The sequence below is a fragment of the Chelon labrosus genome (genome assembly GCF_963514085.1).
Source record: "Chelon labrosus genome assembly, chromosome: 22".
NCBI classification, from domain to species: domain Eukaryota; kingdom Metazoa; phylum Chordata; class Actinopteri; order Mugiliformes; family Mugilidae; genus Chelon; species Chelon labrosus.
Genome location: NC_140355.1, coordinates 15694977 through 15745481, shown reverse-complemented (window position 1 = coordinate 15745481; position 50505 = coordinate 15694977). Strand labels below are relative to the sequence as shown.

At 41.1% G+C, this 50505-nt stretch overlaps 4 protein-coding genes across 4 annotated transcripts; 3 read left to right on the top strand and 1 right to left on the bottom strand.

Moving 5' to 3' along the window:
- Window positions 1-3981: 3981 nt before the first annotated feature.
- Window positions 3982-18923, top strand: prlra (prolactin receptor a). The gene is made up of 9 exons (XM_084572318.1): window positions 3982-4131; window positions 10056-10146; window positions 10450-10582; window positions 12778-12947; window positions 14379-14545; window positions 14665-14803; window positions 15921-16017; window positions 16597-16666; window positions 16766-18923. The coding sequence occupies exons 2-9, from the start codon at window positions 10074-10076 to the stop codon at window positions 17828-17830; spliced, it is 1914 nt and encodes a 637-aa protein (XP_084428444.1). The 5' UTR covers window positions 3982-4131; window positions 10056-10073; the 3' UTR covers window positions 17831-18923.
- A 26-nt stretch (window positions 18924-18949) lies between these two features.
- Window positions 18950-30019, top strand: LOC311507807 (alanine--glyoxylate aminotransferase 2, mitochondrial-like). The gene is made up of 14 exons (XM_084572320.1): window positions 18950-19204; window positions 20386-20474; window positions 20708-20898; window positions 20970-21093; window positions 21194-21288; window positions 21474-21567; window positions 21963-22056; window positions 22747-22847; window positions 24057-24149; window positions 24464-24596; window positions 25363-25451; window positions 25566-25715; window positions 27584-27682; window positions 28535-30019. Exons 1-14 carry the CDS (start codon window positions 19117-19119, stop codon window positions 28634-28636), a joined length of 1542 nt encoding a protein of 513 aa, XP_084428446.1. The 5' UTR covers window positions 18950-19116; the 3' UTR covers window positions 28637-30019.
- Window positions 30020-30350: 331 nt separating this feature from the next.
- LOC311507808 (alanine--glyoxylate aminotransferase 2, mitochondrial-like) lies at window positions 30351-39315 on the top strand (the record flags this gene model as incomplete). Its single annotated transcript, XM_084572321.1, has 14 exons — window positions 30351-30447; window positions 31322-31410; window positions 32840-33030; window positions 33119-33242; window positions 33329-33423; window positions 33796-33889; window positions 35070-35163; window positions 35516-35616; window positions 35744-35836; window positions 36065-36197; window positions 36675-36763; window positions 37735-37884; window positions 38775-38873; window positions 39167-39315. The coding sequence occupies 14 exons, from the start codon at window positions 30351-30353 to the stop codon at window positions 39266-39268; spliced, it is 1551 nt and encodes a 516-aa protein (XP_084428447.1). The 3' UTR covers window positions 39269-39315.
- A 399-nt stretch (window positions 39316-39714) lies between these two features.
- On the bottom strand, window positions 39715-50051 carry dnajc21 (DnaJ heat shock protein family (Hsp40) member C21). The gene is made up of 12 exons (XM_084572319.1): window positions 49672-50051; window positions 49292-49385; window positions 49037-49160; window positions 45165-45296; window positions 44699-45003; window positions 44445-44611; window positions 42496-42589; window positions 41418-41582; window positions 41253-41301; window positions 41025-41164; window positions 40263-40347; window positions 39715-40114 (listed from the first exon to the last, which is right to left on the bottom strand). The coding sequence occupies exons 1-12, from the start codon at window positions 49766-49768 to the stop codon at window positions 39953-39955; spliced, it is 1614 nt and encodes a 537-aa protein (XP_084428445.1). The 5' UTR covers window positions 49769-50051; the 3' UTR covers window positions 39715-39952.
- Window positions 50052-50505: the final 454 nt, after the last annotated feature.

Below are 50505 nucleotides of genomic sequence, written 5' to 3'. Positions count from 1 at the left end.
CACTGAGAGTCGGAGGAAGACTCAACAAGTCGGCTATGCCAGAAAACGTCAAACATCCAGCGATACTCTCTAAGCACAGTAGAGTCGCTACACTGATTTTGAGAGACATACACCAAAGAACAGGACACTGCGGACGCAGTTATGTCTTGGCACAACTAAGATGCAAGTATTGGATCCCACAAGCCAATTCTGCCATCCGAAAGATAATCAATAAGTGCACAGTGTGCCGCAGGATTAATGGAAAGGTCGGAGAGCAAAAGATGGCAAACCTACCTGAAGACCGCCTTATGCCCGACAAACCTCCTTTCACGAACACAGGTGTTGATTACTTTGGGCCATTTGATATCAAGCGGGGCCGGAGTACAGTCAAGAGATATGGCGTGATGTTCACCTGCCTCATCCTCAGAGCTGTGCATATTGAAGTTGCAGACAGCCTTGATACCGACTCCTGCATTAATGCTATTCGACGTTTTGTAAGCAGAAGAGGTCAAGTCACTATCATCCGCTCTGATAACGGCACAAATTTTGTGGGTGCTGAAAGGGAGATGAGAGAAGCAATACAGCATCTGGATAATGACAAGATTGAAAGAGCTTTGCAACCAAAAGGGATAAAGTGGATATTTAACAGCCCAGCAGCTTCCCACCAGGGCGGGATCTGGGAAAGACAGATTCGCACAGTGCGAAGAATCCTCAATTCCCTGTTGAAAGAACAAGCTGTGAACGACGATTGTCTTCAGACAGTAATGTGTGAGGTCGAAAGTATCATCAACAGCAGACCGCTCACAAGTATCTCAGATGATGTGAATGACCTCGAGCCTCTAACACCTAACCATTTATTGCTGCTGAAGTCTCAACCCAGCATGCCACCAGGCATCTTCAGCAAAGATGACACATACACAAGAAAGCGATGGAAGCAAGTCCAATATCTTGCAGACTTATTCTGGACTAGATGGACGCGTGAGTATCTTCTTCTTCTCCAAGAACGCCAGAAATGGTCAAGGCCAAGGAGAAACTTCATGTCAGGAGATGTCGTGTTACTAGTGGACAGTTCTTCTCCTCGCAATTCCTGGCTCATGGGAAGAGTAGTTGAAACATTACCGGATTCCAGCGGAATGGTGCGAAGAGTGAAGATAAAAACCAAGACCAACGTCTTGGAAAGACCTGTTAACAAACTGTGCTTGTTGGAAGAAGCAGCGTCAGGAGAGACGATTGAGTGAGAAGATGTGAGAAAAGGAAGAATCATAAGAAGCCAGTTTAAGTTGGACTGTTCAGAGATATTGAAAGTAATTTGAATGTTTAAGTTTGTAATTGCTTAGTCTTCCTGCCTAACCAATTAGGGGCCGGGTGATGTAAGGGCCAATAAGGGCCAGTTAACCAATAATAATTTAAGTTAAAAAACAGTTAAAAATTGACTTCATTATAAGTCATATAAGGATTAGAGTATGTTAGTTTAAAATACAATTAGTAATGTGTAAAAGGTTAAAAACATTTCTATGCTCTAAATTCTATGATGTGATGTCACTATATAGTGGTAACTATGGTAACTGACTGTGTGTTCTTTAAGTTTCGTTCTTTAGAGTCAGAACATGGTGGAAGCAACACAGTCTTTTGACCGTGCGTCAGACCTTGTAATTTACTTTGATTTTGAGTAAACGTTTTAAAAGACAAAGGAAGTTGTCATGTCTCGTCGCTCGCGTGGAAAAAGAGTGTTTTATTTTTGACTGACTCTAGAAGTGGTACAGTAAAGAAAGAAGAGCTAACGGAGTGCTACTACACTTAGTTTTGCTGCAGACATTTGTTGAGCAACAGGAGTTTAATTTCCTCTGTCTTATAACGTCTATAGAGCCCTATAAACCATATTGAATATCTGAGAAATCCTTTGCTGAAACCTTTCTTTATTGTTCATTGTCATTTTTTTATTGGCCCTCATCCTTGACATGAATGCATATGTGCATTTACGTAGGTGACTCTTAAGATCTCCCTATAGGTGTGGCTTCCCAGAGAGTGAACACAATGAGCAAGAAGGAAGTCTGCTTCAACAAACAATAATCGGATACGTAGACAGATCCCTAAAGATCCTCAAAGGAATCTGTCTCAGCCTCCTTCTGTATCCTCCCAGGCGTCTGAGTTTCCTTGGAAACAAAGCGCGCTTCGCTTTGAAATACTGTACGTTCACCTCAGTCAGTCTCTAACAGTTGACAGATATTTTGCAGCCCGTATGTTGTATATCTAGAGAGAGATCTTGCATTTTTCATGCTCATACCGTTGCTAGTTTTTAGGTATGACAGTTGGCATCCATCCCAGCTGTTTGGTGTGATTCAAGAGAGAAGAATATCCTCTTAGACATACTGTGTAGTGCGTGCAGTCTTTCCAGTTGAGACATCATGTTCAGGACTACTTGCTGTTTTAAAATGTATCAAAAAACACCTCCATCTTTCTATCATGGAAATCAGTTTCTCTATAAATAATGCATTTTTTCCCCTTTCAGTGAATTAAGTAACACACAAAAAGAGTGTATCAATTGATTACACTTACAAATGTTTCAAGTGGCGATAAGCTCCGACATGATGCACAAATAAAGGAGAGGGAGTCAGGGACAGGCTGTGGAGGGGAGGGGGAGAGGGACTCGAAATACTAAGCGACCTTACTATGTTTACAGCTCTCAGTAAGAGGAACCTACAAAAGGATAAACATTGTTTAGGCAGGTCACATCGTTCTGAATGACACAATATGTTTTACAATATTTGCTCATACGCAGAGTGAGTAAAAGTTACTAAGGTAGCAGTGAACAGGTGCCTTGTGTTGTCCCGAAGAGAAGAGAGGCCCTGTATTGTTTTGTGTGCGTATTGTGATGCTCAAACTACGGGAATGGCACACTGTATTGGTTTCTATATTTTTTTTCTTGCCTGCAGGTAAGCCTGGGTTTTCATGAAACACAGATAGGACACATGTTTACCCACTAAAAGTTAAAGGGCCACACACCATTTTATCTCTCTCTCATTAATTTCCCAAAGAGTTACCTTATCCAGCCATGTCTCTTGTGAAGGTTGCCTAACATTCTCACTCACTCTCTGCCTCTATCTCTTTCTCCGTCAGTCTTCCTCTGTAATTAGTTTCCTGGAAAGTAAATCAGTAAAAAAATCAGTAAGTCAGTTTTATTGGCCGTGCACACGCAGGCGTACACACAAGGAATTTGCTCTCTGCATATAAACCAACCACTTGTGCACACGGAGCGAGCGGCCGTGGACTAATAAAAGATTCAAACCGGTGACCTGTATGCAGTCACATGTAACTTACCGTGCACCTTATTGAGAAACACACTCACAAGCGCATAAACTTGCACATGAAAGTGCCTCGTAAACTTAACACTAAAACCAAGTCTTAACAAGTCTTATTAACTCTTAAAAAGTTGTGGGGCCCTACAATGTCAGCATGAACCTCCCCATCTGATAAAAACCCGGGCTTTTTACGCACACACACACTCTCACCTACATACGCACTACTCCTGTATGAGTGCCATTCATTTCCTGGAGAGTTACCTTCACCAGGTGTGGTCCCTATTACGGTAACGCGCGCACAAACTATGTCTCTCTCTCTCACACACACACACACACACACACGCCCAGACTAGCTCTCCTAGCTCTCTAACTCTCCCTCTCATCCGTTCCCTGGAGAGTTACCTTCACCAGATGTGCTCATTACCACTGTGACCCATACAAACAGAGTGGGGGAGAGATTTAAAAGGAACACTGTGTCATCTCATTTAAAACTCTCTCTAGTTTCGACTCTTTTGAGGGATTTTACGCAGGTTGAGTCAAACCCGTCCAGCCAGTCCGCGCTATCTTGGAAACGCAGGTCTTGTGGCGATTTAAAGCCTGGGCGGGGTTTACGGGGGGAGGCTGAGCTCCTCTGCCCCGCCCTCCTCAGGATCATAGGGTCGACGAGAATGGATGTTGTTCCGATTTCTCCTCGCTACGGAGCGCCACGGGCTGCGCGGTAATGCGTGTGTGCGCACTCGTCTCCTGTCGTCCCGGTAGAACAGTGCCAGGTACAGGTCGGTGAGCGCGCTCTTCAGGGAGCCAGCAGCGGAGTCACCACGGCTACGAGGCTAGAAACTCCTGTCGGCTGCCGGTAAGTCACAATTACAATGAGCTTCACACTTGTTTTTAATACCTGGAAGATTGTTAAAGAGCACAGAGGCGTTAATTGAGTGTTCAAGGTCTGCCTTGTATGAAGTTAGAACAGGTGTAATAACCTGAACTAATAGCTCCTGTTTGACTGTTTGCTTGCTTTAGAGTAGGAGGGAGATGATGCTGGGTTCTCCAATATATGATCCATGTTTATTGGCATTTAGGGAGAGGTGAACGAGGCTATTGCCCTTTACAGTACCAAGCTGATCAACTCAATACTGGATTATAATGTTATTTGCCTGCAGCTTACAGACTCTTTCCGCTGTTAGTCCAGCACAGTGCTTTATATAGCCTAAGTCTGGGCATTGAATGCTGATTACTGCTGCAAGCTTTAGCCATTACTGAAGCATAAACATTTTATTTAAAAAAAAAAAAAAATAAAATAAAGCGCTTTAAGTTATGTTTTGCAATCTTATCAATAATCAGGATTTTAGTTTTGGCATTTAAACTTTATGAGCAATTGGTTTTCTGCTTTCTGGTTTTCTCTCACTTCAAACATTTAAAAGAAAGTGCACTGTAATCCTAGTACTCCCTGCTCACTTCTGTGTGTACACACAATATCAAATTACATACGTCATAATTGTTAGCACTGCAAGTCAACCCTCAGCCAGCTTTACTGACATTAAACTCACATTGATAATGTGGAGGGAGTGTCACGTCGGCAAGATAACAAATTGTTCTCACATCTTTCGAGGAAATTATGGTCAGGTAAATAGCAGCGTGTGAGTGAACGCATTGTAATAATCTCCCTTTCACGTGTGCTTACATACAGCTCAGCTTTTAACATCGAATGTTTCCATGTGATTGGAAGCCGGACAGAGATGAACTGGGATGTTTGTACACCCACGATCAGCAAAGCACATGCCTGCAGCTACAATTAAATCCTGACAGAGCCACCTACGTCAAAAGGAAAACACTCCTAGGTGTTTCAGTAGAGTTGGGATTTTCAATTATTTCTCTTGCTGGCTATTACACCATATGAGCTAATAGCATACCCTCAAATGAATCAACTCAGAAATTACAGCAGGTCCAGTGGCCTGTACGTATTCACACTGCCACTCTTACTCTTATCACGTTGTTATTTTTTTTAGGATAAAGGGCGTGTTGGGCAGAGTGTGTTGACTGCTGTCCTTGAAGGCTATTTATTTTTTTTCCTCTCTGCGTGACTGCCTCAAAAAACACAAGCGGGCACAGGATATAGGTTGGCCAAGAAAAAGAGAGGAAGTATAATTTCACAGGCGCCACAGTCGCATAGAGCAGAGTGAAGTAAAAACTGTTGCAGTTATTGTTGCCGAAATAGGGGAACCGCGGTTTGAAGTTGACGGGATTGTCGATTTTATAACCCATAAATCCGTTCAGCAGCGTCCTGTGAACGGTGCCGTGGCGGCTTTATTCATGTCACACAAGTGCAATATTGATTCATGTATGTTTGTGTTGTCACTTTGCATTTACCCAGAGGTAGGATTGTATGTTATGGAACATAAAAATGGAGAATTTTGGATATATTCCACTAATACCAGCTTGTTCCAGTTAATCAAATTTTAATTAGCAGTACAGATATTACCTCTAATTATATTTTATGTTCCCAGAAGTCTAAATCCCCAGCAGATCCTAGAATCTCTGCTGTTCGTTATTTGACGCAACCTGTAGACGTGAAACAGGAAACAACCACGTAGAGAAGAGGTGACAGTTTTGGAAACGGTAATATCACTCAGGTGTAGAAAGGGTAAAAGTCGTTTAATCCAACAAGTTCTGCGACTTGTTTTCTGTTGCAATCTTACCCTTCAATACCTGTATGAGAGAAAAAATGCTTCCCAGAAAGGCGTTGGTGTCTGTGTTTAAACTGGTTTTTCACGATTCCGGGAAGTGTTTGGTCTGTTCCAGTCTGAACAGGAATACAAGGGAACATTTTGACATGAGCGATTGCTGCTATATGTTTTATTTATGTCTTCAACCGAACTACGCAACCATTTGTGGCCCAAATGACAAATTGCAGGTTAATTTTATGCTTAAGGGCGCCTAAGTAACTAGCCTTTCGAGGAACTGTTACAACAATGCACATTATATTCCGGTCACGCCAAACCTGCTGGTCTGCTTTATGAATATGGGATCTTGACTCTGTCTAATCACTGAAGCGTTTAAATATGCCAGGGGCTGCAGTGGAACCATCATGCTCACGCGGAAGGGTATATCTTCCTCTCACTTTAAACCAAGAATGATTTAGTATATAAACTGCCCAATTAGCTTAGTTTATTTGAGTGAAACCCAAGTTAATGTAAAACTGAAATATGTGACCCAGCAGTAAATGATTGAGGATATATTGTGCAGTTAATGTGTTTGTTCTCTACAGCCTTCCAGAAGAGAGACACAGGTTCTTAGAAACAGCACTGCTGTAGCTCAGCTGTGTCGGTCAGCCCTCCTGAGAATGCTCTGACCCCGCATGTGAAAAAAAACATGGCTAATTCATCATCTTTTCAAAGGGCGGCCTGTTGTAGTCTAGAGGTGTAGTAAAACTGTCCCAGAGGGGATCAACTTGCTTGGCTGCTTGCGTTTTACCTCAACATGTCATATGACACATCCTCTGAGAGGCCACTGATAAACACAAACGGTGAATGATTCATAGTCATTAGTCTGAATGCGGGTCTTTGCCTCTTGAATATTACAAATGATGCTAACACACAGTTTATCAAGCGTTCGTCTCTCACTTATTATTCTTCACTTCAAAGCATGTCAGTTTTTTTTTTTTCTCAGACATTAAAAGTCGTTCGCTTTCACTCTGGGGGCATGCAACATTTTGCATTACCGACTTATGTTCGGTTGCTGTCATATCAGTTTCTCTTGTGTATGTTTGTAATGTGAACAGTGTGACACACAAGGTCACCACGCTTATCTGAGCTTAACTTAATCAGCAAGCAAGCGGCTAAAAAGTGTGTTCGCTTCCCACGATGCCCATAAATAGTGGAAACGGTACACATGTGTAAAAGAATTTTAGTATAAAATACACTCCCGCTGGGCGTCCATCGTTCAAAGGTAATATTCACGCCATTGTTATCTGTGAGGGAAGAGCTTCACTCTGTTGGCAAGCACTTTTCCAGTTTAGCGGCTTATGCAGTTCGAGCTACTGATTACGTAAGAAGGCTATATGCAGCTGGAGGCTAATCCACTGCCTTGATCTTAATGCCAATTATCAGATCATTGTGACGTTATTGAAATTAAGGCACCATAAAGAAGACCTGGTAAGAATCACTTGTTGAAAGTATTTTAACGAAGTGTTTCTGAATTGAAATCGTGCTGTGGCGTAACGTGCTATTACGTAAGTCAGAATTAATTTAGCAGACTAGTAGACATGATATGACAACACATGCCTAAGCAGCCACAACACCTCTGACTTACAATCTTGCGACATGATATTTATGTAGAATTTAACTGGAAGTCGACCAGATATTTGGCAGCAGTTCAACATCGAGTGTTTGTATGTTGAGACTTGTCTTTAGGGTGATATTTCACACAAGGTTTTATGTTGACATTCTTAGAAATACCGCAAACATCCCTGGACGTTACTGTAGCGCCTTCATGTTTCCACCCAAGCTCTCTGTTAATGTTTTAAACAGAGTGTGTGTTAGAAAACACGCGGAACTTGTGTAGGAGAACCAAGCTCAGGGGCCAAGCGGGTGCCTTCAGGTGAGAGCAGGTCATGCGTGCCGAGCTTAAAAAGCTCAGTGTCGAAATAAAAAAAAAACAAAATTAAATCATTTCATTTTAAGGTAAGGCTTAACGCTGACCTCTCGCCGGCCTTAATTCAAAAATCCAGTCACAGAAGAGAGTGTGATCAACTTGTATTTGTTTCTTTTATTCCATGTGTGTGACAAAAAGCCACTGTCCTGTTTAGTCTCATGCAAATGATAAGCAAATTGTCGAACTTGTGAATTGCATTCTGTCAGATGACTGCTTTGCTTTCTTTCCCCTGTGGCTCCATGTTTCTGTTTTGTAAAATGTCATCTGACGGCCTAATGCCGGCTGTGTTGTTGAAGTTATTGTCTGTGACCTAAGAAACTTGAGCTCTAGCTAATGATCAGATTAGTCTAGGTGGCGTTACCTCATGTTCTAGTCCTACTGGAACCTTATTATTAGTTATTATTAGTTAGTTAGTTATTATTGACCATGATATGTCCTTTTACTCGTACATTAAACAACTCAATAGGGCTGTTTGTGTTTTTAACCTGCGCAATATATGGTCAAAGTTAGGAATATCCTGTCTCAATGTAATACTGATAATGCTTTTTATTATTAGCTTGGACCACTGTGATTGATTATTACGAGGATGTCCAAATTTAGGATCCAAAATACTAACGAGATGATATTTATCCCATTTAAGGAGTAGAACTCTAAATACTTCACATAAAAAGTGTTTAATGATCACTCTCCGTTGTATTTAAAAGCCCTCACAGTAAGTGTCACTGTGAGCAGAGCTCCCCAGTATAGGTTAAGGAGGCAGATACATGCTCTACTTTTCGAGATCAGGCCTAAATCCTTCCTTTTAGATAACGCTTATAGATCTTTAGGTTGCTGACTCATCCCTGCCACAGACCAAGGCTGCTGGGAACCTCCCATAATGCACTGAGCACATCAGATTTTTTTTTTAACGCATGCATACATCGCATGTCATTAACCTTGTGTCTTCTCTCTCTTGGACCTTTTTTTCCTGCATATTTCTGATCTGTAGTTATGACCCCAACAAACCACTTTGTGTTCTATCGCTTCTGACCGCCTATAGTTTTTCTTCTCTGTCTCCTCTAACCACAAGCCCTGATATTACTTCCTAGTAAAAGGCAGTTTTTCCTCTCTGCTGCTGTCAAGTGTTTGTTCAAGGGAGACCTGCTGTTTTTTTGCTCTTAATAAAGTCTTGACCTTACTGTGTAAAAGGTTATAATGTGCTGGTGTATACCTAAAATGAATTCAAGGGCACGCTTGAACACTCTGAGATTGTTAACATGGACCTGCTTATTGATAATTTATTTAATGACCTTCACGGACCTTGGCCTGCCATCATCAGTAAAGCAACATGCGATAGGAAGTGTTTTCTGCCAGCTTTCAGTCTTTTCTGCCGTAACTTCACCTCTCATTTATTTAACTTCCCTCTTATCCTTCCCTGCTCCATTCTTCCCCCGTCCTTGCCTCGGCCATGGGTTAACAGACGAAGGGTCATGCGGAGTAATAACTAATGCATATGGATATGCAGATTTCCAAGTCGTGCACTGGGAGGGCGAAGCGTGCCACCGGCAGCACAGATCAGACCCCTGCTGTGCGCGTTTCTGTCGTGGAGGCAAAAGCCTAAACTCAGGTTACGCAATCAGTTACGCTGCATGTGCCAGCTGGTGGAGGTTGTCAGAAACGGAGAGGATGGTTTTTTAATCCTTAGTCAAACAGCCTCTTAGGGAGAGTTTTTCCTTTCATTTCGTCACATGTACTCTAATTTATTTAGATTGTCTTCTTGTCATATTTGTTTAGGCGTTTGTTTAGGTGCACACATGTTTTCTGTGCAGGAATCACTTTTTACCTCAGCAGTATCCGATATCTGATCATGTTTATTTCTTCTCCAAATTTAGCTCTAACCTGCTCACCTGTCGCTCGGATCCTTCCCTGGAGTTTGCGCCTAATTACACCTTTGGGGGCCTTGTATTATTTTTAGTATTGCGCGTGAGACTTTTAAACAGGACACGACAGAACACCTCAGCTGCATAAGGCGGCTTTCTTTGTCATGCAAGCATGTTGTGATTCAATACAAGATGCATCTCACACTGTGGGTCAACAGATCGGACAGTTCCCTCGTCCTCACCTTTCTTTGTTTATGTTTTTTTTCTACAGCCAAGGCTTTGTGGTGCCATGATGAAGAAAGTTGGGGAAGCTATCCTGCTGTTGTTGCTGCTTTTCTTCATGCAGCATGCGGAGGGAATGCGTAAGTGTTTGGCTGTGAGACTGTTTCTTCTGACATTGTGTCCAGACACCTGAGAGGTGTCTTGACAGGGGTTGGCTGTTGACTCAGGAAACATAAGCCTCACCTACACAATTAATAAGTGATTAGCTACAGAGTGACTTACCTGCAGATATTTCTTTCCGGCCGGCACATTATTCACACTCCACATCAAAGTGTAATTTAAAGTTTTTGTTTGTGTTTTCTCAGTTTTTTTTTTAGCTTGGTTTAGATTGTAATCTAGTAAATGCTTTCTTTTCCTCTTTTACATGTGCTGTCTGTCTTTAGGCTACAGCCTGCCAGGGAAGCCCACGCAGATCAGGTGTCGCTCTCCCGAAAAAGAGACGTTCACCTGCTGGTGGGAGCCAGGCTCTGACGGGGGACTGCCCACAACATACGCCCTGTACTATCGCAAAGAAAAGTGAGTGTCTTCCTTTCATGCAGCAATCAGTTCTGTATTTTGTATCATCTTAAGGATAGGTAACAGAATTGTCAGCAGACATCCATTAAAGAATTGAAGAGCTTAGCTAGTTGGCACTGAGGGCAGCAGACAGGTGTAAGAGGAGAAACATTGCAAAGGGCTCTTCTGTGGCTCTGGTTGTTTTGCAAGGTTGAAAGGAGCCGGCATAAATGCGTATAAAAAAATGGAATGCCATTATTAATCTACAATAATTCACTCAATCGGCAAGGTTGCATGTAGGCAAGGGAGGGTAGTGGAGACGGATGCGTGTATTCATATCAACTATGGAGAGGAAAAAACAAGAATAACAAGAATAAACCCACCAAGAAATAAATAAATAAATAAAAACATTTTCCAGCTTTGCACTTCTATGAAATGTCAAGATGGTGGAAATGAGAAATAGTCTCTGCAACCTCGGAAATTGCTGTTGTGTTGTGAAGTTTTAACGATTCGCCGTGTGCATTGAGAAACAGATAGCCTATGTTGATTGTAGGGATGTAACAAATTACCGATATGAATCGGAAATCGGTTTTGATTTAAAAGATGTGAGTGCATCGATACTCAAGCCCCTGGACCGATCTAAATGTACCACGAACCGGTCGATGGCCCGATTACAAAGTTATGAATCGGGTTATTACTATATCAGCAATACAGCTGAAAGCCCCGCTTGCTTATTCTCTTTCTCTCTCTCTTTCCCGCAAATATCTCGCGAGACAGGATTGATTTAGGATCATTCATAATGTAAAATGTCTACTTTAAACAAGGAACTATATCGGATTACTCTCTAGGCAATTGAATCAGGTCAACTGGACTTGGTTTTTGTCTGTGTCTGCGGGCTAGTCAGACTTGCCTGCTAGTCTCTCGAACTGATGAAGCCACTTGGATAAGGAGCGAAACGTCTTCACAGACAAAAACCAAGTCCAGTTGACCTGATTCAATTACCTAGAGATGCCTTTGACCTGGACAAATGAGAATTTGCACAGACTCATCGGATTACATCATATTGCACTGAATCGTACCGAATCGGATCGGATCAGATCGGATCAAATCCTACCGAATCGAATCGAATCGGTTGTTTTTAAAATGTATCCTTCCTGAATCGTTTCGTACCCCATGTATCTAGATACGTATCGAATCGTCTTATATTGGAGAGATGCACACCCCTAGTTGATTGCTATTTTTTTTGGGACAGTTTTGTAAGGAATGTCTGTTCCCTTCCAGAGGCGCATTAAACGGCGCTCTGTTTGATGCCGTCGAGCCGTGCCAGGTTACTGTATCTGAGTTAGCATTACAGAAGACGTCTTTATTCTTCTCAATCAGCAGTGGCCTTGCTAATTTGCGGAACTTTATTTTTAGGACACTTCTTCATTATGACGGAAGTGATTTTAATTTGGTCTCACGAGTGTTTATGAAAGCAAACAGTTAGGAGACTGTAGTGTGTCAGCTGCAGGTTTTTAGACAAGGACTGCTCACGGGGTTATGCTGCTTTGAGTAAATTCATAACTTCTTCTTCCTTTCTTCCAATTAATAAAGGTATTGTGCTTTTTCCCTTGTTCACAATGCCACATAATTCTTTGTTTGTCCTTGGACATCTCTTCTCAGTTGTATTTGGAATCAATTCTCACTATATGAACAAAAGTGTTCGAAGTTACAGCTCAAGCAATGCTCTTTGATGAAAAACAAGTGCTGCTCGATACATTACATGCGTCACTTTGTCCTGTTACTTCAACTCCCATCCAGCTAAGTGCTTATTATAACAGTTCAGGAAGTTTTTTTTTTTTGTCCGCTTAAAAACAAATTATTGTGGAGATAAGGTAAAAATAATACTTGAAGTGCCGATAGCCAAACAGCTAACTGAGAGTGCCAAAAATTTATAGTAAAAAATGCATTATATTTTAAGGGCAACAACTGCCCACTTATCGGTTTCCTTGTTGTAAATGACTCAGAATGTTTTGTTCCGCTTCTGCATGCCACTTAGAAAATCATGGCCCCCGTGTATCTAGAAATCAGCCTCTGTTCCTTTCTGTCTCATCTTGTCCCAGACACACACATGCACACACACACATGCACAGTTTCAGGAAACGTTGCATTTCAACGTAACTATGCAGTGTGCGGCAGACATGCAATTACATGCTGTTCCCTTTCCTCTCTCGCAGCTCTGACACTGTGTACGAGTGTTCCGACTACCGCACAGCCGGAAAGAACTCCTGCTTCTTTAACAAGAACAACACGTCCATCTGGGTCAACTACAACATCACCGTGGTGGCCACCAACACGCTGGGCAGCACCTTCTCCGACCCCGTGGATGTAGACGTGGTCTATATCGGTGAGGGAAATGTGTGGTGGGACGTGGGCTGCGAGGGGACTCATGAATAACACCGCGTTTCCAGATACGATTTCAATTTACAAAAGGCGTATTTTAATTCACACTCAGTCTGCTGTTGAGTGGTTCACTGGGTGACACTGTGGCTCACAGCCCTGACATGAATGAATCCTCCCTCTAGTTGCGACTGCTCACTGAAGGTGACCCTTACAAAGAAGTAAAGTGGCTTTTCTTATACACAGTTTTGAATACAGGTACAATCAAAGCATTCAAAGACATTGTGTTGATTGAGAATACGACGTCAAATGTTAAGATATTTCAGTATTACAGAGCAAATGCAGAGGATAACAGAGGAAAAATAGGAATACATGAAAAATAATACATATAAGCAAACTATATATATATATATATATATGGTGCCTTAAAGTGTGAACAACAGGAAGCAGTGCCTGACAGACAAATAAACACTGTACACGTGGTTAGCAGCAGCGAAGAGTTGTGCACCTGGTATTGCACTACTTATGAACAAATTACAGTGGTATTGCACTTTGATTGCCTCCGCTAAGAAAAAGCAGTCGTCTGTCATTTAGTTTGATTTAGCATCCATTAGCAGTAACTTAACACAGCATTTTTTCCAACAAGGTGGCCACACACACCCAGTTCATAGCAGTGCAAATTGCAAGAAATGCTGCAGTGCAGATATTTGAGATCACAGATCGCCACTTTAACTATGTTTTATTATTGTCCTGTTGCTATTAGGGGCACGCTAACAATGACTGGTCGTACTAATGTAACCAAATTACCATAGACCTTCACTGTTACTGAGGGACTATTAAAAACACATTAAAGTGTCACACTGTTGACACCAGATGACATTTTCTTTCATTACGGTCAACTCGCTCTGTTTTATACGCTCGCTTCACATTCTAAATCATGGCAGAAGATAGTGCCCAACAACTGTAGCGCTGTTTTCTGCAGTAATTCCAGCCTTTGTTTACCGAATAAAGACATCTAATGAAGTATTAATAGGGGGCAGATTTACTTTATATTATGTAACAGTGCATAAATATTGTAGGGAGTATGGAATTAGTCTCGTTCTGTCAACTTGAACACAAGAGCGTGTAATTTGGTTCATGAAATATCCAAATACCCTATCCGTTGTCTTTAATGGTTGCGCTGACCTGTTTTTGTTATCAGGCCTAAGCCGTATCTGTTTCTTTGTCTTGCCTTCAGATAACTTCAGGTCCAAACATTAACACTTATCTCTGCTATGCAGTGACGGAGTTCATGGACACTCTTGTCTTATGGATACACTAAGTTCTGCTGTGGTGGTTTATTACGATACCTTTCACCATTGCAGTTGGTTTGAGTTGCACTACTAACATCCTCTTTGTTTTGTTGTGTCTCTTTCTTATTCTCTCTCTCTCTCTCTAGTCAAGCCTTATCCTCCAGAGAAAGTAACAGTGGCTGTAATGGGGAACAAAAGCTGGCCCTTCCTTCGAGTGTCATGGGAACCACCACGTAAGGCTGACACCGCCTCCGGTTGGATCACTCTCATCTACGAGCTCCGGGTCAAGCTGGAAGGGGAACACGAATGGCAGGTAAGGAAAGCTGTTCAAATTAAATCTTATTTTATACTGTACAGCAGCTATAATCTGATGTAGATGGTGACAGCTTGAGCGACTGACTGAATTTTGTCAATTGTGTGTTGTTCTTACAGGTACACAGGGCAGGCCAGCAGAAGATGTTTAATATTTTCAGCCTGTCAGGTGGTACATACCTTATTCAGGTGCGCTGTAAGCCCGATCACGGCTTCTGGAGTGAATGGACTTCCACTTCCACCGTCAAAGTTCCTGACTGTAAGACATCCACCAGCAATGATCTGTAGTAAATACACATTACACATGTAACATAGAACATGTAAGGATATAACTTAAGGGAACAGTTCAACATTTTGTGAAATATGCAAAAATATTTATACTTCTATGAGAAGATACAGCCAGTTGTGAGTTAGTTTAGCTTCGTATAAAGATTTGAAGTCTGGCTTTCTGCTTTATGCATTCCAACACTTTTAATTAACATCAGACATCTGTTTAATCCAAACAAAAAATGGTTTTATGCAGGCTGTCTGCCAGACTATTTTGTCACAGTGATCCTAATCTTTTAGTCAGTGCAAGCATATTTTTCCGAAGTGTGAACTATGTCCTTAAAAGTAATATAATACTAGAATATATTATACACCGATCAGCCATAACATATTGCTGCTCAAGTGAACACGGGTCAAGGGCTAGTGACATGGGAATAGTGGGCGGTATATATTATGCATTAAGTGAACATATTCTTCTCAAAAGTTGATGTTGGAAGCAGGAACTATGGGCAAGTTGGACGGACTGAGGTGGGCCAAATTGTGACTTCCAGACGGCTAGGTCAGAGCATCTTCAAAGCTGTAGCTGCAGTGGATAGAACCTACAAAAGGTTGTCCAAGGAAGGAACAGTGGTGAACCAGTGACAGGATAATGGGCAACCAAGGCTCGTTGGTGTACATGGGGAGCAAAAGCTGCCTGGTGTGATCTGATCTAACATACATCAGGGTGCTAACCACTGCTGAAAGCTCCTACACTGAGCATCAGGACTATATCACAGAGCAATGGAAGAAGGTGACTTGGGTGTGCTCAGTCTGTAACAATGTTCAGGTAGTGGTACATATCAAAGTAACATCCACATAAATGCCAGGAGCCAGGTCTCCCAAAAGAACATTACATTGTAATAGGATCATCAGTGTAATTCACTTTGCTGGTTGTGGGTTTTTAATGTTGTGACTGATCGGTGTATAGAACAGTTTCCACGATGCAAAAGGAGAATGATTACGTGACTGTCCAACTCCTTCAACATCCTGTAACAGTAATCACACAGAAAGACAGTTCAGGGATAAACGTTTCACCGAAGCACTCACATTGTCCTGTTGTGTCTGTCCAGATTTTAACAGGGAGAAGTCGGTATGGATCCTCATTGTGGTCTTCTCGGCCTTCATCTTTCTCATCCTCATGTGGCTGATACTCATGAACAGTCACAGGTAGGAATGAATGTTTTTATTTTTAATTGTCATATATTTTGTTTGTTATAGAGGCCCAGATTTGTTTCCACACTTACCTCGATATTGCAACGTCACAATTAAATAATTATGTTTATATATTATTGTTATAAGGACATCTAATTATTCAGAATAATTAAAACTTTCTACTCAGGCGTATCTCATTATCTCAGAATGAGAGCGTACTTCTCTCTGGTGTTCATATATTTTACGTTTAATTACACTGCTCGGTATAGATCATTGCTTTGTTGAGATGAACACAGAAGGGTATTATTCACACATTATAAATTGCAATTAGGAGGAGAAATATCTGACTGTGTGTGTTATTTAGAAGAGAAAACACACTTTGCATGGTTTAATAGCTTAAGATAATGTGATGCTGGATGCAAACAGTGGCTGTAATAGATAAAATCTAAAGGTTTATATAACCAACTCTGGACTCCCATAGCAAAAGGCCAGTTAAACATTGATTTTAATTATCTTCTCATCTCATTGATATTCAACTGCTACTCACAAACCTTAATATGGGTCTCTCTGTCAATCTCTCTTTTATTTATGAAGTCTGAAGCACTGCATTCTGCCACCGGTCCCTGGTCCTAAAATCAAAGGATTTGATAAGCAGCTTCTAAAGGTAAGGCAGCAATGTAATGTTTCTAATTTTAATATACTGCCTCAAATTATTGTGTTTAAATAAAAAAAAGACTCATGCAATTTTCCTCTTTCTTTGCAGAATGGCAAGTCTGAGGAAGTCTTCAGTGCACTGGTGGGGTCTGATTTCCCCCCGACCTCATTGTCTAGCTATGAGGACTTGCTGGTGGAATACTTAGAGGTGTATGTGCCCAGTGAGCAGGAACTGATGCTGGAGGAAACCAAGGATATACACGACGGTTGCCTCAAATCCGAGAGCTCCAATTCTGACAGCGACTCTGGCCGGGGCAGCTGCGACAGTCACACCCTGCTGATGGATAAGTGTGGGGAGGCAAAAGAGGAAGACCTGCAAACAGATCAGGAGGGCAGCCAAATGGAGGCGGAGGCACAGAGGCACCAGGCAGCCTGGGAAGCGCTGACATATGCTCATGAAGACATGCTTAGCCCTGATATCTCCAGTGGGAGGGTGAAGACCTGGCCTTCAGTGTTTTCTCCTCTGCCTCAATACGGCTCGAGACCACCGAATCAACTGGGCTCACTGGAGACAGCGAAACAGCACTGCCTCTCTGACAGCCAGTTGCCATCAGACTGCTTATCCTCTTACCTCTCTGAGCCTGCTGACGATGGCACAGAGGTTCTCGGTTCGAGCTACTCAAAGTTCTGCTTGAACAACAAGGAGCCTCATCTGCTCCATCCCGCACAGGCTCGCCAGCAACTCCAGGCCCACAGCGATGTCAACATCTCCATCATCGGCCGCAAAGAAGCACCTGCAAGTCTAAAGTCGCCCCCTCCGCAGTCCACAGAGTATGTTGAAGTCCAACGGGTCAATGAGGAGGACATGGTGCTACTCCATCCTGTTTCTTCAAGCCATGAAAAATTTTGCCCCCACAAGGGAGAGGATTACAGCAAAGTGAAGGGGGTGGACCAAGACAAAGTGCTGCTGCTCCAGACAGAGATGGTGGAAGAAGAAGTAGACATGTGCCTTTGTGAGAGCGAGGAGACGAACGGAGCAACTGAGAACTGCTACGCAGCGTCCATTATTAATACTGCTCAGAAACCCACAACCTGCATTAATCCCACTCTGCCGATCCAGGCACTGAACGGGTATGTTGACAGTTCCACCATGTTCACCCTGTCTACATACTAGGCAGATGGCAGGTGTTGGACACTGAAAGATCCATTTTTGGGGCCAGTACTGAGACAAAAGACAAAGACACTGGATAACTCAGACAATGATCGCAAAGACTCACTGTTATTTATTTTTCATGTTCTCTCAAGTACAATACATCTTGTCACTGATTGCTGTGCAGTTACACAATCGAGAATTTGATTGAATGATGTCAATAAAAATCTTTACTCAACTTTAAAAAGAATATAAGAATGAAAGAATATATATATATATATATATATATGAGTGTATAAATTAACTGGTACTGTATATATCTGTCTTCGTACCCTTTTCTAAGTAATTTTTCTCATGAAATATATCATATATATTAGTGTTTTGTCTGTTAAAATAGAACTCTCTTCCGTGGGATGTTTTTACTTTATTTCAGATTTTGTTTGTGTCTTTTCTCCCTCACACCTGCAGAAACCCCCACTGGACACTACATTAACAGGCACTTTCAAAGATATAAGAGAAGATTAAACCGTTTTCGCTCTGTTTTTCTTTCAGAGATTATTTTCTGTACATAAATGTACTAAATTAAGTTGGATGAGAAAATAGTTTTGTAATATGCCGTTCACAACACTGTACTTTTCCGTGCATGTGTATCTGTATCGCTACACACGTATAGCTTTAACAGTGCGATTTGGCCTTTGTTGGGAGTCTTGTCGTGAAAATCATGTTCATAATAAATTCAAGATTTAAGATTTGGCACGTTGGTCATTTTGTGTATGTTTGTGTACTGATAATTACACTTTTGCTGATGGTGTTGTCACATGCGCACACACAGGTCTGTGACTGGCTCTAACCTGTGATAAGTCCAAGGTTTTTGTTTTAAAGAAAGCAGCAAAATAATAATAATAATAGTAATATAACCACAGAGAGTTTATCTGGTGTTGTTTATTGCTAATGAAATTAAATCTTTGTGTATGTCTTTAAATCAGCTGTGCATTATTTCTCCCATAATAAAAAAAATGTTTTAATTGTTATCCGTTAAAGAATGTTCTTACTCGTGTTAAATAAATTATAAACATGCTTTAATTTATTTCATTTGTTGAAACTTGTTTATCGTTATTGTTGTTGCGCACGCGTAGTGTGACGCTGTGAGGGGAGAGGGGGGAGTGGGGTACTTGGCTCAATCAGGATCACCGGCTGAGCTCCGACCGTTACCGCCCCTAACTTTTATAGACTTTTTAAGAGAAAGAAAACGTGAAGCCGCTGAGAAAGAAGTGGGAGAGCCGTGTCCCCTCTGACTGCGCCTGTTCAACATGTTTAAAGTTGTGTCCCGTCTTAGTGGCCTGCCCGCAGGACAGTCCTGCTTGCGGCCCAGTTTGGCCAAATTCCACTTGGCAACTGGTGAGTTACCATGGTGACGAAGAAAATCTAGGTTGACGTCTGTTTTTGCTTTTTACGTTAACAACGTGTACAGGAATTATTTTAACACATAACCTTCGTTCGTCGTGCTCAGGTACTGCAGAAGGGACGTGTTTGTTTGTTGGCTTTTGTGAATTGGCTTTAATTCTCCGAACTTTTAAACGAAACTTAGCGTGACGTACATTTTAAGCTAACTTGCTGGGAGTGCTAGCAGCTGCAATCGTTTTTAGTCCAAATCACTTCAACCAAGTAGTGTTTTAATGTATATTCTTTACTTTATATAGTCCATAATACATAGCGTTAGTTCAGACATTAATTTGACAGTTTACTGGGTCAGACTAACTAATGCTAAATGTGCAATAAATGTTATAAAGTTTGCACAAACACAAGAGATTTTGAATCGACTGTGCTGATAAGATAACGTAGTGTGTTGTGCTGTTGGATTGCATTGCTTTACACTGACAGGTTCTCTATGATTTTGTTATATCAATGAGTAAATTAAATAGCAAAAAAAAAAAACATATCTCTTTGTAATGCAAAACCGTTCAACAGAACCGCAAATGGATCGCGTTGCTGGGTCAAGACCCCCACGAAACGAAACTGAACCTTATATAGCCTTGAAGACTGCATTGCTGTTGCATTAGACGGTGTGAACTAACAAACGAGCAGGTTGAGTTAATATTAAACTGCAGTGCAAGATAAAAATTGCTTACAGTGCAACACTTTCATCCAAATAGATAGATAGAAGAAGCATAGCATGTACTATATATATATATGTGTATGCACATGAAACCCCACTCTAATTGATTTTTTTTTCTGGGGTGGAATGCATTGGTTTGTTTTGATCATACAGATTGCACAGGTGCCATCCAAACCAGCGCCATTTAATGTGGTTAGAGCTGAAGCTGTGATTTAATCTGATCACATACTAAGACAATACTAAATTTTCTGAACCCCTTACAATCAAACCAAAACCAATTGTATGTGTGTTTGTCTGTTAACAGTTACTAATAAGAAGAAAAACATATCTTTTGGGCAAATGACAACCAAATGTCACATCTAAGCTTTAATCAGCCTCGGCCAAGTAGCACAGTGAGGCGATGTATAGGTCCACTTTGAATTACTTTTTTCCCCTCTCTGTTTGAACTGTAATTATTTCACAGGTGCATCATGTCAGAAATCAGCCTTCAAATTCCCTCCTACAGACTTGCCAGAGATGCCATTGTGCAATTTCAGTCCCGAGGAATACAAGGTCAGAGCAAATTCTTCTATAAATAATAGTGACGGTAATAAGTATACAACATTATTGTTATGTTCGACCAAGTAAATATAAACATTTTGGTACTTTTTTTATTTTGTCATTTACATTCACGCCTTCAGACTTGACCTTTGTTGCGCTGATGAATGAAGAGCCTATGATGAAAACAAAAAGATAAACATCCTACGCTCCAACTGATCTTATCTTGTGTGTTTGTGTTTGCCCAGGGCATGTCAAAAGAGCGGATGATGGAGATCCGCAGACAGACCTGCAACCCTATGACCATGAAGGTTACCTATTATAAGAAACCCGTGTTCATCCACCAGGGATACATGCAGTGGCTGTGGGATGTGGATGGGAGGCGATATCTGGATCTGTTTGCTGGTGTGGCTACTGTCAGTGTGGGCCACTGCCACCCGTAAGGTGTTTCTCTTCACTGATTTGTACAAATGTTAATACAAAACATTTATCTGGTATGTGTGTGCGCAGGAAAGTAACTGCAGCCGCAGAGCAGCAGCTGAAAAAATTGTGGCATACTACGAGCATCTATGTCTATCCTACTCTCCACGAGTATTGTGAGAAACTAGCTTCCTACTTCCCAGATCCTCTTAAGGTATGGTGGACAATTTTTATTCTGATCATCTGAAGACAATAGCCTGAGTAAATGTTGTAGACTGTAATTAAAATGGCCGCTGCTCTGTTTCCTTGTACAGGTGGTATATCTGACCAACAGTGGCTCAGAGGCCAATGACCTGGCGATGTTGATGGCTCGGCTCCACACAGGCAACTTTGATATAATCACTTTCAGGTTCAAGTTTTTTTTTATTGTATGTATTTTTGCATCAGAGTTAAGTAACATTACAAGTTCACAGGCAATGTTCAATGTTCTACTTCTATTAGGGCAAAAATAAAACATCTAAGTCCAACTTGATAGCTTGATAGTTAAGGAAAGTTCTGTGGAATCAAAATGTGCATAATGTTTTTGTATTTCAGAGGATCATATCATGGTGGCAGCCCACAGTCCATGGGTCTTACTTCCAATTCAGCATACAAATACCCAATTGCCAGTGGTTTTGGTTGCACAAATGTATGTATTACAATGCTGTAGTACTTATAAGCATATCTTTGATGCTTCACATTTTATTTTCTATTTTAATGAAGATCAGTATTTGATTTTGTATTGTATAAGGATAGTTATATTTATGATAAACATCTCACAGAAGACAGGAGAAGCTGTGGTAGCTTTTTTCATACATTATATTTTAAGTTATTTTGTGTTTTATATATTTATATTGCATGCATTAATTGAACTACTTCAGTTTCTTGCACTCATTGATTCAATAAGCAACTGAAATACAACATAGGTGACAAATATCTTGGGAGCATTCCAAGTTTTATGATGATTTCTTTGTGCTTTTTCATTTAAGAGTAAGTGTTGCTGTGAGATTAACCCAGTTGACTTGGTTTCTGCCCAATAAACAGACCATGTGTCCCGATGTGTTCAGAGGTCCATGGGGAGGAAGCCACTGCAGGGACTCTCCTGTCCAGACAATCAGAGAGTGTAGCTGTGCACAAGGTACGCAAACACATACTTTGTTGCACAACACACTCAAACCGTTGTCGTAAACAGGGGAAAGAAGTGCCACACTCATCTGTGAGGCTGGACTATCTATCCAAGTTGAAAACATGTTGAAGTGTTTGGCCAGTTTCAGTTTCTTGTACATATCTCCATGACAACTTCAACTTAAAACATGTATTGTATATGTATTTTTTTTTTTTTAATTGTTACATTGTTTCTGTATTCATGTTCATGTAGATGCAATGTAAAACTAGTTTTTATTTTTCTAAAAATATGCCTCAAAGTCATGAGAGTAAAGCGATCCGTTGTGACGTATTGAATTAGTTTTATAAAGTTCAAAGTTCCCTACGGTCGATCATTTACCTTTTTGACCTTTTACCACTTTCGGAGAATGCTAGTTATATCATGTGCCTGTATTTTAGTGGGAGTTTACCTGGAAATGTTCAGGATGTGAGCATTTTTACGTGATGTTTTACACAAAACAAACAACCGTAACGCAACAATATAATATCACCGTCAGTCAACGACAGGCTACTCATTATCACAGCCATATATCATTACATGTAAAGCAGAAATGTGCTAAACTTGATGTTTTTTGATTAACTTAAATTTTATGTGAAGATGGTAAACAAAATGCTGAATATTTAGAATTTCCCCCTTTGTATATTTTGTATCTGCATCCCACAGGTCAGTGCATGGCAAATGAACAATACATTGGACAGCTCAAAGAGACGTTTGCTACCAGTGTTCCAAGCAGAATTGCTGCTTTCTTTAGCGAGCCTATTCAGGTACTGTATTACGTTGAGGAGTATTGAAAACTTAGAATCAGCATGTTGTAAATGTCACTCATATCATGAATTATAATAATTTTTACTGCATGTCATAGATGTACTGTCGTCAGTTACTGAGTACATTCAGCTTAAAACACATAAGAAAGAACATTATAGAACTTTGTTAGTATAGCATCCATGGCTGTTGTTTTGTCATACACTGTCTGGCCAAAAAAAAATGTCGCCACCAAAAAAAAGGTCACACACTCTAATATTTTGTTGGACCGCCTTTAGCTTTGATCACAGCACGCATTTCCTGTGGCATTGTTCTGATAGACTTCTGCAATGTCACCAGATTTATTTTCGTTTGCACGTGTTGCATTCATTTTTCACCAAGATCTTGTATTTCTTGTATTGATGATGGAGAGTCTGACCACTGCTTAAAGAGTTCTCCAGCACATCCCAAAGATTCTCAATGGGGTTAAGGTCTGGACTCTGTGGTGGCCAATCCATGTGTAAAAATGATGTCTCATGCTCCCTGAACCACTCTTTCACAATCTGAGCCCCATGAATCCTGACATTGTCATCTTGGAATATGCCCATGCCATCAAGGAAGGAAAAAATCCATTGATGGAATAACCTGGTCATTCAGTGTATTCAGGTGGTCAGCTGACCTAATTTTTTGGGCACATAATGTTGCTGAACCTAGACCTGAGCAACCGCAGCAACCCCGGATCATAGCACTGCCCCCACAGGCTTGTACAGTAGACACTAGGCATGATGGGTGCATCACTTCACCTGCCTCTCTTCTTACCCTGATGCGTTGGTTCCCCACTATCCTTCCAGTTTTTAATAATGCGTTGGACAGTTCTTAACCCAATTTTAGTAGTTTCTACAATCTCTTAGAGGTTTTCTCTGCTTGATGCATGCCAGTGATTTGACCCTTCTCAAACAGACTAACATCTTTTCCACGACCACAGGATGTGTCTTTCGACATGGTTGTACAAGAAATGAGAAGCTATTCATTGCATAAGTTGGAGTTAAATAACTTGTTGCCAGCTGAAAGATAATCACCCATCCTATGCATCAACAGGAGGCTCGTACCTATTTGCTTAGTGAAATCCAGATGGCGACTTTTTTTTTGTGCAGTGTATTCAATATGAGGGCAGTTTGTGTTAATTAATATGATACTGTCGTTGGGATATGAATGTGTTTGGTTTATTGCAGGGAGTTGGAGGAGCTGTGCAGTACCCTAAAAATTACCTCAAGGATGCCTACAAACTTGTAAGAGAGAGAGGAGGAATCTGCATTGCTGATGAGGTTAGAAACATTTGTTTTAGATGTTTACGTTATATGTAATGTAATGTAATGTACTTTATTTATATGGCAGTTTTAAAAAGGTTTGAGTATAGCAGAATTAATAAAGATATGACTCTCTGCACACGTGGACTAACAATTCTGTGACAAAGCTGCTATGTTGTCCCTAACATACAGGCATATAAAGCAAATACCTCATTGCAAGGCAGCTTTCTAAGAATGAGCATTAATGGACTGCTATGCTTACGTTTTATATTTGTTTTTCAGCTCCTAAGTATAATAGAAATAAATTTAATGACCTGTTGTGCACCTGGCAGGTCCAGACTGGATTTGGGCGAACAGGAAGCCACTTCTGGGGTTACCAAGGGCATGATGTCATGCCTGACATGGTTACAATGGCGAAGGGCATCGGCAACGGATTCCCAATGGGAGCTGTTGTTACAACACCAGGTGAGATAATACTTGTTTGAAAATCTGCTTTTAGCTTTCATTAAAGATTAAATATAGGTATAGAGACTACACTGTGTAATGTCCTTTGCAATTTTAATATGAAGCTGGCAAGATGCACAACTACTAATGAGAAGGTAAATGTGGCAGCTTGTTTATTAATTTTATATTTTCACATTTTTAAGTAACTACCCTAGCCTCATGCTAGGTCGACCAGAAATGATATGTGGGCAAATTAAATGATAGATTATTCAGGTTGTGACTCACTACTTCAGCCAAGCTATTTACTGAAAAGGGACAATTAAGGACAATAGAGTGAATATCAGTCGCTCGTGAAAGGATTATAAGTGTGCAGGTTATATAAATGGCCATTGAATACACCTGGGGACATACAATGCTTGTACTGAGAAAATTACAGAGTGCTGACAGGATGCGCCGTCTTGACCCTTACATCTGTCTTTCACTTGTGCAGCTCTCCTCCTTCTTTTCTATATGCTCGAAGTGATCTGATGTGTTGATTACCATAAAGAGTATCCTCAAGCCTTCCCACAGGAACATCTATTTCTGGCAGGGGGTGTATGATCACTGCTTGTTTATTGTATTACTCGTTGGAAAAGCTAGTTGCCATAGTGCTCACTTCAGATGCTTCTTGTAACATTTTATACCAATGAAACGTTCCTTTAACGCTTGAAGTCTGAATTGTACTTTGGCTGAGGATATGATTTAAAACTGCAGTGGTGTTAGCTCGTTTATTCATGTGTTTTTCCAGAAATTGCCGCCTCATTTGCGAAGGGGGTTCATTTCAACACCTTTGGAGGAAATCCTGTGGCTTGTGCTGTTGCTTCATCTGTGCTTGATGTAAGAGTTCTTCATCCTCCTCTCGCAATCCTGTTATTTAGCACACAATGCCTCAGTTAATTTATGTTTATTTATTCAAGCTTGGATCGTAAACTAAATTATTCTTTTACACAGACGATCAGAGAGGATGGCACTCAGGAGAACAGTCTTCACGTGGGTACCTATCTTATGACAGAACTAGCAAAACTCAGAGACAAGTATGAGATCATTGGTGATGTCCGTGGGAAAGGCCTCCAGATCGGTGTGGAAATGGTCAAAGACAAGGTACTGACTTTGTAACCCGAAGTGACACTCACCTCTCCTCACATGCATGTAAAACGTGTGTGTCAGCGCTGTGCCTCCTGAGGGCATGGTTTAACCATGACCCAGTTAACCATTAGCCGCAGCAGCAGTGATCTTCTATAACTGTGAACAGAACAAAGTCAGCAGCTGTGTATGTGAAACGCTTGTGTTTTTGAGAAGAGCCATCAAAGGGAGGAAGCTATAGAGAAACATAAAACGCAAACATATTTTTGAGGCTACTGCAGTGCTGCTTGCTAAATATTCTGCTGTGTTGTATCCTTTTCATTCATGTTTCCTCTTGCTGATGCAGTTTTCTGAGTTTGGCAGATGTCCTAACAAGGACTGCAAGTGAACAAATCTGGTCCTGACTCTCCTGAATTCGCTAAGATCTGTGTACAAAACATTCACGTGGCAGCTTCCCTTTTTTAGCCAGCAAACGTCACTGCTGCTTGTTAAAATGGCAAACAGCCGGTCATGTCAGCAGTTGCTAGCTAATTGAACAAGTTGACTGTGTGAATCAGCGCGAGGAAATTTACATATAGAGTCAAATCTTTTGTAGGGAAATTCTTTTATCAAGAATGACAGAGTCACTGGAGTCTCCTTCAAGGAGTTGATACATGCACTATAGCAAGTACAGAATCTACTGCCGATAGTAAAGTTATATTCACTTTTATACAGTAGGCCCTGCCCTTGACACGGTAACAGAGAGACAGGCTTGTTAGAAATCAGCTAGACACAACAAAGGAGCTGTATCTTATCTGTGGGACCTACTATTTAAAGCAAGATGAAAGTGAATATCTTTTTCAGCAGTCTAACCTTGTATTTTGTGGTAGCTGTAGGTTGTGAACAATAATTTCTTTAACTGCAACTCAAAAGAAATTGTCGGCCTCGTAGTCTGAACTCGGTGCTGGATTTTAATTCGATAAAATGCTAAAACACTGAACCTAATTTCAAAAATCTCAAAGGAGTGCTGTTTGAAAGCAAAATGCTTATTTGTCCTTTCCTAGTATGTCATATTTCTAAATACATTCTTGATTCTTTAATGTGTTAATCAAATATTTTCTCCTCTGAAAGCATTGAACAAACTTTTTCGAGACTCTCAAAAGAAAAAAGTCGTACTCTTAAATTTGATTGATTGATTGAAGACACTTATTTCCACCAAGGCCACAAGATATTAAAAAAAGAAATATGTCTCTCACAATGAAGAAATGGTATGCTGTCTTGGTTTCCTTTTTGCATATACTCTGTGCTGTTCTGTGCATTCATAACGTACTGACCTCAAAGAGATCATCACACCACATTCTACATTCAATTTTTCATACAATTCAACTGTCATCATCTGTAACCGCTTGTCCTGTGGAGGGTTGCAGGGAGAGAAGCGGGGTACGCCCTGGACAGGGCTAACGCATAGAGACAGACTTCATACTCGCATGCACGGCCAATTTAGAATCATCAATTAACCTAACGAGCATGTCTTTGGACGTAGGAGGAAGCCAGAGTACCCGGAGAGAACCCGCACAGACACATTCCGCACAGAAAGGCCCCGCTTGGCCTCGATTCGAACCCAGAACCTTCTTCTTGCTGTGAAGCATCAGTGCTAACTACCACGCCACTGTTCAGCTGTCAACCATTTTATATAATTAGCATGGAAATTACAGCTGTGGGTGTTTAATAGTAGAAATCTTACAGTATTCACACACATCACATCTCGAGCCAATTAGCAATTAGAGGTCAGGCGCTACGAGCCACAATCTGATAATTATTGGACACAAGTGGCTGGACAGTGTTCACATAGCAGGTTACCTTAATTACTATGGTTACTGCCACATCCAACTTTCTATCATCCACAGGCCAGCAGAGATCCGCTGTCTCCGGATGCAATGGCTGAAATCTTTGAGGATGTTAAGGACATGGGAGTCCTGATAGGAAAAGGAGGACTATACGGACAGGTGACAGCACTTCTTCTTTTCTCCACACAAGCAAGTTAACATTTCAGTCTACTTACAGCCTTTTCACATTCCATCAGTAATGGCGTGTGTTGGTTTTGGTAGTTGGTTGACAGAAAGACCGTATTCATCTATGCTTATCACTTATCACTCGGAAATAACCACTGCTATTAACCAGCTATTTATAATAACAGTCAGACAATAATTACGCAGCAAGTTGCTTTTACTGGATTTTGAAATTTTAAACATTGTTCTTTTATGTTTTAGCAACATAGTGATAATTATCCTAAAAGAAAAACATCAGAAATGCGTCAAAATCTGCTCACTTCTTAATGTCTTGTTAATTGTGAAAGACTTTGTCTTAGGTACATGAAAATGACACTATATATAACTTTCTTAATAATAAAATAAGTTGTATAAAGTTACATGAAGTTGAAGAGTCTTCGCCTCAATTTTATGTTTTGAAGACTTGTCATTACCTCAGCCTAACCACTGAACGCATTATCTGTAATTTCAACTGAAATTAGAGATTGAAAGACATGTTTTATAAGACATAACTGTATTATCTCTTAGTTCCAGTAGTGCAGATTTAACTCTAGAGCACAGACCAGAAATGAAGTCCAACATTGAAACCAAAGCCTCCAGTGACCAAAGTCATGCCAAACCAATAACCATACTCCAAGATAATAATATAATCGATCACTCCAAGAGATACTCGTATTTCTTTTTATTTGCTTTACAGTTAAATTCTGGATTATTAATCTAGCTGTTTCTGCTCCCAGTAATGTCTGCACCTGCTCTAACCTTCAATACATATTACCTAAAAAAACGTTTTGTTTTTTTCTCCCATCAAAGATCTTCCGCATCAAACCTCCAATGTGCATCACAATGGAAGATGCTGCTTTCTTCTTGGCAGTTTTTAACAAGTCCCTCCACAATTTCATGGAAAAAAGATGAAAGCCGACTCAAGGTCAGATGGATTTCTCAATGCCAAGGACCAAAAGCCGGAAACATGTCGCTGATTATGTTTCTTACGTATGTTTTGAATCTCTGAAATGTCAGTATTAATTTATTACATTCCAACGGCCAATTGTGATTAAACTTTTTTTAACTATGTCGAACTGTGAACTTGCAAAGGCAATCTTAAATATTTCTGTCCTGGCTGATGTTGGAACAGCTGTAATTACTGGAACAATTGTGGAACAGCTAATGCGATTTAATACTATAACAAAAACACTACTATTGTCAGTTAAATAAATATGTTGGGCAATAATTGGCCTTTTTGATTCTCAGTGCAAAAATTCAAAAAATAGCAGTTGACTTGTTTTGTAGACGCAGCTGCAGGAAGGAATTTGGAATTTGGATGAACCTCATCCTCTTGTATTCTTTAACATTTATATACAAATATGTGTTTATAGAGATTACATTTACAAATAAATGGCTACCGTTGTGGAAGCGAGACGTTTAGAACCAATTATTGCGTCTGTTGTAGAAGATGCTGACCGCAAAATAACTTTTTTTTTTTATAATTAATAATGTTTTTTTCCTCTGTATCAGTTGAAACATGCACCATAATGAAATCAAAATGGTGTGTTGGCTACCAGGCTAACTTAATAGAACATTTTACCAGAAATGTCACCACAGACACCCGGTCCATAATAATGAATATATAGTAATATACAGTATATACCCTAATTTCCCCACGGGGATGAATAAAGTCCTATCTTATCTTATCTTATATTGACATTGCAATACTTTAATCAGCGCGCCACAGGCTCAGTCACCAATGTGTTTCCTTATTTAGCAAGAGATAGTGACGTAACAGACATCTGTTTAGATAAAAATGTTTGAGATTGCCACTTCAACACGTCTCACTCAAATGAGATGAAATCTTGTACAGTGCCTTTCTGAGAACTAACAATGATGGTAATGACCTTGCTTTTATATAGCGCTTTTCTACCTATTGGTACTCAAAGCGCTTTACAGTCATAGACACATCTACCCATTCACACTCACATTCACACACCAGTGCCACGCACTGAGAGCAACTGGGGGTTCAGTGTCTTGCTCAAGGACACTTCGGCATGTGGCACATTCCGGGGATCGAACCGCTAACCCTCTGGTTCGTGGACAACCCAATTTGTGAAGACATGCTTTGTTGCTGATTGTAGATAAAATTTTGTAATAATGGATTTGTAAACTCGATGAACAGCTTTTTGCTTTACTACAATGTATGGATTACAGTAATCGATCTTCTCATTAACTACAGAGGTTATTTTCTTGTCATGTGTTTGTTGTTATCCCTAGAAATAAAAGGTTGTCTTACGGAGATATCTGGATAAATACATGCTGCGTGTCAAAGAAGCTGCCTGTTCTTTTTTTTTTTTTTTTTTTGTTCCAGGAGGGAAAGACAACACAACCTCACACTTCTTCTTGCAGCAGGCAAAAACCAGTACCAACCAACCAACCATCGGAAATGTAATGACCAGATGTCAGTGGTTAAATATTTATGTGTGTGACGTTGCAGAGAAAATATGGTAGTTTGGTGGGCTCAGGGTACCATTGGCTGCAGACTGTCCACCCATCCTTTTTAGAGAAAGACTTAAGCTGCTGCTGAGTTTCAGACAGTGAAGGAAGAAGAGCTGCTGTGGGTCCTCTTTACCTGCTCAACATGTATAAAGTGGTATCGTGCGTAACTGACCGGTATGCAGTTTTAACACGACTGTTCAACTGTTTACCCATGGTGGCCAGATTTCACCTGGGGAGTGGTGAGTTACCACGGAGATGAACAAAATAATTTGTCGATCATAATCTTGACAATCTAAATTGAAGGTATTTTTATTAATTGATTATTAATATATTTATTTTATGTTATCACGTACTCACAGAAATGTATGTGACACAATGTTTCTAGTAAATTTTATCATCTTATTCGTCTTGTAACTATATAAAATTGTAGTGCAAGATGATGTCGTAAAACTCAGGAACCAAAGTAATACATTACTTAAGCTGTGTTATTGTAGGTTGTAGTAGAAACACTTACATAGTACGTTCACTACTATGTAAGTGTTTATGATGACACAGAATTTAAACCACTGCATCAAATTAAATAAGTGCTAAAAGCATTACAAATTCAGGAGTGGTTTAATGAAGGATGCTTAGTGAGACTTTGCTCTGAGTGTAAGAGAGATGTTTTTCTGCTGAGGGTGATTCATTACATTACAGAGTGTTCTTGCCATTCGGACCAGCTCTAACTGACATTTTCCAGTCTTGGAAAACATACATACATTTCTTGTGTTGCGTAACGTGATGTTAATGTGGTTAAACTGTCAGCCAGGTTTTAATCTGATTAAATAGTGACCAGATAATTAGGAAGGTCTTGAAAACAATAGGAGGTACAACAGTTATTTGATTTCTGTTGATCATAAGCTTGGGTTCAGATTTCTTCATTGTTGTTTATGTGTTGTTGTTTCTTTTTTTTTTCAGATTACCACATAGGGTCTAGAATAGAAACAATATAATAAGACTAAAATGTCCAAATAGATTGTCCTAAAAACTATTTTCAAATGTCATGTTAAGACTGGGGTTGGCTCATTAAGATCATTCCTCACTTTATGCATTTTAATTGAAACTGTTTCTCAGGTGCAGTATGTCAGAAATCAGCCTTCAAATACCAGACCACCGACCTCCCAGAGATGCCGCTGTGCAATTTCAAACCAGAGGAGTATAAGGTAAGAATGTTGTGGCACCCAGAGAGTGTTGGTGGCAGGTGTTGCATGTGGCAACAGACATGTCAATAAAAAGAGGAAGAACATTTATTGTGGAAACGCGAGAATGCAATGCATTTTCATGGTTAGCGGCAGTGGTGGCCGTGGAGCAGCAGATGAAGCAAGCTGACGGCTGATGGGAGACTTCTAATGCAGACTCCCAGGTCAACCAAGAAGAGGTGGAGATGGGGAGGACGGGGGCTGCACAGGACACGGTGGGACTGATTGGCTCATTGAAGACGGGGAAGGAAATCATTAGACAAGAATGGTGACTTAGATAATAAGAATGAAGTGATGGTGTGAGAAAATGGAAATGATTAGCTAAGAGAGCAGCAGGAATACCCTGCATTCACCTTAGTGGGAGGGAAATGGATCATGCGGGTACTGATCTTTCTCACTGGACTTCTGCCTGAGCTTAATTAAAATAATCAGCAGTTGCACCAACATGCTGAGTAATTAAAAGTTTCTTGTGCTCAACACAAAGTGCTTTGCATAAAAACATCATTAAGATATAAATTAATTAATTTTATGATATAAAAAGACCATTGGAGAAACGTGATCTCAATCATTCTTGAGTCTAGTTCAAATGTGGAGCATAAAAACTGAATTTATTAGTATTCGTTTCTGTGAAGAGGTCACACTGCTATGTTTTGACTCTGGGTTGAGAGTCATAGATAAAATGGAAGCGATTACATCCTATCCCCACGAAAACAGTCGATATCCTTTGGTTTGCTTACCTCTTTTTATCTCCGACCTTGTTGATAATGAAGACGGTGGAGAGGATACAGCTCTTTCCAGCTTTGGGCTGACAAGACTGATAAGTCCTGCAAGGTCACCGAAATAGCCCTTCAGAGATCAATGATGTCTTGCTGCGCTGCCACTTCTTGAATCACTTAAACTTCTATCAACACTATGAACATGTTACTGGTATCAGTGAAGAACAAAGAAATGATGCTTGGGATCCATGCACCACTTCTACTACCTTCGAAATGCCTCTTCTTTCTGCTTTTGTGTGTGGGCCTACTCGCCAGGTTAAATCTGCGTATTTAGCAAATTTATTGTCAGAGGCGTACAGCTCCCTAAAAAAAAGCCAAATTCTTAACGTGGTCTAAATACGTTGTTAAATCATTCTTTCTGTGGTGAACAAATGTCTTCTGGTCAGTTTAGTTCCTTTGAACATATATCGTTCCCCAGTGAAATCAGCTGTATTCCTATTTATCTCCATGACGCAGAGCCCACACACATTACTGTTTAAATTATCTGTGATTCATTATCTAGTGATTAAATGTTATGACAATCTGTGCAGTAGCTGTGAAGATATCTTATCCAAAACCAAACAACACGATCCTGTTCTGTTCTCTACTGTCTGTCCTGTGTGTTTATGTCCTTACAGGGTTTGTCCAAAGAGCGCATGATGGAGATACGCAGGCAGAACTGTAACCCCATGACCATGAAGATTACTTACTACAAGAGACCCGTGTTCATACACCAGGGACACATGCAGTGGTTGTGGGATGTGGATGGGAGGCGGTATCTGGATTTATTTGCTGGTGTGTGTACTGTTGGTGTGGGCCACTGCCACCCGTAAGTTCCTTTTTCTTTTCTTTCGTATGTTTTGTTGTGACATCAAATTTTCAACAAACATTTCCTACCTTGTCATTTGTTTGAACAGAAAAGTAACAGAGGCAGCAGAGAAGCAGTTGAAGAAACTGTGGCATACTACTAACATCTACGTCAATTCGCCATTCCATGAGTATTGTGACAAACTGGCCTCCCACTTACCGGATCCTCTTAAGGTGCTGTGCTGTGTTCACTGGAACAAGAGGCAGGTTAAATGTGTAGGCTGTACTTTTAATGAATGACAATCTGTTTCCCTGTCCAGGTGATATATCTGACCAACAGTGGCTCAGAAGCTAATGACCTGGCGATGTTGATGGCTCGGCTCCACACGGGCAACTTTGATATAATCACACTCAGGTACATGGACAGAACACAAAGATAAAGTGAATTCTACAGCAAATGTACACAAACCAAAAATATGACTACAGTCTTGTGCAGGTTGCATTCCCTATCATCATGTCTGTCTTGGACAAGTTTTTGTTCTGTGAAAGATGTTTCAGGCCTATTTTTGTCTAGATTTGAAAAAAGTTTGTCCTTTCCATTAATTCAAAATTCCACTAAGGCAAAAATAGACCTTTTCATGGGCCATGCACGGGGGACGCAGTTGAAAAACAGAAGGGGGATGATACAAAAAATCTTCTTGAATCAAATGTTGAATTATATTCCCTTGATTCATTCAGCACGTCTGGTCACAGAGCCTCTGGTCAATTTTATTTCTCTCCCATCCAGAGGGTCATACCATGGTGGCAGCCCACAGACTATGGGTCTTACCTCCAACTCATCTTATAAATACCCCATTGCCACGAGTGCAGGATGCACAAATGTATGTATACATTAATGCACTGTAGTCTAACACCGTTAAAGCTTAAAATACACATAATGTTTGATTATTCTATTCTAATGAGGTTGAATGTGTAAACTAACATGGTGCAATATCACCTTCTAAAGTTATTAACGATAGTAGCTGCCCTATCTTTCTTTGGTCTGCCCTCTCTTGATGTAGAAAGACAAGATTTATTTAAGGAGTAATGTAGAAGGAAGGCTTTGCCCATTCTGGCAAACACAACGCCTTCCTTCAAGGTTCAGTCTTAGACAGCACCACCACAAAAGCAAACTACGACACATGGCCCACAACAATGGCCTATGTAATGTACAGAATCCTGACATTTGAATGTTCTTGTTTGTCCTCCATGAGAGCATTATTTTTGTCTTGAAAGGAAGAGATTAGATTCTCAGTGCCTTTCTTTCAAAGCTGGGGTAGACAGCTTTTATTGAACTAGAAGTCTTTTTTTGCCTGTTCTTGTTTTTGCCATTCAATAGCCATGTAGTTTCTCTTTCGTAAACGTGTTGGACAATGGGCTGAATTTCTGCTTGACATTAAACTGTAAAATAAAATTGAAACGTCTGTCATTCTCAACATTATTCTCAGACAAAATTCAAGCATAATTTTAAATTTACTGAGAAGCTTCTGGGCGTCACAGTGGTGAGGTGGTTAGCACTGATGCCTCACAGCGAGAAGGTCCTGGGTTCGAATCCATGGGCCGACTGGGCCTTTCCGTGTGGAGTTTGCATGTTCTCCCTGTGTCTGCGTGGGTTCTCTCCGGGTACTCCGGCTTCCTCCCACTGTCCAAGGACATGCTGGTTAGGTTCATTGGTGATTCTAAATTGGCCGTAGGTGAGTGGGAATGGTTGTCTGTTTCTCTGCGTTAGCCCTGCGATAGACTGGCGACCTGTCCAGGCTGTACCCCGCCTCTTGCCCGATGACAGCTGGGATAGGCTCCAGCAGACCCTGCGACCCTTAACAGGAACGAGCGGTTACGGAAGATGAATGAATGAGAAGCTTCTGCCCCTGTTCTACTGACTGATAACTGTTTATGAGTCTTGCTGTATCTGTTTGTGTTGTGTTATTCATGTTGGTATGTACAGGAATGTGTAGTGCGGGGCAAGCCATAAGCAGTTACACACTGAAGATGGTGAATAATGATTTCTTGGTGCTATTGCAGGCCATGTGTCCCGATGTGTTCAGAGGTCCATGGGGAGGAAGCCACTGCAGGGACTCTCCTGTGCAAACAATCAGAGAGTGTAGCTGTTCCCAAGGTACGCCAAAGCATCCATTTATTGCTCAACACGCTTCGGCTGTCGCAGCAGTGTCCATGGGATTAAGCGTTATGTTCCCCCTCTCCTATACCAAATTAATGCAATAACATGCACAGGAAAGGAGCTGTTTGAGAGAATACTTGATCTTTGAGACCGTCAAAGATACCCTGGATGTTTAGCCTTGTTTACATCACCGCAGTTTTGTGCATTTTAACAAAATAATCTGTCGTATTGACTGTAGTTAATTAATCAGTCATAACCCTCAGCTCACATAGAATATTTTGGGTTTATAAACTTTATACTACTGAGCACTATTACTGCCAGAAAGAAGACTTTTTTTTTAATCCATCAGGTCAGTGCATGGCAAATGAAAAATACATTGGACAGCTCAAAGAGACGTTTGCTACCAGTGTCCCAAGCAGAATTGCTGCTTTCTTTGGCGAGCCTATTCAGGTACTGTATTACGCTGTGAAGGATTGACTTAACTTAGCTGATTTTATGTCACAAATAAAAAACATGAATTGATTAAGCAGCCTATGACTACTTTGATGTGAAATGTGAATACGATTCTTTCATACAGGGGATGGGAGGAGCCGTGCAGTACCCGAAAAACTACTTTAAGGAGGCTTACAAACTTGTGAGAGAGAGAGGAGGAATCTGCATTGCCGATGAGGTCAGAGCCACATAACCCTTTGCACCAGTGTAATGCATGCATGGCCAAGAGCAGAAACTAACGACTTGTATTATAGAGCGTTAAAACACAACCTAATATGAGGACACAATAGAATCGCGTGATGCTTTCAGTCGAGCCTCTTGTTTTTTTCTTAGTGTGTTTGCACGTCTTTTGTTCTTCCGTCATTTATATATACAGAAACGTAATGATCTATTGTGCGTCTGGCAGGTCCAGACTGGATTTGGACGAACAGGAAGCCACTTCTGGGGTTTCCAAGGGTATGACGTCATTCCCGACATGGTTACAATGGCAAAGGGCATTGGAAACGGATTCCCAATGGGAGCTGTCGTGACAACTCCAGGTGAATTTTCCTTCATTAGTTCTAATATAATAATATATGTTTAAATAATCAAAAAAAGTCTTTATTTCCCTTCTACCACTATCCCTTTTTTTCTTTCTTTATCTGAAAGAGATTAAAAACATTAAAGTTATCCAGACAAACATTAACGGATATGATTCATATACTGATTGCCGTCTCAGAATGACCCTGAAATAGGTACAGTATGTTTATTTCTGGGAGTGATGAAGCTGGTTGCCCCGGCTCCCTCTTTAGTAGTCAACCTTCAGATGCACCCCTACGTTACTCAGAGAGACCACTTGTATTTGTCCTTCCACAATCCTAGAGGATGCCAATTACGTTGCTCAGGAACCAACATGCCCTGTGATAGTTTCACAAACCACGAGTGACGCATGCAGTCTGAAGAATTTGTGGTTGGAATATTATTGTGAAGACCGTGCGAGGTGTAGGAGTGAGCTTGTTTGTTCATGTGTTTTCCAGAGATTGCTGCTTCCTTTGTGAAAGCCTTCCACTTCAACACCTTTGGAGGAAATCCTCTAGCCTGTGCCGTTGCGTCATCAGTGCTTGACGTAAGAAATAATTTAGTCTCTGTATATGATAGTGCTGTCTATTTGCACGAGAGTTGAATTTAATCAAAATCCAGTCTTGAATTGTGTAAGCCGTCCATAAGGCTACAGGTGCATGGATATAACTACATATCTGATTTTTAAATAAAAGAGAAATTAATATTTTATCATTTTTAGTTCAATTATTGCACTTCTTCTTTATCAGAGGCATAAAATGGCCTCAAGGCCTGGTGAGTTAAATTTATAGTGTGGTCCTTCGACGACACAATATCTGCACACCGCACAAAATCAAATGTGTATTTCTGATTTTCAAGAGGTATAGTAGATTGACCTCTACCTCTTGGCTGGCGATTAGATCCACAGCTGTTGATTCATGTTCACTACTTGAAGAGTCCTTGGACGAGATACTGAGCAGAAAATTGCATCTAACAGTTAAATAGTTTCGTAAATGCGAGTATGAAAACTTGGTTTGAGGTAAGGTTAAGGTTTGTTCAGTAAATGTGGAACATGTTAGGTTGTGTGTGGTGAATGGATAAATAAGGGGTAAAAGCACTTTGGATAGATGCACTACTGCAGCCATTTGTCAGCTCCACCGTCCTTGGGGGCTTAAAATAAATCCTTTTTTTGTTATTTTCCAGAGAAGAGGAAATCTGTCATGAAGCAAATAGAGATAAAAAAGCTACACCCCGTAGAGGCGTTGACAACAACAAAATCGAAATATAAAACTGCAATGTAAAACAATCTTTACATGTGTTGTAGGAGCCGGCAAATATTATTTTTCACCACTTACATTCTCTCAGGCTTTACTGGTGTACTTATGTGATATCTTATTTCTACACAAAGACATGTTTCAAATAAACTATGTGAACTGTCCAACCATTGGACAAGATAATGAGTTTCTTAATTGCTTTTTTTCAAACTTTAATAACATGAACAGCTTACGCAAGCCACTGTAACTCATTTTCACTTAACAGACGATCAGGGAGGACGGCACCCAGCAGAACAGCCTCCGCGTGGGTACGTATCTGATGGCAGAGCTGGCAAAACTCAGAGACAAGTACGAGATCATCGGTGATGTCCGCGGGAAAGGCCTGCAGATCGGTGTGGAAATGGTCAAAGACAAGGTACTGACTCCTCCACAAGTGCAGTACAACGTGTTGCCCCTGTGTCGTGCCTCTCACGGACACGGTTCAACAGCTCTCCAGTTAACCATTAGCCGCAGCAGCAGTGCCCACCTCTGATTGTGAGCACAGCTACTGCAGTGCTTCTTCCTGAAATTGTGGGGTTTTTTTTAATCCGCTGAAACTTGCAGAACTTTTTCTTGAAATATCACCATGGCTCTGGCGGAAGTACAAGTCTGTTAGGATTGCTGTTAGTCATACATCCTGCTGTGTCTTTATGCCACTGTTGGTTAGTGTGTAATTTAGACCACTCTTCTCCTGCAGTGCATTTTCCTTGTGACTTTCCTTTTCATTCACGAATTCTGAGGTGTTATTAATTGCAGTGCCGATCATAATTTTACCCTTGAAACACTTAGCTTTACTCATAACTGCCATTGTAATTTAAGATATTTACAGCTGTAACTTGTACAGTAGGAGCTTATACTGCAAGAGTGTGATGCTCAAGCTGAGAAATCTCTCCAATCTCTATTAGCAAAGAGGACTAGCTGTTAAATTAGAAACGTGACTATGAGAAGGAATCATTAAGACATTATTCAGCCTCGTTTTAGTCGCAGCTATTATTTTATATATATATATATATATATATATATATATATATATATATATATATAAATGAACCTGGGAATATTAGATGATGGTGACTAATAGCTTACAAAAACCCTACATGCAGCTGCTTACACTGGTGCTTATGTACCTGGTCCCTCCCAGTCCATTAAGGATAAGTGGTTACTTGCTTGGACAAAGGCTCCCAGAGTGGCCCCATAATGTCACTGAAAACACCGTAGTGGCTATTACACATTCAGCTCTGTCCATCCTTTCTCTATTGTCCACAGGCCAGCAGAGACCCGTTGTCTCCTGAGGCCATGACTGGGATCTTTGAGGACATAAAGGACATGGGAGTCCTGATAGGGAAAGGAGGAGTATACGGACAGGTAAGAGCACTCGCCATGAAGTAGTCTGTCACGTTTTTTGGGCAACGTGGTTTTAAGTAAATTGTGAGCGTGTTTTTGAAAGGAAAAAGTTTTTCTTCATTGAAAAAAATTCAAAGTTGAGGGTGACTGGGCTACATTAAAAAAAAAAATAGCTTGCCTTCAGTTTCAGTTAAGAACATCTTTTCATTCTTTAAAATGCTTTTCCTTGACCATACACCGGCCTGTAAATATTCACACGTTCAAAGTCTACTTTGCCTTTATTCTCTTACAATCTCCCCCTTTCATCTACTCAGACCTTCCGCATACAGCCCCCCATGTGCATCACGATGGAAGACGTAGATTTCTTCCTGGCGGTTTTTAACAAAGCCATCCTCCGCTACATGAACAAGGAATGATCAGGTCAGAGAAATAAGTCGCCATCAAGGACTGACTTTGGAAGCCCACTCCGCTGCTGAATTTTTTTTTTTTAATCTTTCAAAATGTTGCCAATATACCCTATAACGATGTCTTTGAACAGCTTTGTTTTAGTTGTGAGAACTCCTACGCTGCAACGTTTTCTTCCTTCACAGTGACTCAGTTAATCAATGACCAGAGCAAACATCAGTAGTTTAATGAGGAAAACTAATTTTATAACTTGAATACACATCAGTGAGGTCAGTTTGCACCCTTGCACTAACAATGTATATATCTATTGACACATGTTTGATGAAGTTACTATTTTTGCTTTTACAGATTTGATGTTTATTGACTTGCTAATAAAAAAAACAGCTTATGCAAAGCACGGGTGTATGTTTTGTTCCAAGAGGCATTATAAAAATGATTCCAGGGTTGAATAAATACCAACATGTAGCATCACCTTTATTAGTAACACTACTACAGAGCTCTTCATGACAAACAAGATGACATGATTTGTGAAACACACATCTGATAGAGAGGACAAATGTATCTTCTACACATCCTTTAGTGTGTTTTGGGTTCATTAAAAAAAAAAAACAACAACTATCTGCCTGATCAGCCAGCAACCCTTCTGACCGTCGTTTTCCGTGTCCCTGCTGAGTCAAACCCTTTCTGAAGTAGTGCTATCTGTTCTTCCTCTTGTCTTTTTTGCTCTTGCTTGTGGAGCTGTGGGGAGCGTTTGCGGAGACGGCGATGGCGTGGCCGCTCGTCTTCAGGTGGTCGAACAACTTGTTCCTGGTTGGGAACTCGTTGTTACAGGTAACGCAGCAGAGGTTTACTTCCTTCTGGAGGTGGAAATGAAGATTTAAAAGTATGTTTAAGTATGTTTCTCTATGTATTTAAGCTCCCATTAGAGCCTGTAAAAACGCCTGTAGGCGTAATATATTCACATATAATGGTAAATGCTAACTGACTGCGTTTCACTGTACAGACCTCAGGACACTGCTCTCCCGTGGGCTGCTTGACGTTTTTTGGTTTGTCTTTCCCGCCTCCCTTCTTCCCCTTTGTCCTCCCGGAGCTGCAGCAAGGAAATACGCAAACACATTGTAAAACTGTGTGTTATTCTGCATGATTTAATTCAGGAACACACTGTGCACGAAAAGCCCTCCTCATCCTCATCACAGCTGTCAGTGAATCATTAGCAGCTCCAGTAACATCCTGCTCATTAAAAGTAGTTCCAACAATCTTCGAAAAGCCGCGGATACGGTTTTGCAAAATATTAGTTTCCTTAGCTTTTGAGGTGGCGTCAACAATTAAATGTCAATGTTTGAAGTTTTTTTTTTTTTGTAAAGGCAGTCAAAATATTTTTAAATCAGTCTTTGTCTGAAAACAGGAACCTACTCAATCTAAACAGGAAACCACCAGGCCTGCACAAGTCTAATGAGGCTTAACAGGAGACATTCTGGGTTGGCACTAATCAAAAATATTATGTAACCAAATACGAACGACTCTACTTTGAATGATGTTGCTAGTAGTAACAAATCCACAGAGAGTTGGCACCTGACATCTACCTGAGTAAAATTAGCAACTAACAAGCTAGACCGCATCATAATGGGTGTAGAATCAAAGCATGAATACCAAAAATACCTAAATCCCATTAAATGCAAAAATTCAAACAAATAAAAGAACTGGACAGTGACTTTTACTTTTACTGGACAGCGACTTTTAGACTGACAAACAAGCTAACAAACTGACCTCTTGACTTCTGTAGGAGGGAGATCCTCCTGGTTCTCAGGCTCTGCAGGCTCCGGAGGCTCTGCAGACTTCTCTGGGGCCTCTTCCTCGCAACAGGTCGCGGTTTGCTGATCCTCGCCGTCCTCCTCCGGTGCGCTTTGCTACGGAGGAAGAACAGAGGAGTCTGTCAAAAAGTTGTTGACAGACACTAAACCGAGGACTTGCGCCGAAGGAAAAGCCGTTACTCACATGTACCACTTTCTGCTGCTTCTTTTTCCTCTTCTGTTTTTTCGAGAGCCTGTGAAGGTGGAATGAAAGAGCGAAACTAATTTCACACCGTGCTGCTGCAGGCCGACAAAGCCAAGTAAAATAAAGTCAAAACTTCTTCAAGTATCACATGAAGACTTGACAAACTTTTGCCGTGGCTGTTCCTCCTCCTCCTCCTCCTCCTCCTCTTCATTCTCTCCCCCCTCCTTTCCATCCAGGTTCAAACCAAGCGATTCCTCTTCTTCCTCCAGCTGTTGCCGCAGCAGCGCCACCATCTCCCGGTGCTTTTTGGATTTCTCGTGGTTTTTCATGCTGTGCGGGCATAACAAAAGGGACGATGAGAACATGTGTAAATAGCAGATCAGATCAGAAAACGTTCGGAGATTGCCTGAGATGCATTTGTCATGACATGCTGCATACTGCTGTTGTTTAGGCCAGGTTCCTGATGTCTTCATGTTGCTTGGTAGCTATGGTTAGCTGCTGAGCGGGCCATACAAGCCAGCAGCGTTAGGTTAGCTTATATTTCACAAGGTTCGAATTATCCTTTGCTGCTTTGTGGGCCTACAAGCCAGCAGCATTTACTTAGTTCATTTAGATTGTAGGCTAAGTTAGCCAGCAGCATTTGGCTAGCTTATATTTCACAAGGTTTGAGTTAGCGTCTGCTGCTGAGCGGGCCATACAAGCCAGCAGCATTTACTTAGTTCATTTAGATTGTAGGTTAAGTGTCATATCACATGACTGTAGGTTTGTTAGGGTTTCTCAGCTGGACAGGGCCTCTAAATGTGTTTTGCCTGGGATTTTGGCACAAGGGATTGTAACATCTAATCCCGTGTATTAATGAATGTCCACATTCTTTTAGCGGTGTGAATCTGAGTGAGAGAGTTGTACGGCACAACAGCAGTAAATTCATTGATTAGCCTGCTTTTAATTAAAAAATATACTTGCCATGGAGGCAGGATCTTTCAGGATCCAAAAGTAAATTGCATTTAGTGCTTTTCTTGAATTCAACAAGTGAGACACTTTAAGTATAGAAAACCTCTTTGGAGATTTGTATTAACATCAGGTATGTTACTAAATTAATACAGTTATCGTGGACAGTGATGTCGTTCTCGTGGGCCGAACACTTGAGCTGAAAACAATAACACTCAAGTGAATGGACTGGATTTGTGGTATTTGCGCTTAAATTATTCATAACCAGGAGGAAGGGTGCGTGTGAGAGACTCACGCTTTATCCGATTTGAAGGATTTGTCACAGGCCGGGCAGTAGAGATCATCATAATCATCAATGGCCAGGTCATCTCCATTGGGCTGATCTGCTTCTGTAAATTAATGTGCACAACACATCACTGAGGGTAAATATCAGCTTCATATCAAAGTGAAAATGAATGAATTCAAGTTGCATTGTAAGCTGAAACCAAACATACGAGCTTATTCGTAGTCTAATGACTCTGAGAGAAGCAGACAATGAACAGGCTTGTTTGTTGGTCATTGTTAAAGCCTTCACTGTAAACAGGGTCCCTGCCAACGTTTTTTAATTTACAGCTCAGCCTTGAATCTCTCATACTGATAACATGGAGATGTATCATTTATCATCTGCTTTAACGTCACTCCCCGCAGTTAATGTGTTTATATTCTTTCATTCATTTACTTAGCGATACGGGCGACGGTGGGAAAGCATCTGCTATTATTTTATATGTTTATATAAACTGCCTGGCCAAAAAAAAAAAACTGCCTGGATTTAACTAAGCAGATAGGTACGAGGCCTCCTGTTGGATAAATACTAGGGATGCACCGATCCGACTTTTTCAGTCCCGATACCGATACCGATGCCTGGGCTTTGTATATCTGTCGATACCCGATACCGATCCGATACCGTTGAATTAATATAATAAACTGCATACCTTCCACCTTATACCTTCCTTCCACCATGTAGAAGAATCTAAAGGCACCAGACTTTCCTAACTAAGACAAAATAACATAGATGTAATGTATTGAATACTTATTTATTTGTTATTTGAACAATTGTGCATCCAAATTGAAAATAAAATGTAATCAAACTTCTTAAAATAAATTTAAATAAATAAAATGTAGTAGTAGAAACAAAACAGTAATCAAAACAAGTTACCAAACACTGTAAACATGTAAAACATATATTAAGTGCAAAGTACTGCAGGAATTCAAAATACAAAAGCAGCTGAACCTGAGAATATAACCCGTGAAATGCCTCCACACACCCGACTCTTTCGCTCGCTCCATGTTAAACGCTCCAGCGCGTTCTTCTTCTTCTTCTGTTTAATGGCGGATCATATCTTTACGACATACCGCCACCTACTGGACTACTACAGGATCTCCAACTCGTTCCACCATGCTGCTAACGAATGACGAAGGATTTGCTGCGACGGAGGAAAAAAAGAAAAGAAAAGAAAAGAAAACTGGATCGGCCCGTGGATCGGTTAATTTTACCGATACCCGATCCAGCTATTTTTTCCAATATCGGGGCCGATACCCGATACCAATATCGGATCGGTGCATCCCTAATAAATACTGCGTGGGCAACACGTTAACAAGTTTTTTAACCCCAACTGATGCAATGAGTAGCTTCTCATTTCTTAAACATCCATGTTGAAAGACACATCCCGTGGTTGTGGAAAAGATAATATAAAAAAATTGGGTTAAGAACCGTCCAACACATTATTAAAAACTGGAAGGATGGCGGGGAACCATCGTCTTCATGGAAGAAATGTGGTCGGAAGAAAAAACCTGATTGATCGTGATAAAATTGTGACACATTTTGATGCAATCATGTCAGCATAGTTCCAGTTTCTTGTGACATCCATGATGCAAGGAGCTGAAGATGTTGCTGTTCTAGTGCACCAACATTAGCAAATATTAGCATTAACTGTGTTAATGGCTGCTGTGTCTGACCGCACAGAAGCCGAGACGGTCTGTGCTTGGCAAAACGAAGCTTATTTTCTCTAGATTGCATTCGTTTCCACACTGGGAACAACTGAAACCCTGAAATCCAATCACTCGTGAAGTTGCAGCTGGACTTCTGGCTTTGCAACACGTGATGAAGGGAGTATTTAAATCAAGACTGATCTTCTCCTAATGCTAAGCAAGTCGAGAGCGGCGCTATATTAATGCAGCTTAAAGCTCACATGCGGTCCCACTGACCTCCCTCTTCACTGTTCTTCTCTCGTGCGTCCGTGTCCAGCTCGTCTTCCTCACTCTCAGATGACGCGTCTCCAAACTCCTCTCCGTACTGAGCTTCCATCTGCTGCAGCTCCTTCTCAAGTTCAGACATAGCTGCCCAGCTCTGCTCCTTGTACTCCTCTGCCAGCCTTGAAGAACATAAAGTACAGTATAAGGGAAAAGTAAAGCGGGGTGGGGAAAGTCACATCTATCCCAACTATCCTTTCTCTGCTCACTTGGCGTTTTGGAGCTTCTGCTTCCGTCTCAGCTCCTCCACTTTCTTGGTCTTCTCAGCGTTCTGCTCCTCCACCAGCTTCCTGTGGGCCTGCACGCGCCGGTCGCGCTTCCGGATGAAAGCGACCAGCTGTCGCACCAGGTCGTTGCGCTCCCTCCGCGCCTTTTCTCTGGTCTTCTTGTTCTCCTTCTCCATGGCCCTTTTCTCCCAGCGGTTGGAGGCCTGCCTCGTGTCATACTCCTCCTTCCAAGCAAAGTTCTTGCGAGTGCAGAAGCTCTGCCAGTAGCCATAAAACACATGCACTACCTGTGAAACAGAAAGAGAGGCTCATTAGGGGAACCGGCTTGGCGAAGATCCACAGATTCCAGTCGTGTTACACCTAAATGTGAAAACCTGCCAACTATTTTATTCACGCCACTGTCTTGCAAGAGGAACTTAAACAAGTGCCACGCATGGGTGTGCCTTACCGTATCATAGTCGCTTTGAGAGTCTCCAAAGGGAGGAAACTCCTCCTCGTCGTCTTCATCGTCCACCTTGCTGTGCTCCATCTCCTCCTTAACAATGGACTCAAAAAGGTTCCTGTACACTGTGTAAAAGCCCTAGAGAGAGAGATGGGTAAAAAAAGAGGGAGAAAAGTCAAAAAAGGCACAAAAAAATTACTTTCTAATGATTCTGAGGACAACTCTGTGAGATGGTGTGGTTAAAGTTGGGTTTATGGATGAGAGAAGAGCATCCAGTGGAGGTCAGGTGTCTCTGACTGTAGTAGCAGAAATGTAACACTAGAGGGCAGCCTTGCTCACTGAAGACTGTTCAGGATCCACTAATGCTTGCATTTGAGTTTGATCTGCTAAATGTCATCATAAATTGCAGCTCTGTCTTCCGTTGCTAAGGAGAGGGGTCGGAGGAAGGGACGCTGTTTGAGTCCAGTGAATGCAGCGAGACCACAAGCACAGGGAAGGTGAACAGCTCACGACCGAAACGCAGATCTCAATGACATGTCGTGACATTTTAGCTTTAATTGGGGTATAAAAACAGTTTTCATACCAGTATCTTATAAAGAATGACTCATTCATTTAACCACAACATTTATGTCTTCATTTCTTCATAAAGCACGCACATATTTATCCAGCATATTAACATAATAGCTGAACAGCAATAAAAATGTATTAATATCAGTATAAATTACTGTCAAGCTGACTTCATGCTGTAATAATAGCTGGAAGTTTTAGCTTGCACTCTGCTGGGGAGCTTGAATTCTTGCGTAAAGGCAAGAATAGGGACAGATTTCTAACTTGTGTTCACGTGTTGTTGTGTTTGTGCTTTTAATTTAATTTATTTATGTCGTGAAGTTGAATATAAATGGTTATAAAGTTACGTTGTCGAACAAATGCCTCCAGTTGTGATTTGCCTTATGCACATCATGTTGTAATTAACGTGTTTTATCATTTCAGTGTGTCTTGTGCAACGTGACTTGTGCGGCTAAAGTAGACGTTTACGTCAAAAAGTAAAAAAATAAAGTTAATTTTACTGATCATCACCAGGTCTGACTGACCTATCACGACCCTGGAGTGTCATCAGTGTCATCTGTGTCATCACAACACAACACTCCATGGAACCTTCACTTAAAGTTCTAAAATCCGTTAAAGCTCCTTCCGAGTGGTCAGTTTCTTCAATTTCTCCTGGACACTTCACTGCGAACATACTCAAGAAAAGCCTCCCTCGGTAAGAGAAAATACCAAACGCCGTTCGCTACCTGAGCCGTCAGAGAACTGTGAGTACTCCTCTTCTTTACTTAACTACCTGTGCGTGAATTTAATCGGCAGAGACGCTTAGTAAACGTTACACTGGTGGATGGATGTTGTTAGCTTGTTCAGCATTTAGCTACGTGTTTTTTTTAAGCGGTTCAGGTGTGAAAAAAGTTCAATTATGTAGACAAATCAGTCCAAAGAAATACATTTCTACATATTGATAGAATGTTACAAAAAATATATAAATATCTCAACCTTTCCTCCTTGGTTTTAAGCTCCCTGTCTCAGTAATGGAATATAAATGAGTTTATTTGGTCTTTCTGATAGTTATAACTTATTTATTATTAATTAATTGTACAACCTACATGTTTCAGGTGTGTTTAGTTTTCCTAATGTTTCTAATTCAGGCATTATTATTATTAACTCTAGAGATGGATCTCTCCTTTGAGCAAGCTATCATAGACATGACATGGGAAGACGTGCTCACCACGATCTATTCAATGGCTGAGGACTTCTTGGAGGACATACCCAACAACCCTCCACCTGCATCCCCACCTTCTTCCAGGGCAATTAACACTGCTGAGCAAGAGGTCTACACCCAGCCTGGAGCAGCTCCGAGCAACTCTCAGCACCCTCTTCGATCAGCGGCTGCTCCTGCACTGAACGTTGGGCAGCCTGCCCCCATCGTGCACCTCAGTCCCATGCAGGCTGGTTTCACCCCTGCGGACTCTGCTGCACCTTCGCCGGTGTCATAGTAAGTTAGCTTTGCCAGTTTTGGTAAAAAAAAAAAATGTCCAGCTGTCTGTTCTTTGTGTTGTTTGTCTACCAGTTTAAATATCAGGACAATAAATATGTTTAATCACAGTGATCATTTGGAGGAAACGATGAATGAAATGGAAAAGGTGGAGGACATATTCCTGATGTATGCAGATGAAGACACACAGGACTACTGTACACCTGCATATCCACCTTCTTCTCCTCCTGAACCTGGTGCCCATCAAGGGCCACACAATGTCCTGGCATCTAATTCCACCTCTGCAGAGTATGCTCCACCTTCAAAGGCGTCAACGTAAGTCAGCTTTGGCCATTTCCATAAAAATGTCTACCAAAACAAAAATATGAAGCTAACAAGTTCATGTTTTTTTTAATTACAGTTCGATTTCTGAGCATGCTGCAGTAGAGGTGGAAGTGAAAAACTCGATGGCCACTCTCTGGTCTTTTCCTGAAGACAGCCTCCCCTACTCACCACCACCGTCTCTGCTGCCTCCTGGGGAGTCTGCTCCACGCTCGGAGACGTCAACGTAAGTTTTGTTAAGACTGTCCAGCTGTCTTGTTAATTGTCTACCACCATGACTATAATTCTAACAAGTCTCTTTAATCACAGTGCAGTTCCTGAGCGTACTGCGAATGATGTGGGATGGGAAAGGAGGACTGCCACACCCAAATACCTAACTTCTGAGTCTTCAGCTTCTTCTGCTCCTCTAACTGTTGTTGGTCCAACAGTCAACACCCAGTCTGGTTTTACACCCTCAGACACTGGTGCACCTTCAGTGGTGTCAAAGTAAGTTAGCTTTAACTCAAGTCTCTCTAATGAGCAATCTATCCATCCTGTGTTGTTCCGTTTACTTCATTTTTTTTTTTCTATTTGTCAATATTTCCATAGAAAGAGAAAGAGCATGAACCCGGATGAGAGCGGTCCACACATGAAGAAGCCACGAAACACTTCTGTGGCATTTCAGGAGGAGGAGAGGCCTCGCGCTGCAGCGACACCGGACATCAGCAATAGTGTGGAAGCAAACAACGAAGACGTTTCGCAAAGAGCCAGGATGCAGCGTGTGGCACCGGTGCAGACGGCTGAGATGGAGCCTTCTACCTCACAGTTTGTCCTGGGTCTTCCTTACGCTGCTATTCCAGGGACTACGTGTTGCATCTTTCTCCAACCACACGTCCAGTACTACGACCAGTACTACGGCCAGTACTACGGCCGGTACTACTGTCAGTGCTACAGACTTATCCAGATAGACCCAGACAACGCCTACTATTACTATCATGCTCCTACTGACTCTTTTATGCCTCGCCAAGGCTAACTGCACAGCTGCCTTCCTCATTCCTCCTTTATTAAATATGCAAACTGAGTGAATTGTTTCCATTTTACATGTCGGAGGAACCACGGGCATGTGAACCAAGTTTCACAGTAAACCATTTCAAAGCTGTTGAGATATTTCAGTAAAGAACTCAATGGCTAACCTCGTGGGGGAAACAAAGATGGTCAGAGGATACGTATATCGTCTGGTAGTGTGGATATTTGTAGAAGTTTGATGTGGAGATATCTGATAATGGTAAGTGGAGAGGTTCTGCTAAGTACCTGACTTAGTCCCTGACTGACTGGGTTCACAAAAGTCAAAAGGATGCATCCGATGGGGACTACGAATATGTGAATAGAAACTTATCCTCCCAAAAATAAGAGTCCTGGGGATTTTTTTGTTTACAATGCAGTATCCACTTTTTTGACTGGATGCCTTAAAAGTTTTGGTTGATGCAGCTGCTGGTGCACACCATGCAGAACGATCCTTGCACATACAACCACTAACCTTCTCGTCATCTCCGAAGCCGGAGTAGCAGGTGACCGTGAAGTACTGCAGCAGATCAATGCCGTCATCTTCATAATCTCCACTGAGCCCGCCTTTCAGCAGAGCCTCCCTGTGATTGTCATACCTGGCACAGGGAAAAGACAGAAATGTCTCACTAATAACATAACAGCCACACAGTTTGGACAGAGAGCAGTTAAGATATTATCAGGAGGGTCTCTGTAATGGGAGCGGTGCTGCCGCTGCTGCAGTACGCACCAGGCTCTCTCCTGTGGGTCACTCAGGACGTCGTAAGCTGCCTGGATCAGCTTGAAGTGCTCCGCCGCCTCCTGAGCATTGTCCAAGTTTTTATCTGGAAAATAAATAGGGAGAACAGTAGAAGTGTCAGGGTGAACATCCTTACTGGAGACCTGGAAAACAAGACACTATGCAACCCAAGATGAGCCAAGAAATGTTTATAAAGCTCTTTCTTGTGTCATTTCAAAAGGTAATTTTGCATTTTTAATTCAATTAGGTGACAGGTATGGTTTACAGAACTTGTTACATGATTCAACACTTCACAGCAGAGCAATGCAGATGCCTTTCCCATCACAAATAAACATTGACATCCTAGCTTTTAAGACTCAACCACAACTCACCCGGATGCCACTTCAAGGCCAATTTACGGTACGCTTTCTTCAAATCATCGTCCCCTGCGTCTCGTTTCACGCCCAACACTTCATAGTGACACTTCATGGTTAAAATAAATAAAGGTAAACAGTAAAGAGTGCTCACGTTGCTCCAAGCGAGGCTAGCTTTAGCATTTAGCTAGCTGCGGCATGCTAGCGACCGGGTAGCATTTATGCTTTATCTCTAAAAACTAAATTGATTTCTGAGCCGGTAGAGACAACATCGTACTGCTTGGGCCTTACATATTCAAAACTGCGCACTGATATTTCTCGCCGACGCTCAGATTCTACACTTTCAGATACTTTACACCGGTTCTTGTGGCCGATAAGACACAACTGTGCTGCCTGGATGTGTGCCACCAAATCTCGCGAGATTTCTTCTTCTTTCCTTAAAAAAAAAAAAGTCGGCAAACTTTATAGAGCGACTGCTCTTTGGTGCCATCTACAGTTCAAATTCGATCACTTCACACATTTCCAGCAAAATACATGAGACTTCGGTACAGTTTTCCTTTTGACGGTCAGGTTATTATTTCAATGAGACATTTTGATAACAATAAAAGGTGTGTTTACTGTTTTTATTACTTCAAATCCTGCCACCATTATAATGTAAACTAAAGCACAACTACCCCTTATTACCCCTTATTAGTTGTCACATGATACCATCTAGTGGCCATAGGAAGACTTGCATATTAAATTATTGGGTTTTTTTTTGCATCTGTGTTTTAAATATCCTTTTAATCAGATAAAAAAAAAACATTCAGAAGCAATTAAAGTGTAGGTTTAATCACTAATTGGGAAAGTTAG

Excerpts from the sequence above, each read along its gene's own strand:
- LOC311507807 (XM_084572320.1), top strand. The coding sequence starts at position 19,117 with ATGTTTAAAGTTGTGTCCCGTCTTAGTGGCCTGCCCGCAGGACAGTCC. Across the intron at positions 21,568-21,962 it reads GTGGTTTTGGTTGCACAAAT|ACCATGTGTCCCGATGTGTT; the intron begins GTATGTATTACA and ends CCCAATAAACAG. Across the intron at positions 22,848-24,056 it reads TCTTTAGCGAGCCTATTCAG|GGAGTTGGAGGAGCTGTGCA; the intron begins GTACTGTATTAC and ends GGTTTATTGCAG.
- prlra (XM_084572318.1), top strand. The coding sequence starts at position 10,074 with ATGATGAAGAAAGTTGGGGAAGCTATCCTGCTGTTGTTGCTGCTTTTC. Across the intron at positions 10,147-10,449 it reads GCAGCATGCGGAGGGAATGC|GCTACAGCCTGCCAGGGAAG; the intron begins GTAAGTGTTTGG and ends GTCTGTCTTTAG. Across the intron at positions 14,804-15,920 it reads CACCGTCAAAGTTCCTGACT|ATTTTAACAGGGAGAAGTCG; the intron begins GTAAGACATCCA and ends GTGTCTGTCCAG.
- dnajc21 (XM_084572319.1), bottom strand. The coding sequence starts at position 49,768 with ATGAAGTGTCACTATGAAGTGTTGGGCGTGAAACGAGACGCAGGGGAC. Across the intron at positions 49,386-49,671 it reads GGCCTTGAAGTGGCATCCGG|ATAAAAACTTGGACAATGCT; the intron begins GTGAGTTGTGGT and ends TTTATTTTCCAG. Across the intron at positions 42,590-44,444 it reads GAAGAACAGTGAAGAGGGAG|AAGCAGATCAGCCCAATGGA; the intron begins GTCAGTGGGACC and ends ATTAATTTACAG.